The sequence below is a fragment of the Culex pipiens genome, unplaced genomic scaffold, assembly GCF_016801865.2.
Source record: "Culex pipiens pallens isolate TS unplaced genomic scaffold, TS_CPP_V2 Cpp_Un0015, whole genome shotgun sequence".
Taxonomy (NCBI): Eukaryota; Metazoa; Arthropoda; class Insecta; order Diptera; family Culicidae; genus Culex; species Culex pipiens.
Genome location: NW_026292832.1, coordinates 72,765 through 143,314, shown reverse-complemented (window position 1 = coordinate 143,314; position 70,550 = coordinate 72,765). Strand labels below are relative to the sequence as shown.

At 37.9% G+C, this 70,550-nt stretch overlaps 7 protein-coding genes across 10 annotated transcripts in view; 5 read left to right on the top strand and 2 right to left on the bottom strand.

Annotated features, from left to right (window-relative positions):
• Positions 1-6,737, top strand: part of LOC120429865 (nuclear receptor-binding protein homolog) — a 74,802-nt gene extending 68,065 nt beyond the window's left edge. The window contains exons 9-11 of one of the 3 annotated variants that reach the window (XM_039594941.2): positions 2,047-2,166; positions 2,224-2,374; positions 3,635-6,737. In XM_039594941.2, the coding sequence (XP_039450875.1) occupies positions 2,047-2,166; positions 2,224-2,374; positions 3,635-4,029 (666 nt within the window). In that variant the 3' untranslated portion in view covers positions 4,030-6,737. Of the gene's footprint in view, positions 1-2,046; positions 2,167-2,223; positions 2,438-2,706; positions 3,248-3,634 lie in introns of those variants that run through there. The other 2 variants (XM_039594939.2, XM_039594942.2) reach the window with 2 other exon arrangements.
• A 5,345-nt stretch (positions 6,738-12,082) lies between these two features.
• LOC120429869 (mitochondrial Rho GTPase-like) lies at positions 12,083-29,720 on the top strand. Of its 2 annotated transcripts, XM_039594946.2 has the most exons (8): positions 12,083-12,691; positions 12,770-13,079; positions 24,181-24,386; positions 24,444-24,596; positions 24,652-25,440; positions 25,498-25,904; positions 28,349-28,411; positions 28,762-29,720. In XM_039594946.2, the coding sequence occupies exons 2-8, from the start codon at positions 12,878-12,880 to the stop codon at positions 28,895-28,897; spliced, it is 1,956 nt and encodes a 651-aa protein (XP_039450880.1). In that variant the 5' UTR covers positions 12,083-12,691; positions 12,770-12,877; the 3' UTR covers positions 28,898-29,720. The 2 variants fall into 2 exon arrangements, with proteins under 2 accessions (XP_039450880.1, XP_039450881.1); XM_039594947.2 differs by lacking the exon at positions 28,349-28,411.
• Positions 29,721-33,574: 3,854 nt separating this feature from the next.
• Positions 33,575-42,949, bottom strand: LOC120429868 (nuclear pore complex protein Nup154-like). Its single transcript, XM_039594945.2, has 5 exons — positions 42,711-42,949; positions 42,459-42,618; positions 42,317-42,393; positions 38,685-42,262; positions 33,575-34,111 (listed from the first exon to the last, which is right to left on the bottom strand). Exons 1-5 carry the CDS (start codon positions 42,810-42,812, stop codon positions 33,856-33,858), a joined length of 4,173 nt encoding a protein of 1,390 aa, XP_039450879.1. The 5' UTR covers positions 42,813-42,949; the 3' UTR covers positions 33,575-33,855.
• A 3,221-nt stretch (positions 42,950-46,170) lies between these two features.
• LOC120429871 (coiled-coil domain-containing protein 32) lies at positions 46,171-46,957 on the top strand. The gene is made up of 2 exons (XM_039594949.2): positions 46,171-46,501; positions 46,641-46,957. The coding sequence occupies exons 1-2, from the start codon at positions 46,336-46,338 to the stop codon at positions 46,955-46,957; spliced, it is 483 nt and encodes a 160-aa protein (XP_039450883.1). The 5' UTR covers positions 46,171-46,335.
• On the top strand, positions 46,850-53,398 carry LOC120429872 (zinc finger protein AEBP2-like). The gene is made up of 2 exons (XM_039594950.2): positions 46,850-46,983; positions 52,863-53,398. The coding sequence occupies exon 2, from the start codon at positions 52,915-52,917 to the stop codon at positions 53,296-53,298; it is 384 nt and encodes a 127-aa protein (XP_039450884.1). The 5' UTR covers positions 46,850-46,983; positions 52,863-52,914; the 3' UTR covers positions 53,299-53,398.
• On the top strand, positions 51,864-52,824 carry LOC120429870 (sepiapterin reductase-like). Its single transcript, XM_039594948.2, has one exon. It carries the CDS (start codon positions 51,929-51,931, stop codon positions 52,733-52,735), a length of 807 nt encoding a protein of 268 aa, XP_039450882.1. The 5' UTR covers positions 51,864-51,928; the 3' UTR covers positions 52,736-52,824.
• A 6,866-nt stretch (positions 53,399-60,264) lies between the features above and the next one.
• LOC120429867 (adenosine kinase-like) lies at positions 60,265-63,118 on the bottom strand. The gene is made up of 4 exons (XM_039594943.1): positions 62,956-63,118; positions 62,680-62,841; positions 61,654-61,815; positions 60,265-61,354 (listed from the first exon to the last, which is right to left on the bottom strand). The coding sequence occupies exons 1-4, from the start codon at positions 62,982-62,984 to the stop codon at positions 60,547-60,549; spliced, it is 1,161 nt and encodes a 386-aa protein (XP_039450877.1). The 5' UTR covers positions 62,985-63,118; the 3' UTR covers positions 60,265-60,546.
• Between the last annotated feature and the right edge of the window lie 7,432 nt (positions 63,119-70,550).

Here is a 70,550-nt window from a genome sequence, read left to right as displayed (position 1 = left end):
TAGGAATTTAAGAATTTAAGAATTTAAGGGTGTGTTCTCATAACTCCAGAATTGACGTAAATTCGCAAAAGACGTCTTTGAATTAACATCGAACCGATTGGTTTGTGTCTTGGGAAAAAGTAAACCGCAAACGTTTTTTATAGTGGAAAACTCCGCCAGATGGCAGTAATCGCACATTTTCTGTAAATGCTTAACTTTTGAAAACGACGAAACTCTGGAATAATTTTTGAAAATGACTTATATTTTTAAAGCCAAAAATTAAAATTGTCAATTTAACTGATCCGGGTAATTGGGTACGAAAGCCCTATGTAAATTTTTATGTACAACGGTGAAAAACACGATTAAAAACCATTTCTCATCCCTTTTTTTAATTTTAATGCAATTTTTTTTTTTTTTTTGACAAGACAACATTTTTTCGATAGATCAACTATGGTCCCCTTGGAACGAGCTGTCATGTAGGAGCTTTTCTGTCAAGAAGGACCGCGAGGTTAATTTTTATAAATTTATTTAAAAATCAATTTTAAACTCTTTGTGGTCGTACAAAGGGTCATTGTATTCAGAAAAATAAGCTTTACCGCTGTATACAATAATATCAGCAATCCAAGCTTCATTTTAGGACGCAATTGGGGTGTTATTCCGAATGCTTAATTTGCGTTTAGATTGTCCATAACCATGAATGTTCCGTTAATCGTTTAAACAAGGCATCATTGACTACCAACGATATTAATTCAAGTCTAAGTTTTGACTTATGGGGTGGTTTATGCCAAACTGATGTTAGTTAGTATCAAGGAACTCTAGGTGAGACCGGGGCCAACATTAATTTCCCCGTCAATGATTTTTTTTTTGTCTGAAAAGCATTTTTGGTATGCGATTTTCAGTTGATTTTCAAATGATTTTGTTATTTTCACAAAGTTTCAGTATAAATGAATGTGTTGATAAAGCATAGGTTCAGAGTAAAGTCAGTTTCTTTGTTGAGTAAGTTATTATTTGATTGCACAGAGCTAAGTCAAATAAAATATATATATATATATATTTTAATTTTGGTAGATATGAGTTCTCAGACAAGCTTTTTGAATTTTAAGAGGCATATATTTATTATATTTCATCAATTTTCAATACAACAGCGCACAAATTATTGGCAAAATCGTATCTGAAACAGCTTTAAAAATTTACCCCAAGGACGGTAAAAGTTATGCATTTGTTTTTCAAAAATACAATGTTTCATTTACCGATGATCTATATTTTAAAATTGTGTGAAAATATTCTCTCAAACGTGGTTTTTTCAGTATACCGAATTGCATTGCAGTAAAATATTTGTTAAAATTCCCTGAATCCAGGCTGAACATATGTTAATGTGCATATGTGCATTTTGATTGTAAAAAAACTATCCGGTCCGCTTGGCCAAAGGTTGGGCACCCTTGCTATATTGATTTTTAATAGAAAATCACAATTCTCGCTTACTTGTTGATTTTAACTTAGCTACATTTGCAGATGATTTGATATGAAAAATTACACTTAAGTCGGTAAACTCGATTTTTTATGGCAAACTATATTTGCGACTTCCATAATGGAGACTTGCATGCAATTTACGTCCGACGTTAAATCATTCACGTCACGACGTCAATTCAAGTGAAAGACGTTTTTAGACCTGAAACGGTTCTTCCACCTGGAAAGTTTGAGGTGGAAATTTTCAAGTTTTTCCGGGAAAATCCTTACAAAAACAACTTCAAATATCTTTTTCAAAGTAAGCAAGCATGTTGACAAAGATTTTGGATGAAAAACATGTGTTAATTGGTGAAAAACTATTTACGTCTACAGATGAACCGGTAACGTAAATTCAACGACGTGAATTCAGGAGTTATGAGAACACACCCTAAGAATTTAAAAATTTAAAAATTTAAGAATTTAAGAATTTAAAAATTTAAGAATTTAAGAATCTAAGAAAAAAAAACTAAAAACAAAATAGAGCTATACAATTTCTAACTTGATTTCTAACACAAATTTTATCACTGCGCTGAACTAACTTTGTTTCCATTTTTCCATCAGATGACAATATTATTAAGGATGGAGGATAAGATGAACCGACAGTTAACATGTCCCATCTCGCCGGACGATTCAGCCGTCGCGCTTTCGCATGAACTAGTACACTTAGGATTTATTCATGAAGTAAGTATGATTTTTTAAATGATTGTTAACAAATTTCTAAAAAGTTCTGTTTTTTAGACGGATCGTGAAAAACTAGCCACAATGATAGAGGATACGCTTAGGAACAAACAGCAGCAACTGCTGGGCGCGGCGGCAAAGATGCAATCGGCGACGGCCCAGGCCGGCGAGCGGCTCGTGGCCACCGACGGCGGCGGCAGCAGTGGATCCGGTGGGTCATCGGACACGGTGGCGGCTAACCATCTCCACCATCATGTTCCTGTTAATTCGGCCAGTTAGTAGTTTGCTCTTCCACCAAAAAAAAACACACATTCACTCCACTGTCTTTAGTGTCTCTCCTTGTCTGACTGTCTGTCTGTGTCCGTATTGTTGTTGTCCGTCGCTTGTCTCGATTGTTCCGTAGAATGTAGCAAAAGTTGTCGTTAAATGCACCGCCCCGCCCCGTCCCATCACCTCGCTCTCCCTTTTTGTAGTTTTGTCTGTTTCATCATTTTTTTTCTTTGTCTTTGGTTCCCTTTCTCTCTCTCTTTCTGTTTTTCCCAGTTGTGTTCTAATTGTCCCCGCTAAACAAATTCAACACCGCCACCACAACCACCACCAACCAACCAACCACCCACGCTTACATACTCATGCGGCTAACCGACCCCGCCCACCCAGTGACTGAGTGAGAGAGTCTCTGAGAGAGAAACAAAAAAAATCCCGAAATGATTCTCCGAAACAGTGTATATGTGTTGATCATATATCGTCCTATTATTTGTACGCTCACGCAACGCACACACACACACACTCAAAACGCGCACGCTCGAACGCGGTTTAGCTATGATTTTTATTTAGCCGAGGAATAATTATTTATTTAGCTGTGCAAACTGTCCTGTAGTATTATCACGCGTGTGCGCGAAGCGACAATTTTGCGTATGCATCGAAGTAGGAGTTAAAACAAGCTAAAGATACCGAAAACAAAACAAGAGAAAAAGCTAAATGTAACACAAAAACAAACACGAAAAAAAAAGTTAAATAAAAAGTATGATGAAAATGCAATCCGGCAGACGAAATATATACAAATATATATTTATTATAATTTTTATCTTGGTTTCTTATTACTGTAGACGTACTTTTTTTTGGGGTTTCGTTTCGAATTTTGGTTCTGTTATTGTGTGTGTTTATTTTCCCTTTCTGTGTTGTTTCGTCGTTCTGTGCCAAACTGCGCCTTTTTCCGTACTTATAGAAGCTTAGAAATATGTGACGTCATAACGTCACATCTTTTGCAGCAAAAAGAACTCGAAAAGAGAGAGAAAGATAAACAACTCGCTCTCTCTCAGATCGCGTTTGGTGAGAGTAATTTTTCACTGAGAGAAAAGATCTCTACAAGCACGGGAAGAGAACAAAACCAATTTCAGCACAATTGAAAGAACATTTTGAGCAATTTCAACTATCAACTAGCTAATCTCGCAAATTTCCCTCTCACCGCCAGGTCTGGAACGTGGCTGGAAGGTCGCGGATGCCGCCGCGGACTCCCTAGTGACCATGCCGGTCATAATGGAAACGTCCGGCGTCAGCGTCAACAGTCTGGACGCGAGTCTACTCGCCAGTCTGGACGACGCCGAGGAGGCCCGTGAGCACCAGGACGAAGAGCTCGAAGCTCTGGAACGGGCCGCGGCCGTCGAAGACGACGAATGTCCCGAGCCAACGCGGGCCTTCAACAGTGTCGAGCACGACTGCGACGACGGTGAGTACCGAAGAAACAGCAGCACGTCAACGGCGCTGCCCGGTCGGAGGTCGGCCCGACCCTCCCGAACTTCCATTGTCCCGGAAGGCGAGCTGTTGTGCCGTAGTGAGACGATCGAATCGTACGAGGCTACCGAGTAATAAGGCATAAACTGAAGAGAGAGAAAAAAAACAACTACCACTTAGCCGTCGTCTGTAAGGTAAAGAGAGAAGCACTCCCCTACCACGTAAGCATTATTTCTATTTTGTACATTAAAGAATAAAATGAGACAAAAAGGATATCAAATGAATTGCTATGTAATTACATAAACAAACAAAAACAACCAACACTTAAATGGAAACAAATAAAATCCACTCAAATACGTACACAAACTTAATCATGCCATTGATGCAAGGAAACAGACACAAGCCAGACGAAGACGAAAAAACAACGGAAATGATGTTCATAATTGCTTGACAAATAGTCGTCGTTCACTAATTTTTTTTTCCGCTCGTTAAAAATGGCAAAACTTTTAGTGAGAGAGATTAAATTTTGAAATTCTCTCCTAAAAAATCGCCCTTTGGTACGCTCTCAGTCGTTTTGCTATCGCAATCTCTCTCACACAGAAAATTTGTGAGAGAGTAAACCAAAACGAAGCGTTAGAAGAAAACATGAAGCTCCTTCAGAGAGAACTCCATGATCAATTTGCTCTATGATTCGTTTGTCTAATCGTCTGCAATTGTGCAAAAATCAGGGAATAAAAATCGATATCTCTTTTGTTCGTCAAATTTAAAAATTGAGAAATTATCTCTCTGACATTCCGGCTTTCGTTGCTCTTTTTTTAAACTCTGAAAGAGAAAATGAAACTGAAGTATCGCAAAGCAATGTACGGAAACGCGATTCGCTGAGAGAGATTTGGTGCCACTCGCAATCTCTTCGAAATTTCAGAAAATTCGCTCTCAGCTCTTCAAAAGTCTGAGAGAAGAGTCCTTTCCGCCTTTTTTAGACTGAAAAGAGATTTTTTTTTTATTTTCATATTCTCTCTTTCTTTCCTAGACATTCACTTGCTGGAGAATAATGAACGTGCTTAAAAGCAACTTAAATGGAAAGTGTTTTAAAAATTCAAATTCTCTTTCCGACATTTCTAGTTAAACAATATTTTTATTTTGTCCCTTTTTAGGTGTTTTTGAATACCCTGACTCAAGGCGGTTCAAAAATACCCAAAAAGCTAAATAAGAAAATTTTGTTTATTGGACCTTTAAAAAAAACTCTAGATTTTGGCTTTTTCCTGTGTCAAAAATCAAATTATTCGCTCTACAGCATTGCCTTGGCGTTCTCGATTGCGAGATTCCTACTTTCCTGTGTATTCCTCTTTATTTCTCTTTTTCTCAAAAACCAGTGTGAGAGCAGTGAAAAAGAGAGTTAAAGTGATAGACGAATACGCGATTCGGTGGGAGAGATTTTGAATTCCTTTCACAATCACAGCGGAGTGAAATGTTTGTCACGTTTTTAGTCTATTTGCTTGTTTTCTCTTGAACTCTCTTTTTTCAAATCTATGGCAAGAGAGCTGGACCATGGAAACATCGCTCTTTACTTTCTCTCACTCTCTTCTATGAAGAAAAATGTTTAAAAAAAAGTCAAAAATAATCAATGTTTCAGATTTTTTTGTCCTCTCTAAAGCTAATTTTATGCGGTAAAATCTGCGTAAGAAAACAATCCTGTGGAGAACACAAAGAGAATAAGATATCGCAGTGCACGAACATCTGTTTTGGCGGGAGAGATTTTATTTCGCTCTCAATCACTTCGAAATTTCAGAAAATTCGCTCTCAGTATCAGTCGAAACGCTCTGATCATGGGTTTTCTGAACTTAAAAAAAAACAGAGACGCAACATATAGATATTTTTCAAGCTTTTGTTGATTTTTGAGTTCTTTTTAAAGAACGGAAAGTATCTAGTGAACAGTCGACTTTTTTTCTTTGAAAAAATCACATCCAACAGTGCAAAGACGGAACAACAAAACATCAAAACTGTAGGGAATTTGAAAATGAAATGCGAACTTTTGAAAAAAAAACCTCTCTAATCAATCACACACACACACACCCCCCAGGCATAGTCAATCGTCTCAGCCCGCGAATCGGAAGCAAGCACTTCCACGTGTAATTATAAAAGTCTAATCAAGAAGTCATCAGCAGTATAAACAAAACGAAAAATAGTAACAGCAGCCGTTTTTAAACAAGTTAAATGCACGGAAAGCAACACGAAGACTCTTTTTTTCATGGCTGGTGGCAAATTGTAAAAAATAACAGTAAAAGTCGAGCTCTTTTAAGTAAACGTACGTATTACAAAAAACAGAAAAGGGGAAATCGCCGTAGGTCAGTTCCAAGATCTGACCGCGTGCGCGTGCTGATTATTGTGGTACGTGGGTGCGCGCGAGTGTGTGTGCTTCGTGGAATGTGAGGGTATTCGATCTGGTGTGTGAGGAAAAATTGGAAATGAAAATGAAATCAAATCGAGAACGAGAGAGAGAAACAAGAGGACAGTTATTTAACTCTATGATAGTCATTAAACTATGAAAAAAATAAAACATCCAAGAAAACAAAGTCAGCTTGTGAGCAGCAACACAAAAAACGCGTGAAATTAATAAAACTGCAAATAAAAATCATGAATGCAAAGCAAACAAAAAAAACAGCAAAAGGCGAATCAGCTGTTTGTACTCCCAAGCAAGAAAAAAACAACTCACACACACAAAGCTATTTAGGAAGAGAACCGGAAGAAAATCGAAAGACCATATTATTAGTCTGAGAAAGGCCAACGTTGTTGTCGCGCGGATTGTGGATAAAGAATAAAGGAATATGCGAAAACAAAAAATATCGGAACGGAAAGAACACAATTTGTGGAAGACTATAGCGATCTTATTGGCGGCGGTGGCTTTTTAGTTGCCGAATAGTTTTCTTTTGAAAAGATATCACATTTCCCTTAAGAGATCAAGGATTTGAGCTATTAACGGCTAAGAATGGAGTCTAGTCCTCCTCATGCCGTTAAAAAATACAGTGCGTTTAATTTGCTATCAGACATCAAACTAATTATTAATAAAATTTGGCCTGACTTCAATCAACTTTGTTTTAGAAAATTATTTATTTTTAAAACATCACTCATTTGGTAACATTTGTGTGTGTTTTTCCATTCTTTCAAACATGAGCATTTCTTTTCAATGTTGAAACAAATTCTGACTTAATTTTTTTTATAGTTTATCTATTCTTTCAAGGATCGTTAATATTTTTAGAATTTTGCCATTCTTTCACTTTTTTCTCCCTTTAAAGAACAACATAAGTTAAAACAGGTGGGCCTTGCATTGCTTTTTCCGTTGTGTTTAGTTAAATACTTTAGGAATAAAAACTTAAACACTGAACTGAAATTGTAACTCGGTTCTGGACTGCTTTTCTTCAATTCGCTATGACCTAACCACTTGGTCACTTGGCCCAACCCTGGTCCAACCTGGCGACATCAAGCGAAAAAAAAAAAAACATGTATAATTTGAGTCAGTTTTGTTGTTGTTGTTAATAAAATAAGCTTGTCGAATTGAACTATTCAAACCATAAAATCGACCTTTTTTTTTTTTGACCTTTTGTCATACATTCTTGTGTATGGAAGTGCTACATTTCCTTCAATTATTTATGCATTCTAGGTACTTGTAGTTCACATCCGTGTTAGGGAAGCGCTCTTTCGCGGCGAGTAGTAACACTATGTGGCAATGTTCGAAATTACAGCGTTCTTGGAAATATTAAAATTTTTACAGTTTTAGATTTTGAACCCTCTACTGCCCAAATTTTTTTCGAACATTTTTATTTTTCCCGTATTCAGGAGGTCATTTTAAGCAACTTTTGTTCTACGAAAAACTTCATTCTCTTGTTTTATGTTTTTCTTGTTTCATTTTTAGTATTTTAATTTGCATTTATCTTGTTTAGTTTATGTTTGTTTTTGGTTGTATTTTGCCTATTCGATCACCTCCTATCATTACATTTTGCCTATCTATTTTTTATTGTTTTTACAGTCACTTTTTCTATTTTTTGCTTGATTTCACATTTTCTGCTATAGAATGGTACCATTATCATTCAAATTGTAAAAAAAAGCGTAGAGGCATAGTCCGGGACACTACAAAAATTACTGCATAGGGGAACTATACCTTTTTTTCAGCCTATTTCCACAGAGTAAGACAGAGTCACTACTGCCATTTGATTTTTGGTTCCACTTTGTGGTACATCGCAGGTACATCGCACGCCTGCTACCAGCAAACCTTATGGAGCCAAAAAATAAAATGACATTTCTTCGGACTGTTCGCTCTGTGTTACTCTGTGCTATTTCTATTATCGGCCTATCAGCACTTTGATCATGAATTACAGCTTTCATAAAGTGTTTGCCTGTATTCCAAAATAATAAATAGCTCAAATAACTTGAGCTTAGAGGCTTAGAGTGATTAAAATGGCTTAGAGTGATTGAAACGGATATATTTCCCCTACTTCTATTTACTTAAAATACAGGAAATGTAAGTAAAAAACACTGCCAAAATTTACCCCTAAAAAATACATTTTCAAAAATATTGGCAAACTATTACAACTTCCAACCCTAAAACTTTCTAAAATTTTAAGAATTCTTCTTTCCAATGCTTTTTAAATTGGTTGAAAAAATGATTTTTGGCGATTTTTTAAATCGCAGCTCGTTTAGAGGCGGGGTTGGGTTGTAGAGGGTTAACTCATTCAACTATTTGTTTTACATCGATGAAAATTTTTGTGGAGTGTTGCAATCCTTGTGGCAATAAATGCATCGAATGGTATGTGCAAGGGTGGGAGGGGGGGGGCAGAATGGACCACCCATTATTTACCGGGAGTTATTATAAATGTACCAAAACAACAACGGAACCTTCAAATCATTTAGTGTTGATTAAAAATCCATTTGGAGGCAGAATGGACCACCCTTTTCCTGCCTTAAAAAAAAGAACCAAAATTTATTAAATGTTAATTAAACGGTATTTCATTCCATCACTTTTTATGCATTTTTTTTTTTAGTTTTTCAATGCTTATTTGTAAAAATAGTGTCTGTTTTCGACATATTAACACCATTTTCAAAAGTGTTTGTTTTGCTACTAACTATTATTATAAAAGTGATCAAACTTCATAGTAACTATGTTGGAAAAGGTCCCTTAAGTTATTTCTTATCAACGTTGTATTAGACGAAATGGCTTGTATCCTAAGGTGGCCCATTCTGCCCCGTGCCTTGGAAAAGTATTCAAAAATTATAATTTTTTTAAAAAAGCATCAAAAATATTATTTTTATTATTATTATTATATAAATTATAGGGCCTGAGTTAACTTTTCATGCATTTTTCTCAAAATTATCAAAAAGCTCTTTCGAAAAAAAATATTCAAATTAGTTTTAATTTAATAGTTATGTTTTTTATGTGTGTACAAACGATAAAATAAACCACAAGAGTCATATTACTGCATAATGGACATATTTTTGGGATTGCCTCAAAAGGCTGAAACTCAAAAGGCAGAATCTCGGAAGGCCGAAATTCAAAAGGCCGAATTTTGTCTTTTGCCCAGAAGGCAGAACGTCTCAAAAGGCCGAATGTCTCGAAAGGCAGAATGATTATGGAATTCAGAATTTTGTTCATATTTTCACGATTTTCATTGATTATGATATTCAAAGATACAGTAAACTTACGAGCTGTGTTCTTTTTTATAATTTTAAGCGAAATTAGTACATAATGAGTACATTCTGTTTATCTTTACCGATCATATTGTTACCATGCATACAAGTGAGTAGAGTAAAATGAATTAAAGCATTTCAAAAGTGTTTCAATCTTGTTGTTTATTGAATTATGGTGACGATAACCGAAATTTGATCATTCGTCACCAAGTACTTAAATGAATTCAAATAATTACAATTATTTTTTTGCGGAGAATAAATTGAAACTTTTAAAATTTAGTTAGCAGCAATGCTAGAAAGTTATGCCTTCTTTATTTCGAAACCAATGTTTATTACATAACTATGGTTTATAAAAATAATAACAGCAAACCGCGCCCAAAAAGGCGGAAACGCATTACAAACGAAGTTTGGAATGCGTTTCCGCCTTTTTGGGCGCGGTTTGCCTTATGAGATTCGGCCTTTTGAGCATTCGGCCTTTTGGGATTCGGCCTTATGAGAATTCTGCCTTTCGAGTAATTCGGCCTTTTGAATTTCGGCCTTTCGGGATTCGGCCTTTTGAGATTCGGCCTTTCGTAGGAGACCCATATTTTTTTTCAAAATTCATCAATAAGATTTCAAAAAATTCACCAAAAAGCGTTTTTCGGTCAATATTTTGGCCAGACATGAAGAAGAGTGATATTTAAACATTTCTGGAGTTTTTTTTTTTTAAAAAAAAAGGACATGAACCAAATTTTCAGTTTTTGCTTTTTGGGTGTTTTTTACCTGACTCAAGGCGGTTTCAAAAACACCCAGAAAGTAAAAACCGAAATTTTGTTTATTGGACTTTTTCAAAAAAAAAAAAACTCCAGCTAGGGTATTTTAACCATTAGTGGACCCCCTAGTAGAGCCGAAGCACATTTTTCACAAATTTTCAATATTTTAAGCACTTTTTCATAACCCTTTGTACAAAACAATGAAATCTGAAGTCTTTTGAACAATTTTGACTATTTGTTTCATCAGTTATTTGTTTTTGAGCAGAAAAATAGCCAATTGAAAAAAAAGTTTTTTTTGCCTGTTATGGACCCCTTTTTCCTATAGTTGACCCGGGTCCATAATCCGATTGTGGACCCGGGTCCACTATAGGCAAAATGTTTTTTTTTATACCAAATTTAACCGATATTTGATGTTTTGATGCACGGTGTAGGTTTCTAATGATAGATATAATGAATAAAAGATGGATTTTGCTCACTTTTCATCATAAACAAATATTTTTTGTTAACAAATTTGGCTTTAAACAAAAAAAAACCTAACAGACATTTAAACACATTTATTTCCGAAAAAGATCAGAGAAAACGTTTCAAAAACCACTGTTAACATAAAAATAATTTAAAAAAAGTAATCTTGATGCAAATTTTTCCATATTAATTACATAAATGGTTGACCGAAACTAAACAATACAATTGTTTACAGTTGCTGATAAAACCACGTATGTTTATTGGAAAAAATGTTTTGTTATTGATTTATTATTATAAAATATCATTTCAAACTGCAATTAGGATGCTTCAGTTAAGTACAATTAACTATAGTTTTGATTAATTATAAATTCTTACGGCTTCAGCATTTTTGGTACTTTTAACATGAAAACAGCTATATTTATACTCGTAATTGAAAAAATATGCGTTTAGGTTGATAACAACAAGCATTTATTGTATGTTTAGAGAAACTTTTGCTTGAATACACAGTTTTCATCATTTTTGAAGGTTTAATTAACAGGGGTCCACTTTTGGAAAAGTTTGGATTTTCGTTGTCCTATATTGGACCCCCCTAATTTTTGCTCAAAAATTGCATATCTTCGCTTTATTTTAGTAAAGATTCTTAAACTTACATTACTTCGACTTGCTGAAGTTAAATAATCAGTCAAAAAATGGTTGGATGGTTAATTCAATGATAAAATAAAAATGCAGTTTTGTTGTGAAAATGCTAGTGGCCATGGCTGATTTCAGATGTCGAACTCAAAACACTTATTTTGGTGAAAAGGACAATTCAATGTCAGTCACCATTGTTCTAAATGATGCTGAACATGCCAAATAAATGATTTGTAGACAACAACACGCTTGAAATTATGATTTTATTGAATTTTTCATCAAAAACCCTTCAGAGAGTCCACTATAGGAAAGGGGTCCACTAATGGATAACGTACCCTATGAAACACAATAGCTTATAGGACCCTTTAAAAAAACTCTAGATTTGTACAGTACATTAAATTTTAACCTTTAGCACCCTTTAGGTACTTTAAACTTTTGCAACATTTAAATACAATTAATTAAAAATATCGAGCAACCTATCAAGAAAGTCGTCGGAATATTTAATTCATTCCACAACTAAAACTGACTGAGTTTCACATCCTCTTACAACAAACCACGCGACGGCGCCGTCTTAACCAAAATCCCGGTTCAGTTGATAACGTTGTGAAGCCCCGCACATAACGGAACGTCAAAAACAGGGGAAAAGTCGCGAGTTTCCCCGATCTGCTTTGATTCTCAGTGAGTCGTCTGTCAAAAATTTTCCTCTTCTGCCCTGTTGTGTTTTTCTCTCCTCCAGAGCCGCAGATCTTGACGTCGCGGCGCAGATAGGTTTGCGTAACAAGCAGGCAGTGCAAGCGAAGAAGAGGCCCGTCAAACAGCGCAAGCAGCAAGTGCATAACAAAATACGACCTCGTCGGACGGAGATTGGATTTTTCTCGGCGGGGGAGGTTCTTGCTGGGGACTCGGGTCGGGTGCGCGTTTTTTTGTTAGTGACGGTGTGGCGCTTCCTGGAGTCGTGGAGAGGAATTCGAAGAATCTGTGATTTCCGCGAAAGACACGAGAATCAATTTCCGGGTGAAATTCTTCACCTCTTCCCGGGGGTGGTCAAAGTGGACGGTGAACGGGACCAAAGTTGGTTGGTCGTGAGGGTGGTGTAACGGGAGTGCGTGAAATTTTATGTTGATTTTATGCCGTGGGATCGCGTTGCATGCTGTTGACCCCCCAAAGAGCGATCCCGGGCTGTGCCAAGCCAAGCGAAGATCGTGGAAGTTTGGCTTTGAACTAAGTGTGTGAATTACGCGATTTCACGAAAGGTTTACTGCAAAATCGATTGTGTAAGTTACAGCTTTGCCTCCTCCGTTTTGTCACCCCGTCATAATAATCACTAATCGATTGTTATCTACTCCTTTCAGGAAGAACCGCATCCTCAATGTGAAGATTTTAAAAAGGACTCAACCTAGAATCAAACCCCTCACTCAACACGAACAACCGGAACCGCAATCCGGTGTTAATTCGCGACAATGGTTGCGTGGTCATCGTCGTCCCACCGGCGGCATGTCCGAATCCTGCTCGTAGGTGACCAGGGCGTCGGCAAGACGTCCCTCATCCTGTCGCTGGTGAGCGAAGAATTTCCGGAGGATGTGCCCACCAAGGCAGAGGAAATTACCATCCCGGCGGACGTAACGCCCGAGCAGGTGCCGACCAACATTGTGGACTACTCGGGTAAGTCAGTGAGCGTACGGAGAGGGTATTTTGACAAGTTGCGAATTTACTTTGGGGAGACGAGTCATCGACAGTTTTGGCTAGTCTATATAGAGTTGATGAAGTGTGTTGTTTCTCGTAGAGCGTTTACATCATCTTGTCAATGAAATATTTAAGAGCAGTGATAGTCGCTTTTACAGCCAGTTGTTTTCTTGCTAATAGTGGACATTTGTGATGTAGTCCAAAGGGAATGTAAGCGGGAGAATCTGTTGACAGAACACTTGGCTTGAATTGAATTTTTATCTATTGCAAACCAAGTCAAATTATCACTTATTTTAATTTAAGAAAAAGGTTTAAAAAAAAATACCTGAAAAAACGGGTTAGAGGTTAAATTCAGCCTGACAGTAGGTACTCGAATTTCGACCATTTATGAAATTTATCGAATAGTTTCAAGAAAAAAATACACAAAGGTACCGGACTTGGACTGACTTGAGGCCGCGTCCCCCACCTTGCTCCGTAAAACGAAAACGAAAACGAAGAAAACAAATACACAAAGTTGAACTCTTTGCACCTTCATATTTATTTTTATTTTCAGATCTTTTTTATTACTTTTTGTTTTTCAATTGGTGAATTTTACACTTATTTTTAAAATTTTAAGCCCAAAAAAAAGCAAATTTTAGTATTTTTGTATCTCAGAATTTTCTTTTTTTTTTTAATTTTTGATTCTCAGCGATTGTCGGTCGTAATTTGACCAAGAATTTACGATCGAATGATTTCAAACTACTATCGATAAACTGCAAAAAAATACATTAAAAAAATTAGATTTTGTAGATGACACAAATGACTATGAAAATTGATTTTTCCAAGCATTAAATTATTTTGAAAAAAATATGATTTTTGAATACAGAAAATAAACTTTTAATAATATTGAACAATTCTTTACCCCTGGGCTTTGTCATAATGAGTGTCATAGGTTTGATGCTTGTTTGGCAAAGAGTATGATTTGATTCGATGTGGAATTTAAATCGAAGTGTTCAGAGCGAGTTTTTCACCGATGTGAAACAGGTCGTATCGAGGTGCTCCGATTTGGATGAAACTTTCAGGGTTTGTTTGTCTATGCATGAGATGAACTCATGCCAAATATGAGCCCTCTACGACAAAGGGAAGTGGGGTAAAACGGGCATTGAAGTTTGAGGTAAAAAAAACATGAAAAATCTTAAAATTGCTCGCATTTCCGTAAAACTTCATCAATTCCAACTCTCTTAGATGCATTCGAAAGGTCTTTTGAAGCCCTTCAAAATGTGCTATAGACATCCAGGATTGGTTTGACTTTTTCTCATAGCTTTTGCAAATTACTGTTAAAAATGGATTTTTTTAAAACCTTAATAACTTTTGGCAACAGCCTCCAACACCCATACTCCCATAGGTCAAAAGTTAGGTAATTTCATGGACTATAAGCCTACGGGCTAATTGCAGTTTTTCTCATAGTTTTACGATTTTTCTAGAACAAACATTTTACAACGTTAGTTTTTGCCCTGTAGGCCAAGAAGACGGCACTTTTTGGTCTCAATTTTGTCATATTCGGAATCCTCAGAAAATTTTACATTAGATTGAGTTGTTGGAATTTTGAATTTGATTGGAAAAAATGCCATTTAGAATTAATTAAAATATTATTTAGAATTTTGTCGGATTAGGGGTAAAACAAGTTTTCGCCTACTTGATACAGCATTTGACGTATTGATCATAGGGTAAATAAGATCCATTTCTTTTTTCAAAAATGTTTTATTTAATTATTTTTTAAATCAAAATTACAACTCCAATACTTCTAACTAACGCGAAATTGACCGAGGATTCCGAATATGACAAAATTGAGACCAAAAAGTGCCGTCTTCTTGGCCTACAGGGCAAAAACTAACGTTGTAAAATGTTTGTTCTAGAAAAATCGTAAAACTATGAGAAAAACTGCGATTGGCCAAAAAGTTAATACCGTAAGATTATAGTCCATGAAATTACCTATCTTTTGACCTATGGGAGTATGGGTGTTGGAGGCTGTTGCCAAAAGTTATTAAGGTTTTAAAAAAATCCATTTTTAACAGTAATTTGCAAAAGCTATGAGAAAAAGTTAAACCAATCCTGGATGTCTATAGCACATTTTGAAGGGCTTCGAAAGACCATTCGAATGCATCTAAGAGAGTTGGAATTGATGAAGTTTTACGGAAATGCGAGCAATTTTAAGATTTTTCATGTGTTTTGGACCTCAAACTTCAATGCCCGTTTTACCCCACTTCCCTTTGTCGTAGAGGGCTCATATTTGGCATGAGTTCATCTCATGTATAGACAAACAAACGCTGAAAGTTTCATCCAAATCGGAGCACCTCGATACGACCTCTAGAACAAACCGAGCAGAATCTACAAATACTGCCTCTTCAGTATATTGCTGAAGCTTCCATTTTTACACATCTTGACTTTTTTTTGATAAGGTCCTATAAACAAATGTAAACATTGAGTGTATCCCTTTCACACCTTATGTCAAAGTCCATCGGAGTAAGCGGGATACACTCAATGTTTACTTTTGTTTATAGGACCTTATCAAAAAAAAGTCAAGACATGAACACCACTTCATGCTGCGAGAACCCACTTTGGCGCAGTCTCAGGGCTTAATCGATGGCCGGTAAGCTGTCATCGAGACAAGAGGGCTTTTGTTAATTTGATTTGGTTAACCGCGGTGGATTTTCTTAAAATAATTCGAACTGTCAAAAATCCACCAAAGCATCTACCACATTGATCGCACAAAAATCTGTGGTAGAAAAGTATCCACCGGTAGATGCTTTGGTGGATTTTTGACAGATCGCATTATTTCAAGAAAATCCACCGCGGTTAACCAAATCAAATTAACAAAAGCCCTAAGGAGGTTCTCCGATAGTGGAAATATCACATTTGTACAATGAACCGCTACATATGTGATTTTTCCCTATCTTAATGTGGGTGTCAGGTTAGGATGCGGGTTTTTAAAAAATTAGTTTTTGTAGAATTTAGGATTTTAACTATAAATATCAACTTTTAATACTTTGCCTTTAGTTATTTAGGGACAAAATTAGTAACAGTGAATTTAGTAATTCTATCAGAATCGGTGATTTTCATTCAAGTAGCATAAAAACCATTATGATTTGTCAAAATTTCCGTAGAGTCTCGATCAATCAATAGTGAAATGATATCGGACTAAGTTCGTTGATCTGTTGAACTAACGGTAGTCGGATTATGATTGTATCGACCATTGTTGCGAATCGAGGATCTACTGGAATTCTGACGATCAAATGGTCGTCTCTATTTCAATTCACGACTTGTAAAATATGAACTGTTATTCATTTTTTTTTGTTTTTTTTTTTTAAAGAAGCCAGACAGGTTTTACAAGAAACGTTTTTTTGGCTATTAATTAAAATGTCGGGGATTTGAGATAAGAGTAGCTTTCGGATAGGTTGCTTTAAATCTTGTATTCAATTCAAGTTAGGTAGTTATCCGCAAATGAATATTTGGACTTATATGAATAATTGAACATTTTGGACTTATGAATAACACACAACTGTGCATTTATTCTAGAGTCAGATCCATACAGCGTCAGTGTTTATTTGGTCGAAGTGTACTAATTCATTGGCTGATCTGATTCTAGTTGTAATGTACGACAAGACTACTGACGGACGTGACAGGATGAGGGCCCAGTTTAGAGGTTTCGACATCAACGATGTGCGGCTGGACCACCCTTCCAAAAAAAAAAAAATAATAATAATAATATTGAACAATTCTTTACGAAATCGCCCAACTTCGATCATATTTTTTTTGCATTTTTTATTTGGCTCAAACTTTGTAGGGCCTTGCCTATGACAAAAGAACCCCTTTTTGTGTCAGTTTTTTTAAAGGTCCTATTAGCTAATGTGTTTCATATGTTTATATGACCTATTCAAAAAAAAACTCTAGAAGTCTCCATTAGGGTGACAATAATAAAAAAAAACACCATAAGGAATACCCTCTGACTCGATTCCTCAGGCAACAATAAATAACGGTGACGGTGGTTTTGAGCCAAATCGGTTAAGGTTTAATGGTCGCTTTTTTATCGTTGAAATTTATATGGGGAAAATCGCCAAATTGTTTGCAGAAAAAACATCGTTTCAGTATTTTTCTGCCAGGTAGCGCGGGTCTCGCCCATAATTGTCCCAGTGTGAGATTCTTGTAGGAAATTGAATTCCCTACAACTTTGCCGAAGGGTGCAAAACGATCCGAATTGATCCTGATTTTTGGTGATTTTTTTTAGTAAAAGAGTATTTTCTTATATACTTCCTATATACCCCTTATATACTTTCAAGTATATAAGCTGATTTCTTTTCATCGCATTGCTAATAGGACTAATCAGGATCAACTCGGATCGTTTTCCACCCTTCGACAAAGTTGTAGGAAATTGAATTTCCTACAAGAATCTCACACTTGGCTAATTTTGGGCGAGACCTGCGCCACCTGCTACCAAATTCCAAAAGGGACGTTTTCCCCATACATTTTTCGCGATTTTCCCCCTATAAACTTTAACGATAAAAATCGACCCCTAATCTGTAACCGATTTGGCTCAAAACTGGCACCGTTATTTATTGTTGCCCAAAAAAATGGAACCAGGGGGTATCTCTTGAGGTTTTCCGAAACTTTAAACTTTTCTTATCACCCTACTGTCCATACAAAAATGTATCTGTAACTTTTGAAGGATTTTTTTTATCAATTTGGTGTCTTGGGCAAAGTTGTAGGTATTGATGAGGATTATTCAGAAAATAATAGATACATTAGGGTGGTCCAAATCCGGACTTTTTTGGGGCTACCCCCTGAAATCAAAGATTGACCCATCACTAGGCTAAATTCCAAATTTGAGCTCATTCTGACCACGGGAACCCCTCCCTCCAATCGCTTAAAGTTTGTATGGGAAAAATCGTCAAAATGTATGGAGAAAAGCAACTGTTTTACTTTTTTACCTGTGGAAGGCGCCATAATTATCCGATTCTTACCATTTCTCAAATGTAGAACCTTCATTAAATTTAGAACAACTTTCCCCAAGACACCATATTTTTAGGATTTTTTCCCGCGAAGTTATTAGCGCCCAAAGCTGACCATTTTTGCGCGGCCAGCTGTAAGGGGCTACCTAACAACGATTTTTATTTCCAATTCGTACACGCACGTGCTCTCTCTCAGGTTCAAACTCTCTCACGAGCTTGCTCGCCTGCCTGCCTGCCTGTTTACCTACAAGCGCGCTGTTTCTCTGCTTGGACTTTTGTCGTCGTCGTCGTTTTCGTTTGCTATCCGCTGCGCTGCGTTTCTGGCATGTTTATTATAATTTTCAACTAAAATAGCAGGATTGTTTTGAGATATATTTAGCATATAAATTCTTAAATTATGTCAAAAATAAAAAAAAACTGCGCTGAAAAAAATAGTTTAAAGAAAAGACAGCTTAGGCTCGATTAGAATTTTAATTCATACTCTCTAAAATTATTTTTTTATTCTTTCTGAAAATGTCTTTCTGTGTTCCTAGACCACCTGCAACAAATATTGCAACTTTTTATCATTTTTTGTCAGTTTACCTATAAGTTTTTCGATTCAGGAAACATCTCTTTCTGCACAATCGTTAACTACCTTCAGATCTTGCAGTTGCGGCCTTCCTTTAAGATACTCATTTGGGTTCAGTTTAAAAAAAATCTAAAGAAAATTCCTTCCTTTTTTATTTAAAAAAAAAAAAAACTGCATGGTATTTCTTGTAACAAAAGCAGATACATTAAAATCCAAAACGTTTGCAATTAGGTTTGGATCAGAACAGATGACGATTCATGGATGAACTAATTCATCAAATTTGTACTCTTTTTCACACGCTCTTATAATTTGATATCTATTGTTGATCACATATTACATTAAATTTTATATCTCAAAACAAACCTGGTATTTTAGTTCAACATTATAATAAACATGTCAAGAACGCAGCGCAGCGGATAGCAAACGAAAACGACGACGACGACAAAAGTCCAAGCAGAGAAACAGCGCGCTTGTAGGTAAACAGGCAGGCAGGCAGGCGAGCAAGCTCGTGAGAGAGTTTGAACCTGAGAGAGAGCACGTGCGTGTACGAATTGGAAATAAAAATCGTTGTTAGGTAGCCCCTTACAGCTGGCCGCGCAAAAATGGTCAGCTTTGGGCGCTAATAACTTCGTGGGAAAAAATCCTAAAAATATGGTGTCTTGGGGAAAGTTGTTCTAAATTTAATGAAGGTTCTACATTTGAGAAATGGTAAGAATCGGATAATTATGGCGCCTTCCACAGGTAAAAAAGTAAAACAGTTGCTTTTCTCCATACATTTTGACGATTTTTCCCATACAAACTTTAAACGATTGGAGGGAGGGGTTCCCGTGGTCAGAATGAGCTCAAATTTGGAATTTAGCCTAGTGATGGGTCAATCTTTGATTTCAGGGGGTAGCCCCAAAAAAGTCCGGATTTGGACCACCCTAAGATACATGTAAAAAAAGATCGGCTGATTTCTTAACACCTAAACTCCCAAGCTGGAGAAAAAGGGGGAATTTGTATGGAAATTCCCATTTTTTCTCGAGCTTGGGAGTTTAGGTGTTAATTAACCTTTTTCACAAAAACTCGACTTCCCTAAACCCGTATTTTTTTGATTTTGGAGATTTTTTATATGTTTTAGGGGACAAAAACCCTCAACATTTGAGCAATAGAAAAGTATAGTCAAACAATTTTCCGCTGAGTTACGATTTTTTTTTTTTTGAAAAATAGTGATTTCTGGGATAAAATTATATTTATTTCATACATAATTTTTTTGAACTCATTTTTATTTAAATTTGCAATCTAAAGTACATTACAGATTTTTTGATAAAGTGACCCATTTCAAAATATAGCCACCAAAAACTTGTTTTCAGCGAAATATTGGCAGTTTTTGAGCTTTTCGATTTAAAAAAATTGTAACCATGAGTAACCATTTCTGAAAATATTGTTTTTTCAAGTTCAGATAATTTGCTATAAAATTGTCTAAGAGACATTGAAGATTGGACCTCTGCTCTGGTTGCTGGGATACAGCGACTTAAATAAAAAGAAACTGGAATTTGAAAATTTTATAAGTCTCACCCAAACAACCCTCCATTTTCGATACATCGATATCTCAGCAACTAATGGTCCTATTTAAAGTTAAAACATTTGTGAAAATTTTTCGATTTTTTCGAAACAATATTTTACCCTTCACTAACCCTTCAAAAGGGCCAAACATTCAATATTACGCTTTTTTGAAAAGTTAGTTAGGCCGTTGAAAATATTTTTCAAAGTTTATGTCGCCCCCCTCCCCCCTTCAAAATCGGTTCGAAAAATCAGGGGGCTAAAATGATTTTTTAAAAAACTTCAAAATTTTAAAGGAAATAGAAGTCTAACCAACTGAAAACAATTAGAAATGCATTTTCCTGCGTTTAAAATCATATTTAGCATGTCTGGGATCGATCAAATATACTTTAATTTTTTGTGGAATTCCAATGTACAGCAACGCAAAAATATTTTTTTTTGGGGAAAAAAAATCTCTTCAATAATTTGATATTTTGAAAACTAATCAATGCAAAACAACTGGGCAGGTGTAAAATGTGTGTGTGTGTGTGTGTGTGGTCCATTCCAATACCCGCTAACTGGTAGCGTAATTATGGGAAAGTATAGTTTGTATCAGACTTTGTATATGCCGAGTGCTGATACAACTTATCTCAGTCCCGGGTATTAGGTGGTGATAGCCCTCGCGCTGCTTCCAACGACCCGTTTCAGAATAGGGACGTGGCGTTACATCGTGCTGCCATCTGGTTTTTTTAAGTGCAAGAGTGGAAAAGTGCTGAGTCATCGTCTAAAAATAGACGGCGTCCTATCTCGCCCAGCAAAATGAAGTCGATAAAGTAGTCGGTTTCGATGAGAAAAAGTGGAAAACGTGGTCTAAAAATAGTGACGCCATCCCCCTATGACAGAGCTCCTTGCGGTCCAATTCCGAGGTAGCTGGGCATTGTTCGGCCCCGTCTAAACATAGAAGCAAGTATCTGAAGAAAACTTGATCTATATTTAGACTTCCAATCCCCTCAGGCAAATCAGGGATCAGCGCGTATTTAATATGAGAAGATAACATGATAATTACGGATCAATTCACTGCTAGAGTGTAAACCTTGTGATGGTCGACTGCTTAGCGTCCCAGACCACCAATCCGAAGGTGTGAGTTCAAATCCCACCTGATTCATTTTCGTTTTTGTTCATATTCAAAGTTCAAATTTCTGATTCCTAATTTCAAAGGTACCGACCGGGATTTGATCCCTGAACCTTCTGCTTGTGAGGCAGAAGCCGTAACCATTAAGCCACGGAGCCGGTTAACAACTGGGCAGGTGTAAAATGCACTTTAAAACACTTTTTTTATTCAAATGTTGAGACCATGGCTTATTACACTCAAACCCCGATGGTTTGACACCAACTGTTGTCAAACGAAAGGGGTCACGTTTTAGTTTGACACCCCTTTTACACGGAGTTCACACTCACTACCAAACGTTTGTTTTGATAGTTTGCGTGAGCGCCGTGTAAAAAGTGACAGTTCGTCACTTTTTAGTTTGACTTTGACCAACCAACGGGGTACAAACTAAAAAAGTGTCAAGGGAGCGTTTATTTATTACGTAACGCAAAAAATCGGATTTTTAGACCCCCTCCCCCCCCCCCTCGTAACAAAATTTCCATACAAATTTTAAAAAATTTGTATGGAGCGTAACACGGCCTCCGACCCCCCCTCCCCCCCCAACTGCGTTACGTAATAAAAGAACGCTCCCCAACCGAAAAAGTGACCAACCAGTGTTGAGTGTATTTCATTTTTTTTGTCCATGACCCCGACCCTGACCGGAGTCGAGGGACATAAACTTTAAAAAATATTTGCAACGGTCTTAGAACGTGCTTAAAAAACAATAACTTAAAATCGTTGTTTTGCGGTATAAAAATTTGATTTTCTTGCAATTCGTGTTAACAAAAGGTCTAAAATAAAAGGAGTATGAACCAAATCCGGCTAAAATTTTAGGCTGAATTACATGGGCATTTTTTGTGGCAAATGGGCAGTATTTATGATTGCTGAGAGTCGCAGGACTCTCGCCCTTTGCTATTAGTAAGTATCCAGCAAAGCAAAGGGTATAGCATGCATTTGATACTGTCAACTCCCATTCGGCTGTGTTCTCGTCGCTGTCATGTTGTAAACTGGAGCCGAGGGAGGTCCTGTTGTGAATTCTAGTTGGAGGTGGTCCGAAGATCATTGAAGAAGGTAGAATTCGCCATCACCCAAGACACGAAGGCACGAAGGATAGACCATGTCTTGGAGGGTGAAAGGATGATAGGATTTAGTGATAATACCACAATTTAATATTTGTCTTTCTTTCTCTCTTATTTCAGACAAAATGTCTGGTCCGAATCCAAGGTGTTGCAGAAATCTTCCACTATACAAAATGGGGTCTTCCTTCTATCATTTCCTGTATTTTGAAAAAGGTGATGCGCCGAATGTGGACATATAGTTTATCACGCTTACTCCATATGGTGTGAACGTGAAATGCTGTATGTTTGCAATTGGTGCATTGTCTTTATTCAAAACAAGCTAGATTTTCCCTATTATTTTAAGATAAAATTTAGTAAAATCTATCTATCTATTTTTTGTTATTGCTATAACTTGTCCCTTACTTCACAAACTTTAAGTACTCTATTCTTCAATCTTGGAATCGCAATACATTATTGTAGAAATGTAACTGCTGAAAAAATTGGTAAGAAATTTGGGCATAACTGTTATTAATATGATTAAAGGTACGTTCAATATGTTTTATTATATATGTTAACTATTCAAGTTGTTTGTCTTGTCCCATATGTCACAACTTCAGTTGTTTTCTCGAAAACTTCTTGTTACAAGTTAGTAGTTCTGTCTAGTTGCAAAATAAGGTTTCTTTATTCTTTCTTTCTGTGTTAGGGAAAATTCTCGTATGTTTGGCAGGTTAAGCACTCGCTCCTAATTCCATCCAATTTGATGATTTTCACTATTTAAACGACTAATTTTGCAAATCTTTTTATAGAAACTTGCTTGCACACTTCTTTTTGATCTATTTATCACTCGATTTCAGTTGAAAACGCTTTTAATTAGCTTTAATTAAATGTCAAAGCTCTGACCTGCCAACATTAGAGGCACGCTGGAATTAGATGCTGTTCCCCTAGTATGTTATTCAATGTTCGATTTTATTTTACATTGTACTTATCCCATTTTTTCTCTTTTTCTCTTTCATGTACCTTGCGAGCATACGATGACCGAAAAAGTCATTGTATAAGCCAACACACGTGTATTTTTCACAAAGCCGCGAAACAGAACAAGTATTTTTATAAGTGCGTGAATAACAATCGGTCGTTGAAGCTCAAAAAATGTGAGAACAATATCGCGTCGTGGTTAAGTGATAATAAGGCGAAGAAAGTAGACGACGATTTCGCATGAAGAATATAGTGGAAATTCTGCGTTAATTGCACAATTGATGAAGGTTTGAAGTTGACACTGTCAAAAGGGAATGGTAAGATGCAATAGTAATATTGCTAGGTTTGATAGTGTCAAAAGGTAAGATCAAGGAACAAGGATTATATGAACCTATATTGTCATAATTATTGTATTCACTGAAAATTCTATCCACTTTCTACCCCCAATGTGTCCTGCACTGGGGGTGCCTGGGGTAACTTCGAATTGACCTGGGCCGCCCGAGGAATTATGTCGTAGGTGGTTCGTGTACTTCTCACTCACCTCTCCTCGCGGCAAGGTTTTCCGTAGGTCTACACTCGTACATGCAACATGGGACAGCATGAATCTTCAGCTGAAGCCGGACGAATGTATTCCGAAATTACAGAATTACAGAATTACATGGGCATTTTTTGATCTTGTTGCTTTTGCCTTTACCTTCCCAATATCACACTTAATATCACATGACTTACTTTATTAATAATTCAAACAAATATTAAACAATTCAATTTTCTTTCAAGTTCATGCTCAAACAAATACGAAGCAATAAAATAATCCTTTCCACCCTCTCAGCTGCCGAACAGTCGGACGAGGCGCTCGCCGAGGAGGTCCAGAAGGCGCACGTCGTCTGCATCGTGTACTCGGTCGAGTGCGACGAGTCCCTCGACCGCATCACGTCCCACTGGTTGCCGCTGGTGCGCGAGAGTTCCGGCGAGCAGCGCAAACCGGTGGTGCTGGTGGGCAACAAGGTCGACCTGATCGACTACTCCACCATTGATGTGAGTTCTGTTGTTTTTTGTTCAGAGGTTGAGGAATGACTGAGGGTTTCGTTACAGCACGTACTATCGATCATGGAGGACTTCCCAGAGGTTGAGAGCTGCGTCGAGTGTTCGGCCAAAACGTTGCACAACATTTCGGAGATGTTTTACTACGCGCAGAAGGCGGTTCTTCATCCGACGGCACCCCTGTACATTATGGAAGATCAGGACGTAAGTAGCTTCTTGGCGAGTTGTTGAGGCGATTTAATCTGTTTCTTCGTTACAGCTGACGGAAGCCTGCAAAAAGGCGCTGGTGCGGATATTCAAAGTGTGCGACATTGACGGGGACGGTCTGTTGAACGACTACGAGCTCAACCACTTCCAGCGGCGTTGTTTCAACGCGCCTCTCCAGCCGCAGGTGCTCGACGAGGTGAAGGCGGTCCTGATGAAGAACACTCCCGACGGTATCCGCAACGACTCGGTCACGCTCAAAGGCTTCCTCTTTCTGCACTGTCTCTTCATCCAGCGGGGGAGGAACGAAACTACGTGGGCCGTCCTGCGTCGCTTCGGATACAGCGAAAGCCTCGAAATGAGCTCGGAATATCTGCACCCACCGGTGAAGATTCCGCCGGGCAGCAGCACCGAACTGTCCCATCGGGGTCAACAGTTTCTAGTTTCGCTGTTTGAACGAAGCGATCGTGACGGTGACGGAGCGCTCTCCCCCGAGGAGTTCCGGATCGTGTTCAACGCCTGCCCCTGCCCACCCTTCTCCACCGACATCAAACGCACCGTGCCGACCAACGAAAGCGGCTGGCCGACGCTGCACGGCTGGATGTGCCGGTGGACGCTCATGACGCTGGTCGATTTGAACAAAACGCTGGAATATCTCGCTTACCTCGGGTTCAACGTGCACGAAAACGAGTCCCAACTGGCGGCGATTCACATCACACGCGAGCGACGGATCGATCTGGCCAAGAAGCAAAACAGCCGATCGGTGTACATGTGCCACGTGATTGGCCCAAAAGGTTCCGGCAAGACGGCCTTTTGTCGAGCGTTTCTTGCTGAAGATATGAGGGTAAGTGTTGTTGGAGAACTTTAAATAAGATCTCTAAAAAATCTAAAATTTCTCCAGAAACTAACGGACAAGGAGATCCGCGGCACCAACCCGTTCGCCATCAACACGGTCCAGGTGTACGGCCAGGAGAAGTACCTCGTCCTGCGGGACATTGACGTGCGCCAGGTGCTCGACCCGCTCCAGCCCAGCGAGGTCAACTGCGACGTCGCCTGTCTCGTGTACGACATCAACAACCCCAAGTCGTTCGAGTACATCGCCCGGATATACATCAAGTACTTTGCCGAGAGCAAGATTCCGGTGCTGATCGTCGGCGCCAAGGCCGACATGGAGGAAATGCGCCAGGAGTATCTGCTGCAGTCGCCCGACTTTTGCCACAAGTACAAACTGCTGCCGCCGCAGTACTTTAGCATCAAGCACAACAAGAAGGACCTCTACACGAAGCTGGCGACGATGGCGGCATTCCCGTGAGTGTTTCAATCTTGATTATTGTTTGTTTCTTCTTTTTTTGGGGAGTAGAACTTTGATGGTGAACACGGTCTGAGAATTTGGTTTTTCAAACTCACCCGGTTAGATGGCGGATGTTGTCGTAGAAAGTTTGTCGTTTTAGTTTATTCCTTTACTTTTTGCATACAAATTTTAATAAAATTTTGAAGGTTTACATTTTACAGTAAAAATTAAAAAAAAATCAGTGTGTCCTGCTCACTGTTTGATATGTTCAGAGATGATCAAAGCGTTAATGCAGTGTTAATTTACTGATCTCTTTGAAAAAAAAAATATAACTCAATAATATCATACCAAAAGGTGTAATATTGATTTTTGGCCCTTTAAAAATTGAAATGTTTGTCTTGATTTTAATTTTTTAATGTATATTTTTTCAAAATGTTAAGAAAATTTCACCAATGTTTGATTATTTACATTTAAAAATGTGACCATTATTGTAGAGACGGCTTTTGCAATTTTTGTGACACTTAAGGAGGCATTAGACTATGAAAAACAAACAAACTCGCACTTTTTCGTGTTTGACAGTTTGCCAAACTCGCAAACAAAGCTAAATGTATGCAGATTGACGTTTCTGCAGACAATTTTTTTTATTGTCATAATTTAAATAATCTTCAATGTAAGCTGCCTAAAAATTAAACAAACAGGCGATCCAGAAACTTGGTGAGATCTATCCGAACTGAAATTTAAAAAGTTGCCTTCTTTTCAACAATAATAAAATACGCGCTGATCCCTGTTTGCCTGATTGGATTGGACGTTTAAAGATAGATCGAGAACCCGTCTGGTTTTTGCTCTATGTTTAGGCGGGGCCGAACAATGCCCAACTACCTCGGAATTGGACCGCAAGAAGCTCTGTCATTCTGAAATCGGTCGTTGGAAGCAGCGCGAGGGCTATCACCACCTAATACCCGTGACTGAGATAAGCTGTATCAGCATTGCATAACCCAAGTCTAATACAAACTATACTTTCCCATGATTTCACTGCCGGCCAGCGGGGATTGGATTGGACCACACACACACACACACACACACACACACACACACACACACACACACACACACGCACGCACTAAACATCGAAAATTTTCAAAACCCAAACATGGCAAAAATTATTTTAAACTCAGGGGAACGCATTTTGAATCAATTTCAGCTGATTGCACTTAAATTTCCATTGAAATTTTGAAGTTTCTTGAAAAAATATTTGTTTTGCCCCCTGATTTTTCGGGCCAATTTTGAAGGGGGGGGGGAGGGGGAGGGTCTGGACTTAACAAAAACTATTAATAAAATTTTTACCAGCCTTAGCATTTGATTTTTTATAAAATGTGCTCTTAAATTGTGTGCTTGTTGATACAAATAGGAAAATGCGTTTGGTCAGCAAAAATCTCAATTTTTTTCAGTTTTTTTTATTAAAATCCAGACTCGATTATCTGAAGTTCGATTATCCGAAGTTTGATTATTCCATGGTTTTCATTGGACTTCGGATAATCGAATCATGAGCAAATTTTTTTTCGGTTATTCTTATTTTCTTACTTTAAAAATCAAATTGGAGTTCTGCGACCCCATTTCAGTCAAATTTGAATTGCTGGTTGCCTGATAAATTTAAAATGCCTTTTTACTTTTTAGAATAGTTTCTAGGTCATACTTGGACAACTTGACAATCAAAAATAAGACAATTTTTTTTTTGTGATTCGATTATCCGAAGTGAAATTTGTCCATGGCCTTCGGGTAATTAAGTCTTAAGTTTGTGCATACAAAAATAAAATCTGAAACCAAAAAAAAAAAAAACAAAACAATTCAAAAAGTGATAAAAGTTTATAAAATAATAAAGACAAAATAAAAAATACAAAAAACTCCCACGAATTAAAAATTTCAAAATATAAAAAAATAGAAACATCAAAGTTAAAAAATGCAAAAAAAAATCAAAAGATTAAAACAAATTTACAAAAAATTTAAAACTATAAAAATTTAAAACAAAACTTGGCTTTTTATGCCAAATAAAAATTATATTCACAAAATTTAAAAAATCTAAGATTTAAAAAACTCAATAAATTTAGAAAATGTTCTCATTAATTGTTTGCATTAAATCTAACTCAATGAAAATATTTTTTATTTTTTTTTTTGCGATTTTGGTACATACAGAAAAATGCGTTAGCCCAAAGCAAAAATCTCAGTTTTATTTTATTTTTATTTATTCATCCCGATTTTGTTTTGTTTTAAAAATTCAGTTTAGCTCAAATATTGAATTTGGCGCGTTTGCTATAGACCAAAAAATCAAAAAATTAAAGCTTCTTTTAATTTGAATATCTTTATTTTTTATGCAAATGTGTTTCAAAGTAGCACAAACTTTTTTAAACACAACACTTGAATGTAAAAGCAACTGTAAGTAAAATGCACCCTTTTTTCTATCCAGTCGTTTCCAAGCCGCATGGATTCTTTTCTATAAACATAGATTGGTACAGCTGTGGGAACAAACGTAAGTTTTTTTTTACTGGTTGATGATAGTCTCTAGATGAGTGTGTTATTTTTTGTTTTGTAAATAATTTCTGCTGTGTGTTTTCTTCTCTAACCACCCTTTGTACATATTTTGAGTTTTACTAACAACGAATTTATTTACTTTTTGTTATTCAAACTTTGTTTGAATTTTCACCTCATTTCATTTGGATTCTTTTTTACTAAAAATCAAATTTTGTCGACTTTTAAGGATCAAAATCGGCTGATATTCTGTAACATAGAACATTATTTAAATCATATTTATACCCCGCATGGTGATCATCAAATTGTGGTATTTTTCTTCATTTATTAAATCCAAAAATCTTTTTCCAGCCACCTGAAGCAGTTTGGGCTCATGTCCAGCGATCCGCTGTTGTGGTGGAAGGCCGGCCTCGGAATCGCTGCGGCCACCATCGTGGGCTTTTTCGTGGTAAAGGCGTTCCACGGGTCCAGCTCGCACGCACGATGAATCCGTGTTATTGTTTTAACAGAGAGTAACCATCAACCACAAATCCAAATTAAATTAATATATTTTGAGGTAGAGCCAACCAATCAAGCGTAAAGAAAAGTTTATTGCAGTAAAGAAAAAAGCAAAGCCAGATACAAGAAAAAAAAACTAACGTTCCATCTGCTGGGCGGGTTGAAAGCGTGTTTGATTCGTTTAAATTTGTACATATTTGACGCTTACTGAAATTTCCAGGGGGTTTACGTGAAAACACGAAACAAATTCAACCAATTTGAAGATTGATCAAGTGTAGAGTTTAAGCGTTCTTGCATGAAATAAAATCAACAAACTCGCATATCGAGATTCTTAAACCCAAAAGCTGTTGCTCGCCACCGGCCACGTACTATTATGAGAATCCACTGCGCTGAAGAAAGAAATAGAAGACCATAGACTACTTTTAACAGTTTATCATTCAACACAAGTACCGAGTTAGCCCTTAGTTTAACCTTTCAGTCTTACCAATAAACTTGCAATACTATCATTATATTTTACCTAGCGGGATAAATTTAAAAAAAATGCAGACTAACTTACACAGCTTGAAAAACTTACACAAAAGAAAAGGAACACAAACGTTACGCGTTAGGTTGCTCTTCGTACTGCTAAATAGTAAAGGTTGTTCAAATGATTAAAAAATAGGAATACATTTTTTTCGTATTGCACGCACTTGAGACAAACAACTACAAAAAAAGTGAAATAGTCCTGGCAGATAAAGAAAACAACCCAAAATTGTAATTAGTGTGTCGATTAAGTCAACATAATGGAAAATATACAAATTTAAACTCGAAATGGTTTGGAATGTTTTACTTTAGATGAAAGAAAAGATAAAAAAAACAACCTTCTTTTTTAACGATTACTTCTTTTATGTCACTTTTACCAAATCCGAATCTGAAAACAAATTCAGAAAAAAACATGCCCAATTTTCCAAATAATTAGGGTGTCTCCACAGCGGGGGGTAAACACCGAAGCAACCCAAATTTGCACCCGACGGCAAGCCCACCTGCGGTAACGGTTGCGGTTGTAAATTTTCTTCGAAAATCAAACATTTTTAAATAAAAAAAAATCAAAATCTAAATAAAAAGATTTATTTTTTTAAAGTTTTTTATTTTTTTATTTTGTATGTTTTGAAATTTGAATTTTTTAGAACCTGAAACTTTATAGTATTTTAATTTGATTTTTTAATTATTTTAATTTTTTTCTTCATTTTCTTTTGTTCTTTGTTAAAGTTTTTTAGTCTATTCCGATTTGTGGTGGAAACTATTTTTTTATGTTATTTAAATGGCTCAATTTGACTGAAACTGCGTTAAAAATACAGGACCATTCCATTTTTGGCAACACGAGTTGTTCAAACATTTCTGCTTGTCAAATATCAAGGTAAATTTTTTAATTTTTCGTTATTGTGTGAAGTTTTAGATTGGGGTTCGATCAACAGTTTAGAAGAAACATAAAGTACTTGAAATAATCCCTAAAACCCAGAAAATCAAAGGCAAAAAAATAAAAATTATCGCTGGAAATCCTTATTGTGGTTCGTTCGATAACGATAACGTCGAGACGATGACGATAACTCATTTAAAGTAACTTTTTAAATGTACTTATTAAATTAAAAAATCAGACTTTGAAAGCTTTTAATCATATTATCATATTTTATTTGATAATGTTACTTTGATAATTTTACTATTGTTTGTGTAAACCACGACACCACATATCAGACGGCGACCACGTGGAGAGGTATTCATTGCATTATTAAGGTGAAGCCGTTGATCATTTTCGAAGAAAATTGATCATCACTATAAAATATTCTGTATTAAATTCAATTTAACGAATTTCAGCACCAAAAGGAATCAGCATGTGCCGGTTGTTGCCTTCTTGAAGCCACTGAAAGAATTTTTGATCTAAATCAAAAGTGCTTCAAAATTTATATAATTTTGTGGCACAGTCATTGACGTCCTAGTTGGCAATCATTGATTAATGACGATTTCCATAACTTTACAAGGAATGGGATAATCGTTACCAAAAGGAATCAGCATGTGTAGGGCACTATTCTAAACAACTTGTTGAAGGAATTTTGTCAAAATATTGATAGCGACGCAAAATTTATATCTTTGAACGAAAAATCATGGCAATGATGGAAGTCTTCACGTTAACAACAAATCATCATTTAACGTTATTTGGAATAGTTGAAATTCTTACAGGAACATCAATAATTATAATTTTATTACTTTAAAGAATGTTTCTGAGCCAAAACTTGAGTGTATGCTCTGCCACGTGGTCGCCGTCTGATATGTGGCGTCGTGGTTTACACAAAGCCGTCATAGCATACTAAGGAAATGCGATGCTTTTGAAGGGTGAATTGTTGATTCTGGAGACACCGGACGTCGATCCAATGCGCACCTTGGGGACAGAATGGACAACCCTAATTCCTTCTGGAATGTGTTCATTGGACCATCCCCTACAAACCTGGCTTTATTCCGAGTGAATCCATGTTGTCCCCTGACCTGACCTGTAGGAAATGGTACATTTGCATAATTTTCGATTTGTTTACCAAACAATGCAAAATTTCATAAAGTTTTTTTTTATTTTTTTACAATTTTAAATGTTGCATCTAGTGTTGCATACTAATAATATCGTACTTTTGTGAAAATTTTAGTATTTAACACCAAAAGTTGTAATACAGTCTGAAGCCTCGATTATCCGAAATTTCGATTATCTGAAGGTTTGGCATAATCGAATCAGGAACAAAAAAAAAGTTTTTCGTGTTGTTTTATTTTCTTGCTTTTCACATCAAATTCGAGTTCTACGACCCCTATTTAGTCAATTTGAATGGTTGATTGCCTATAAAATCAATACATTTTTTTTTTTCAATATTTCATCACCGCCATTTTAGCCGCCATCTTGTCTACCTTATGTTGACATACAAAGGGTAGACAGAACCCTTTTTGATGGGTACTTTTGAATTTTAGAGTACCAGTGAATCCTCTCGGTTTGTTGAGTTATGGCCGAGATTCAGCGAGTTGAAGTTACCGTTCCGACTTTTTTGGGGGCTTGGGTGTTGGAAAGTTAACAACCTCGGTCAAAACTTTATGATTTTTGCCTTCCTCACCTCAATGAGGAAAGGCAGGCCCGTAGCCAGGGGAGTGGGCTTCGGGCTGAAGCCACCCCCGAAATTTTTGGAAGAAATATGGGAGAGAGGGAAGAAGAAGACAAGAAGAAGAAGAAAATTTCTTCTAACACCCCTCCCCCCCCCTACCAAAATTCTGGCTACACTCCTGAGGAAAGGCTATAAAATCACTCGAAAAATTAACTTCTTTATTCGACCTCGTAGACCTACCTTCACATATACCTATCGACTCAGAACCAAATTCTGAACAAATCAATGGCAACATTTCAAAAAGCATCAGGTACAAACTATGCGTTTTGAGAAAAACACATTTGAATGTTGAGCATCCATTTTCAATTCCCATTTTAATATAAAAGCAAAATAAGATGTTCTAATGATAAAAAACGATGAAAAACGTTACTTTTATTGATACTTGATCATCCAAATCCAATAAAACATTATTTCCGTAATTTTATTTGAGAGAAACAAACATAACTTCTTTTGAAATCACCAACGTCTATATCACCCTGCTGTCATTGAGGGGGACGCTTTGTTATGATTCGTTTTTCTTCGCCGAATGTACATGGCGCTTTGTTCATGTTGCTTTTTTTTCGTCACGAGGTTCATGTAGTCTTTTATTTGACAGGTTGACAGGGCTATATAAACAAGGACTGCTGATGGCAGAGATTTTGTTTATGTTACTTTATTTAAAATCATTATTAAACAGACTTAACAAAAAACAGACTGAAGTAACTTTTGCTCATTTTTGGTGGAGAGGTAGCTTATTAGGAGTACTTTCAGAATATGCAATAACCCAGAAAATGTCAAAATGTACATGATGCCTTTTGAAATGTTGCCGTCGAAATGCTGTACGTGTGTATGTCTGTAAGTCCGTGCACTGAAAAATATGCACTCGATTATCTCCGGATTGGCTGAACCGATTTGGACCGTTTTGGTCTCATTCGATCCGTCTTGGGGTCCCACAAGACCCTAGTTAATATTATGAAGTTTAGAAAAGTACTTCAAAAGTCATGCTAAAAAAAAGATTTTATCTAAACTTCGGAAGATTGTAAAAAGAGTGGTTTTTGTAAGAAAACCCGTCACGCTGTATATTATTAGAAAGGTATTTGGTATTTGCGTTCAAAAGATTGAAGATCTGACAACCCCAAAAAAAGTTATGAGCACTTAAGTGTTATTTATACACATTTTTAAGGCCGGATCTCTAATATTTTGATGAAAAAGCTGTTCGGATCTATCATGCGACCCATCTTTGGATTGCTAATCAAAAGACCTTTCCTACAAGCCCAAAAGATTAAAGATCTGACAACCCTATAAAAAGTTATAAGTACTTTAGTGTTTTTTATACACTTTTTTTAGGCTGGATCTTAGTTATTTTGGAAATAAGTGTTATTTATACACTTTTTTGAGGCTGTGTAGTGTATTCACTTTATGAATGCGAGGAAGGCACCAACCACCTCAAGGTGGATTAAGTAACGTTTTTTACAGGAATTTCGGAATCTTGCAAATTTAACAAACCTGTTTTGGAATACATAACTAATAATAGGATAAACCTGTTTATTTGTCCTTATAAAACGCACGCGCGCATACACACACAATCACGTGCGAAAGAACATCATCATTATTTTGCTGCTGCTGCCGTAACATGTACAATTTCGCGAGTTTTCTACTCTACTCTGTTCATCTTCATTCAACTTATTAACCTACTGAAAAATTGGCAGTAAAAAAGAAACAAACACAAAAATTGCATTAAACAAAAAAAAAAGTGAGGAAGCTTTTAGTATAATCATTTAGTTTCGTTCGTCTGGGGCTAACAGTGGATGCGGTTCAGCTTGGATTGCGTTTCGCGCAGCTGGTCCACGTGCTGCTGGCCGTCCGGTTTGGTGTACAGAATGCTCAGACAGGCGGAGATGAGGTCCTGCGATTTGGCGACCACTTTTCGGCGATCCTTCAGAGGGACCAAGCTGGGCTGGGAGGCGACGATCGAGAGGAGCTTCGAGGTGGACCTCACCAGGTACAGTTCGTCCTCCTCGGTGACCCAGACGCGCTCGTTCATGGAGATGAGTCTGGAATGGAGGAATGGAGAGGGTGATTTTTTGTTTGTTTTAGACATGAGCAATTCTCTACCGAAACCGGAAATGGATTTTATTTGTATTATTTGATTTTTCCCAAACTTAAAAACCATTTTGTGTCATTGGTTCACTCATACAAGTCTCCATACAATTTTGGCAGCTGTCCTTACAAAAATGGTACGTAAATATTCAAACAGCTGTAACTTTTGAGTGTATTTTCTGATCAATCAAGGTATTGCAGGGTGGCCACCAGATTTGGATTTTCAATTTCCCTGTTTTTTCCCGGTTTTCTCCCGAGGCCAGAAGGAATTTTTACATATTGTTTTGAATCAATTTTTTTTTTATAGACTGACGTTAGTATCAAAATACTTTTTGAACGCATACACAACGTATACATTTGGTTCAATATTTTTATTTCTCTAGAAAGCTTTTAAATTGAGTACAAAAAGTAAGAAGCCGTTTTTAACAGTTTTTATTCCAAATCCTTAATTTCCACAATGCTTGTGATTTTTCTTCACAATTTTTCTTAACTTAAAATCAATAAAAAAAACGTTTTGTATTAAATTTAAGAATTGCATAAATTATTACTGGAAAGCAGGAAATAGCATTTGAGCAATTCTCTACCAAAACCGGAAATGGATTTTATTTGTATTTTTTGATTTGGCTCAAACTTTGTGGGGGCCTTCCCTATGACCAAATATGCTATTTTGTGTCATTGGTTCACCCATACAAGTCTCCATACAATTTTGGCAACTGTCCATACAAAAATGGTATGTAAATATTCAAATAGCTGTAACTTTTGAGTGAATTTTCTGATCAATTTGGTGTCTTCGGCAAAGTTGTAGGTATTGTTGAGGACTTTTGAGAAAAAAATAGGTACACGGAAAAAAAAATTTGCAGATTTTTTTATCAACTTTTTTTTCACTAAAACTCAATTTCCCAAAATACGTATTTTTTGATTTTCGAGATTTTTTGATATGTTTTAGGGGACAAAAATCCGCAACTTTTGAGCCATAGAGAAACATGGTCAAAAAATCTGCCGCCGAGTTATGAATTTTTGAAAAAAAAATGTGATTTTTGGAAAAAATCGAAGTTTCATGCAAAAACAAGTTTGACATTATTTTTTAATGCAAAATTGAATTTGCAATCGAAAAGTACTTTACAGATTTTTTGATTAAGGGCTCCGTTTTCAAGATATAGCCACCGAAAGTTTGATTTTAGCGAAATATTTGCAGTTTTTCAATTTTTAAAAATAGTGACCATGAGTGACCATTTCTAAAAATATTTTTTTTGAAAAGTTCAGAAAATTTGCTATAAAATTGTCTAAGAGACATTGAAGATTGGACCTCTGGTTGCTGAGATACAGCGGCTTAAAGAAAAAGAAACACGAAAATTGAAGTTTTCTAAGTCTCACCCAAACAGCCCACCATTTTCTAATGACGATATCTCAGCAATTAATGGTCCGATTTTCAATGTTAATACATGAAACATTCGTGAAATTTTCCGATCTTTTCGAAAAAAATATTTTGAAATTTTTTAAATCAAGACTAACATTTTAAAAGGGCCAAATATTGAATATTACGCCCATTTAAAATGCTAGTCTTGATTTAAAAATTTTCAAAATATTTTTTTCGAAAAGATCGGAAAATTTCACGAATGTTTCATGTATTAACATTGAAAATCGGACCATTAATTGCTGAGATATCGTCATTAGAAAATGGTGGGCTGTTTGGGTGAGACTTAGAAAACTTCAATTTTCGTGTTTCTTTTTCTTTAAGCCGCTGTATCTCAGCAACCAGAGGTCCAATCTTCAATGTCTCTTAGACAATTTTATAGCAAATTTTCTGAACTTTTCAAAAAAAATATTTTTAGAAATGGTCACTCATGGTCACTATTTTTAAAAATTGAAAAACTGCAAATATTTCGCTAAAATCAAACTTTCGGTGGCTATATCTTGAAAATGGAGCCCTTAATCAAAAAATCTGTAAAGTACTTTTCGATTGCAAATTCAATTTTGCATTAAAAAATAATGTCAAACTTATTTTTGCATGAAACTTCCATTTTTTCCAAAAATCACTATTTTTTCAAAAATTCATAACTCGGCGGCAGATTTTTTGACCATGTTTCTCTATGGCTCAAAAGTTGCGGATTTTTGTCCCCTAAAACATATCAAAAAATCTCGAAAATCAAAAAATACGTATTTTGGGAATTTGAGTTTTAGTGAAAAAAAAGTTGATAAAAAAATCTGCAAATTTTTTTTTTCCGTGTACCTATTTTTTTTCTCAAAAGTCCTCAACAATACCTACAACTTTGCCGAAGACACCAAATTGATCAGAAAATTCACTCAAAAGTTACAGCTATTTGAATATTTACATACCATTTTTGTATGGACAGCTGCCAAAATTGTATGGAGACTTGTATGGGTGAACCAATGACGCAAAATAGCTTATTTGGTCATAGGGAAGGCCCCCACAAAGTTTGAGTCAAATAAAAAAATACAAAAAATAAAAATGGTCGAAATCGGCTGATTTCGTAGAGAGTTGCTCATTTACAATGTTGGGTATGGGTATGGGTAGAAAAGATTTGCAAAAGACAAAAGATTATGCAAATACTCTTCAGTATTTAAACAATCGGTACCTTAAAACATTTTTTTGCTGATCGATTTAGTATCTTCGGCAAGGATTTAGGTATTGATGGGATGATTTCTAGAAAAAAATGTAACTGTCAAAAAAAACCCCTCTGAGTTGGCCTGTACTTCAACCCCTCATCGCGACTCCCAGAGCGCGGTAACACAAACATAATTCTCGATACATCCTTTGTATGAGCCGTGCTAAATTTATTGAAAAAAAAGAAAAAGTAAACATGTTTGGATGTTTTTAAATTTTTGAGTAACACAGAATGGTAAAAAATCAATTGACCGTGCTGCGATTTTCTGAACAACACGTCCGAAACAGTCAAAATTCAGTTAATCTTTTTTTTACGGAATTTTCAGATAAGAATTAAATAAAACCCAACAAAAACTAAATTTTTGTGTTTGAATGAAAATAAAATGTGACTGTTTGTATTGAAATGACTATTATGCAGTTGAACTCTGAAAATATTATAATTTTAAAATATCTGAAAATTTTATTTAAAATTTAAATTACAATTTTGAAATAAATAAAAAAAAAAAGATTTTTTTTTAAATGTTCTGAATTTTAACACAATTTGATAGGCATTTACTGCCGTTCTACGCATAATTGTCCCATGTTCAAAAAAGTGCAACTGAGAAAAACGCGATTGAAATTTTTCGACCGTTTTTTTGTGTTTCTACGCATAATTGTCCCGTGGGTCCATATTCACCCCATATGTCCCTGATCGCCCCAGTTAGCAGTTTATCACTCTTATTTGTTATTCTCTTGCTTTACAAAAGGTAAACAAGACACAATGCTTTGTAAAACTAATGATTCCGCGAGGGAAAATACTTGGTGGGACAATTATGCGTAGAAGTACAACGATGGGACAAACAGACTTGGTGTTGTTTTTGATGAGTTTCCTAACAAAGTACTAGATTTTATGTGTTTTTCGAAAAGTAAACGTCAAACTAAACCAAAAAGTTTAGAATCGACCAAAAATGACATGGGACAATTATGCGTAGAACGGCAGTTTAACTGTTGAAAGATTCCCAAATAATATACATATATATATCTTAAATACCAAATATTTCCGACATTTTTAAATTATACAAAAGTACTCAAATCTGATTTAAAAACACAAACACAAAGTTTCATAGCAATTTGTCCTTAATAATTTGTTTGACTGAGAAAGCCAAAAATCATCTTATAAAATACTACTGAAAACAGATTTTTGAAATTCCACCAAATGTTTTACAGTAAAAATTGTAAACCGTCTTTCTTGATTATCCGAAGGTTTGAACAATAAAAAACAATTCGTATTTTTTTTATTTTCTTACTTTTAACATCAAATTCGAGTTTTTGAGAAAAATCGAAATTTTATACAAACAAAAAATTTTACCTTATTTTTAAATGTAAAATTGAATTTGCAATCGAAAAGTACTGTACAGATTTTTTGAAAAAAGGCTCCGTTTTCAAAATATAGCCACCGAAAGTTTGATTTAAGCGAAATATTTGCAGTTTTTCGATTTTTAAAAATAATGATTATTTCAATATTTTCCAAAAATTATTACTCGGCGGCAGACGTACCTATTTTGTAAAATTTAGTTTTTGTTAAATAAGGGTAATTAAAAAATCGGCCTTTTTTCTGTACCTGTTTTTCTCTGAATAGTCCAAAACAATACCTAAAACTTTGCCGAAGACACCAAATTGATCAGAAAATTCACTCAAAAGTTACAGCTGTTTAAATATTTACGTACCATTTTTGTATGGACAGCTGCCAAAATTGCATGGAGACTTCTATGGGTAAACCAATAACACAAAATAGCTTCTTTGGTCATAGGGAAGGCCCCCACAAAGTTTGAGCCAAATCAAAAAAATACAAAAAAAATAAAAATGTTCGAAATCGGCCGATTTCGTAGAGAATTGCTAACATGGGAGTTGTGAAATCTTACCTCGAGTAGATGTTGAGTAGTGCGTCCACGTCCAGGTTCATCTCGATGAGGGTTTCCGGGACGGGGGATTCGAACATTTTGAGCCGGAAGCAGCGCAGTTCCAGTTCGCGCACGATGAAAGCTAGTGGGAAGCAGTGGCCGGAGCTTTCGTACTCCAGGGCAAGGCTTTTCACCTTGGAGAGGAGGCGGCGGCAGCGTTCGGTGTTGCTGTCGGGTCGCTCGAGCTCCTTGTCCAGGATGTGCGTCCAGACGGACTCGATGAGGAGGGGGTCGTTGTGGTGGGAGCAGTTTAGGATGGTCAGCTTGCACTCCCACAGTTCGTACCGTTCGGCAAAGTCCGAGTAGAGCTGGGTGAGGTTGAAGAGGGTTCCGTTGAGCTGGTTGATGGCCTGCCGGGTGGCGTTCTTGTCCGGGATGATTGACATGGCGTCGAGGACTTGCTTCTGGATCTGGGCCACTTCGAGCTTGTCTTCCAGGTCTTTGAGGAGGACGCCGTTGTGGGCGGAGTAGCCGACGGTGTCGCTTCGCATGCACATGACGGCGCGAGCGAGATATTCGATGCGTTGTTGTAGGGTCATGGCGTCGTTCCGGATGTTGGCGAGTTTGTCGAGCATTTTGGAGGCGGGCGCGTGTTGGCCGTTGCGTTCGTGGTACTTCCACAGCAGATCGGCGAGCACGAGGTTCTCCGGGGTTCGGTTGAAGGCCCGGCCGAGGAAGTCACCCAGCGAAGGTTCGCTGATTTCGAGCAGTTCTCCGAGCAGGTTGTGCGACAGAAGCCACTCGTACACGGCGATGTGAAGCAGCTGATCCTGGCACTGAAGCGCTAAGCTGATGATGGAGATCAGCTGATTGTTGGCCAGCTTGTCCCGGTCGGCACTTTCCAGCGACGGGTAGATGCTGGATATCTTGCTGTTGCACACGTTCGTGAACACGTGCTCCAGCATCAGTTTGATCTCCCTGTAGCAGTTCATCCTGCTCTGGAAGGCCACAAACCCTTCCTGGTCCTCGACGGGTTCGTTGTTCCGGTAAAAGTGCAACGCTGCCTCACTTGGATCTCCCTTCGCGGCACAAATCGAACACAGCTCAATGACTCCACTGTAGAAGCCAGCCTGCGTAAACTGCTGACAAATCGAAGTCAACGGCAAGTTCGGTGCGGCACTCTTGCACAACTGCAGCGCCGTCCGCAGCCGTTCGTCCTTCTCGTCCGGATCGGTGCAACTCTTCGACAGCATCAGGATCTCCGTCGCCTTGTGCGACACGGCGTCCTCATGCCGGTACAAGTTCGGGCAAACATCGCGCAACTTCGTCGAGATCGACCCAACACTAGCATTGTCGTGAAGATACGAGTTGATCAACGTCACAATCAACAGCCCGCAAATGTCCGACCGCGACAGGATCAAATCCCGGAACGTGCAGCTCTTCAGCACATCCTGCTGCTCCTTGCTCAGCTTGGACACCAACAGATGGCACTGGTGCTCGCACAGAATCTTCCACAGCGCCAACACCTCGCACGAGTGCTTGATCAATCGAATCAACGCGTCCAGCGACTTTTTCTCCTCCGCCATCGCCTCGTCCGCGGACATCTTCTGCTGCCCACCGCCGTACGGACTCTGCATCCCTTGGTGCTGTTGCATCTGCTGTTGCTGCTGCTGCTGCAGATATCCACCCGGTCCCATCAACCCACTCGCGTTCGTCATGTTCTTCCCCACCAACCCGACCAAATTGCTCAGCGTGATCGACTCCAGGAACCGCTTGATCGCGTACAAATCTTCCAGCACCTGGGCGCAGTCCTGCTGGCCGATGGAGCTGTGCAGCTTGTCGTTGACGCAACGCCGACGCCAGATGGACCGCAACAGACGGGACATGTGCAGATACAGTCCCGCGTGCTTGGCCGAGTAGTGGAAGTTGGACCCGTCGACGGCCATCGACGACGTTTGCTGCATCGCTCCCGGGAACTGGGTGTTGTTGTTGAAGCTGTGGTTAAGCGAGCCGGACGGGCCCGGGCTCTGCGGAAACTGGGACTGCTGCATCAGGTTCTGCTGGATGGACGGACCTGGCCGGGACGCCGTGAACGGCGTGGACATGTACATCCGCGGACCCCCGGGCTGGGACTCTACGAATCCACCCGAGGGAGAGTTGAAGCTGAGTGGGCGTGCCGCCGCCGAATGTCCTCCCATGTAAGCTTCGAAGAAGGGTTCTCCGCCGTACAGGATGAACGCCTGGGCGGCCCAATCGCCCAGTTCGGTGCCCTTTAAGGTTTCGATGCACGCCAGCAGCAGACTGGTGGCGCAAGCTTGCGGCTCCGACTGCACCTGGAAGTACGCTTTGACAGCCTCGTTGTGCGGGCCGTGGCATGCGAGCAGCAGCTGCTGGAGGATGTCAACGGACTTCAGTAGCGATACGATGTGAACGCCCTGGTTGGTGAGGAGAGCGACCTTGCGGGGAACCTGCGCTGCGCGAAGCGGAGTTTCTACCGTGATCTTGTCCTTTGGTTTGACTTCGGCAATTGCCCAGACCTGGCCGTCCATGGTCATGACGGTGGATGACTCGACCAGGTTTTGCCGTGACGGGAACGGCTCCGAGCTGAGTGACCACAGCAGGTCCTGGTCGGGTTGCGGGGTTGAGACCATCAGGAGGGAACCCTGGCTGTAGAAGGCGGAGTGCACTTGCTTGGGCTTGCCGACGGTCGTGTTGGGAGTGTAGCCTGGGGGAAGTCGGACGTGCAACAGGTAGAGGCCTTGCGGACGCTGCGATTGTTCGTGCGGCGCAAGTCCAGGCTGCCCGGAAGCAAATTGTTGCTGCTGCTGCTGTTGCTGGATGCCGTACAGAACGGGCACCGTCGAGAAATAGAACCGAACGCCGGTTTGGGTGATAGCGATCAGATGGAACTGGGGTGAATCCTCCTGAGAAAGTGAGCACAGCGCGGTCACCGGCTTAAACACCGAAGGCTCGATGGTTCGTAGAATGTTTCCGGCGCTGAACACGATGTCGTTCTGAGAAATCCGAGCAATTCGCTTCACCGAGTTGACATCCGTTCCAATATCCCACGCCTCAATGGCTCCCTTCTCCGTCAGGGCGTACAACAATCGACGCGAGTTGTCCATCGTGAGCTTCGAGATGGAGTCGTTCTCGGAAAACACCTTGAAAATCCCTGGTACCAAATGCGACATCAACCCTTGCGAGTGATTGATTTTCTTACAGCGCTTCCCGAACCAGTTCGATTCGGCCTGGTAGGAAATCTCGTACAAACAACCGTCGCGACCTCCCAGGAAAATCCGTCCATCCGAGGTTCCTTCGATGCACGTGATCGCCACGTTGTCTGTATTCAGCACGAAGATCGGCTTATTCAACAGCTGCATCTCCTCGGTCGTGCTCGTAATTGACCGATTCGGAGAGGCATTCGAATCGCCAAAGGTCACTCCTAGAATTACGATTTCCACCGGCGTGGTCAACACCAGCAAATACTTGACGTCGGCAATGAAGACACCCGGCTTGGGAACCACCAAACCTACGCTCACAATCAGGTGCGACAGTCCGTCGAAATAGGCCACGTCCCGAGACTGTTCGTACGTCCAAATCTGAAACGAATCCGTTGAAAATTTTCTCTCAAGAAATCAACACAAAAGGCTTACATAGATATCGGAATCGATGGTCAACCACGCTCGACCAATCTCCGGAAACAGTCCCATCATACAGTGGCATTTAATATCTGCAAAAAAAGCAACAATTTAACAAAATCCGTCGAGACCAAATTCAAATAATCCGCCAACTAACGCTTAAAGTGCTCCATTATCTCCGGCGGGATCGGGATCTTGTTCACCGTGGACAGCTGGTTCAGGTTCTTCAGCCCCAGCGACAAACTGGACAGGTTCTGGTAGTCGTAGTCGTTCAGCCCGCTTGCGGTGGCCATCCCCGACTGCCGGATTCCGGTTACCTGTGCGGAAAAGAGGAAAAACAACCAGAAGAGGTTATGTTTACGAACTTTGGTGTGTGAAAACGCAAATTAGGAGGCGCAACAAAACCCACCTCCAACAGTCCCGGTGTGGAGCAATCGGCGAGGTCGTGCCGCTCCAGCATGGTGCCGGCAAACTCGAGCGAATCCAGCGCGTTGGATTCCGATAGACTCATGGTTTTGCGCGGAGTTGTCGGCGAAGTCGACGTTTAAGTTGAAAAATCCCCTGAAGATACCGAGTTCACTTGGGTCCCTAACAGTTAAACCGCTACCGGAACACGTTCTGGACGAATCGCCGGCACTGTAGCGCACTAATCACCAGTAAATTCCTGGTTTTTCACGGCAAAGTTGTAGACGCGCTGCCCGCAAACTTGCAACTTTTTGGAGTTGTTTTGTGCGTGACAGCAGCTGTAAAAATCAACGGACGGCGGGTTTTCGGTTTTGCGAACTGTCAAAAAAGAATGAATCAAAAGCATCAAAATGAATGAGGTCAACTGTGTTGACCTTTTCATGCACGCTCTTAATAAAATCTGAATGTGCACCAGGGATGCCACATGATTTTTTAAAATGTCTGTGAAAAAGTCTGTGTATGTCTGTGTCTTTGTCTAAAATTCAAATAAATCAATTTACAGTCATTGAAATCTATCAAAAATTGTGTTTTTAAGCATTTGAAGACTAACCAAATAGGGGAACAGCATCTAATTCCAGCGTGCCTCTAATGTTGGCAGGTCAAAACTTTGACATTCAATTAAAGCTAATTAAAATTTTAATTTTAATTTGTAATTTGTTTGTTTATTTGTAACGGTAGCCTGTTAGTGTATACACACGCAGAAAAAAGTTTTGTAGAATCAGCCTGTACAAGGTTTGAATCAACAAAATTTTTGTTGAATATAATCAACGCCGATTTTGCGTTGAAACAAACCTTGATTTTCTCAATTCCACAAAACTCTTTTGTTGTTTTGAAAAAGCAGCTTTGACGTTTAGCGTTGATTCAACAAAAAATATGATTTTCAAATCAACAAAACGTTTTGTTGATTCAAATATGCCTTATTTTTCTGCGTGCACTTTGCTTAAGGTCAAGGAAGTAACGGTAAAGGAAATTACAATGGATAGTTTGATAAATCAAACAAATTATAGCTTATTTTAACTACAGCTAGAACAGTGGCAGAAGGCTCAAAATTAAGTGGCAGAAGGCTCATAATAAATGACGGACAAATTTTTTAAACGTGCTCAATGTTGGTTTGTTTTTGGCATCAGTCGGTAGTCCGTTCCAGCAGGTCGATCCATACACCAACACACTCTTTCCACTGGTTGTTGTGTGCCGAGGAATGATGAAGCATCGTGTTCGCTCTAGCTGTCCACGCTGCAGGTGCTGCTGGATGTAATCCGGAAGGTTCTTGTAGTAGGCCTGGCGCATAAAGCTGCAGATCCTAAGTTGATAGTTCGCAGGCAGATCAACACCCAGGATGGTAGTCCTCACGGCTGCAGTAGTGTCTCGCCGGCGCATGTTGTACACGAAACGCACAGCGGCTTTGAAACAGCGGTACAGCTGGTCCTTGAGCGCAGCTGACAGTCCAGGGTAGTAGACGACGTCGGCGTAGGTGAAAATTGGCATAACCACCGCCTGCACCAGCTTGCGTCGTGTCAACGTAGAGAGTACAGGGCCAAAACGACGAAACGTACGCAAAGTGTTGAACACCTTTTGAACAACGTCGTTGACTTGGTGGGACCACGACAGCTGACAATCCATCTTCAGACCGAGATTCGTAACGACGTCAGACCACGGCACGGCTTCGCCACAGAATTTTATTTCTGTCAGTGGCACAACCGCTCCAGACTTGCAGAAGATAATCGCTTTGGTCTTCTTGGGGTTGGGTGCGAGCCAGTTAGCATCGGCCCAACGAGCTATTGCCGCGAGATCTTCGTTGATAGCGTCGACCAGAGTGTCCACTTCGGCTGATGGTCCGGAAACGTAGACTTGGAGATCGTCAGCATACAGATGGTACTCGCACCTCAGGGACCCTGGGAGACTGTTGATGTACAGGCTAAAAAGTAGCGCGCTGAGGCAGGATCCCTGAGGTGTGCCGTCAGTCACATCACGTTCTCCGGACACAACATCTCCCAGCCTGACGGACTGCTTCCGACCCGCAAGAAACGACGAGATCAGGTCACAGGCTCCTCGAGAAAACCGAAACTCGCCTCGAAGCTTCGTTTCCAAAGTTCGATGGTTCACACAGTTGAAGGCGAGAGAAAAGTCGACCAGAACCATGACAGTGCAGCGGTCGTTGTCGAGGTTCCCATACAGATCGTGAACCACTTTTGTCAAAGCTGTTGTCGTGCTGTGTCCCTTCCTGTATCCAGACTGCTGCCGAGCCAGAAGCGGTGCAGCCGGGTTGTCGAGGTGCTCGGAAATTTGCGACAGCAGTATCTTCTCAAGAATTTTTGAGATCGCCGGGAGAACGCTGATTGGCCGGAAGTCCTTGGGCTGCGAGGGATTGGTCTGCTTCGGGATAGGGGTGATGAGAGCCTTTTTCCAGCTTGAGGGGAACGACTTGGTCTGGATGATGTGGTTGAACAGATGGGACAAGTGCGGGAGAATGAAAGGGCAGAGCAGTTTGATGAAGGAGCGTAAAAGCGTTTTCAACTGAACTCGAGTGATAAATAGCTCAATAAGAAGTGAGCAAGCAAGTTTCTACCAAAAGTTTTGCAAAATTAGTTGTTTAAATAGTGAAAATCAGCATATTGGATGGAGTTAGGAGCGAGTGCTTAACCTGCCAAACATACGAGAATTTCCCCTAAGTTTCGATTGATATTTTAACAAAATAACAATTTAATGAAGTTTTTAAAAAGTCTGTGTACCTCAAAAAATGTCTGACACGAGCTCAAATGTCTGTGAAACACAGACAAATCTGTGTATCTGGCATCCCTGATGTGCACTCAACGTAAAAAGTATCCTTTTTTCAAGTTCACCCGTCGTCACCCTTTAAAAGGGTATCTAAAAAGGTACTGAATTTGACATACCCTTTTGAAAGGGTAACGCCGGGTGAACTTTAAAAAAGGATAGAAAGTATCCTTTTAGAGGATTGAAAGTACCCTTTTGAGGGATACTTCTGACTTTGAGTGTGGGTTATCGGGGTTATCGAGGTGAGGAAGGCAACATTACACTGGTAAACAGCATTACACTTTTTTCAGTTCACTTTTACACACTTGTATGGGATTTTTCAGTTCAAGTATGATTACACACTTTCGTGTAATCATACTTGAACTGAAAAATCCCATACAAGTGTGTAAAAGTGAACTGAACAGTGTGTAATGTTGATTATCAGTGTATATTAGGAGCTGTGAATCGATTAGGTCAACTTCGCGAGCGAGTTCATGAAAATCGATCTAAATTCGACCAAGAAACGTCAAACTAAATGTTTGTTTTGAAAAAAACCATTTGTCATCGAGTCGCGCAAAGTAAAATAAAATTTAATTTTAATTTTCTCTTCTCCGTCGTAACTCTTTTTTCGCGAAATTTGCGAAGCTTGAAACCAGTTTCTTTCAATCGTCCAGCCTCTCCACCACGTCACCAACCAGTTGGGGCGTCGTGACGCGATCGTTTTCTCGTTCGTTCGAAAAGAGAAAAAAATAGTGAGAGAAGCTGCAGTCGTGTAGCCATTAATCAGCAGCAGCACCCCCTCCCCACACAGGAGGACGATGAGCGTTGCGGATCCGTGGTGCAATCCAAACCCAACTAGTGACGCAATCTGCTCCGCTGTCCAGCTGCAGTTCGAGGACAACTTTGAACCAGCCGCCGTCGGGGATCAGCAGCAACCGCGGGACGGAAGACTTCCGGACTCGGACAGCTATTTGGCCGCGTTAGGTAATTTAAGAGGAGATTGTAATTGTCTTATTGTTTGTGCCACCATTTTGCATTGCTGATAAGAGGCAGATTTGAAGCTCTCGAAAGAGTCAAAACGTTATCAATTTAATGGCATCCTTCCCCCCTTTATCACACGCAGAACGTAGACTTCGTAGACTGAGGACCAATCCGACCGTCCTGCAGCAGTTGGCCGAACGTCGCGAGGCTTGTATGCAACAGCTGCTGAACGACCCCGCCGCTGCATCCCAGAACTACGACCAGCTGGACGAGCCCGTGTTCAACCACGAACTGTTGCGAATCATTCGTCCGGAACAAGCCCTCTCGGCAGCGGAGCTAGCGCATCTCCTGAAGCACGATCATCTCGAGGGGGAGGAAGCCCAGGAAGAGCAGCAGCAGCAACAGGACTACGGCAAGGAAGGGGAGGAAAGTGGAACCGAGAGCTCCACCAGTCGTTAGAGCGATTGAGAAGGAGAAAAAAAGTGGTAAGTTGACAGAAAGCGGCAACTTTGCATTGATCTTTATCATTAGTCACGATGGAGGAGGGAGGTTGTTACATTGTGGGAAGATTTTTTTTGCGTGATCTGCGGTAAGGGTAATTTGTTGTAGTCAGGGGTGTTCATAATAGAAGTTTTAGGACGAGTTAAACTAAATCAATCGATTTTCTAAAATCAATTTAGATGGTGTAGAGCAATAAAAAAAATAAAAAAATTCCAAGTGGTGTTAAGTGATTAATACATAGGACCTGTTAAAACAGAGCGAGAATTAATTTTGCAATTGAAAATTACTTTTTGTAAAAGTTTGATAAAACCGAGCTTTAATATTTATTTTATAAATTGACACACTCTTCCATCCTCAAAAACAATCTTTTCAACTGGCTGCAAAAAATCTCTATGAAAAAGAAAATTACAACACTGTTAATCCAACCTTTGGTTGCAGAGACATGACTTTGCAAACAATGAAAATTGGAGAATAATGTTTTTTTAGTACGACCGATAAGCCTTATTTTTTCAGACAACGATATTTATCATGGAAGCTAAAGAACCAAAATTCAATGTTGAAGCTGAGTATGGAGCTCGAACAAAACGCGGTCGAGAAAAGTTGGGCATTCTTTTTTTACTCTTTTCGTTATTTTCAAATATTTTGTATTTTTGTGTTTCTAAAATATTTTAATATTGAATTTCAAATTGTGCTCTTCTTTAATCCTTTCATTCTTAAATTCTCAAATTGCTAAACTATTAAATTCTTAAATGATTCTATGACAATTTCCGGAATTCCATTTCCCGGAATGGACAATTGCCGGAATGGAATTTCCCAGAATTGGGTCCTAAAATGAAGCTTAGATTGCTGATATTATTGTTTACAGCGATAAAGCTTATTTTTCTGAGTACAATGACCCTTTGTACGACCACAAAGAGTTTAAAATGGATTTTTAAATCAATTTTGAAAAATTAACCTCGCGGTCCTTGTTGACAGAAAAGTTCCTACTTGACAGCTCGTTCCAAGGGGACCATAGTTGATCCATCGAAAAAATGTTGTCTTGTCAAAAAAAAAATTTGCATTAAAATGAAAAAAAGTGATCAGAAATTGTTTTTAATCGTGTTTTTTATCGTTGTACATCAAAATTTACATAGGGCTTTAGTACCCAATTGACGTTTCCCAGAATGGACAATTCCCGGAAAAATGAGTTTTTTTTTATATTACCTGATGTGACAATGAATTGGTTCGACCTAGTCACATTTGAGGAACTTGATATTTTAACAACAATATGAATGATAAATACATGAATGATAAAAAAGAAAGTGAAATATTCGGACACGAACAATAGAAGCAAGCGTTGACTATTGAACCAATACTTTATTAACCACCACGAGATGTAACAATGTAGATCGACAGATATTAGACAAACACTAGATGTTTTTAACATTCTTTCAATGTGATGTTATGTAAGAATTTTCCCTTCTTTTGTTAATCAGTTGACTATTGTGACTAAACCGGGACCCGTGGTGTAGGGGTAAGCGTGATTGCCTCTCACCCAGTCGGCCTTGGTTCGATCCCAGAAGGTCCCGTTGGCATTTTTCGAGACGAGATTTGTCTGGTCACGCATAGGGGGATGGCGTCGCTATTTTTAGACCACATTTTCCACTTTTTCTGCATCGAAACCGACTACTTTATCGACTTCATTTTGCTGGGCGAGATAGGACGCCGTCTATTTTTAGACTATGACTCAGCACTTTTCCACTCTTGCACTTAAAAAAACCAGATGGCAGCACGATGTAACGCCACGTCCCTATGGAAGTAAATGTTGGCCCCGGTCTAACCTAGAGGTTAGGTCGATAGCTCAGTCCATGTGTAGGAGTCGTCTCCTTGGGTCCTGTCTCGGTGGAGTCGCTGGTAGGCAGTTGGAATAACAATCCAAAGGTCGTCAGTTCGAATCCCGGGATGGATGGAAGCTAAGGTGTAAAAAGAGGTTTGCAATTGCCTCAACAATCAAGCCTTCGGACACTTAGTTTCGAGTAGGAATCTCGTAATCGAGAACGCCAAGGCAATGCTGTAGAGCGAATGATTTGATTTGATTTTTTTTTGATTTTGACTAAATTCTACCAAATTTTACTATAAAGCAGAATGATTATTTTCAAAGAACGGAAAACCTCAAGAAAATAAAAAGCTTTTCAGAAACTCAAGGTACTTTCTTGAGGTTTTCCCTACTTTGAAAATAAACATTCTGCCTTATAATAAAATTTGGTACAATTTAGTCACAAAAGTCAACTGATTAACAAAAGAAGGGAAAATTCTTACATAACATCACATTAAAAGAATGTTAAAAAAAATCTAGTATTTTTCTAATATCTGTTGATCTACATTGTTACATCTCGTGGTGATTAATAAAGTATTGGTTCAATAGTCATCGCTTGCTTCTATTGTTCGTGTCCGAACCTTTCTCTTTCTTTTTTAAGATTCATGTGTTTATCATTCATATTGTTGTCAAAATATCAAGTTCCTTAAATGTGACTAGGTCAAACCAACGGGGTACAAACTTGATAATTCTTAACCACAAGTAAGCGAGTAGGCAAGATTCCATTCATTGTCAAATCAGGTAATATAAAAAAAACATTTTTCCGGGAAATGTCCATTCCGGGAATCGTCCATTCCGGGAAATTTCATTCCGGATAACGTCCATTCCGGATAATGTCCATTCCGGGAAATGGAATTCCGGAAATTGTCATAGAATCTCTTAAATCTCGGTTTAAAAAAATCCTATTTTATTTCCCTCAAATTCTTAAATTCTTAAATTCTTAAATTCTTATATTCTTAAATTCTTTAATTCTTAAATTCTTAAATTCTTAAATTTTTAAATTCTTAAATTCTTAAATTCTTGAATTCTTAAATTCTTAAATTCTTAAATTCTTAAATTCTTAAATTCTTAAATTCTTAAATTCTTAAATTCTTAAATTCTTAAATTCTTAAATTCTTTAAATCTTAAATTTTTAAATTTTTAATTCTTAAATTCTTAAATCCTTAAATTTTTAAATTCTTAAATTCTTAAATTCTTAAATTCTTAAATTCTTAAATTCTTAAATTCTTAAATTCTTAAATTCTTAAATTTTTAAATTTTTAAATTTTTAAATTCTTAAATTCTTAAATTCTTAAATTCTTAAATTCTTAAATTCTTAAATTCTTAAATTCTTAAATTCTGAAATTCTGAAATTCTTAAATTCGTAAATTCTCAAATTTTCAAATTCTTAAATTCTTAAATTCTTAAATACTTAAATTCTTAAATACCCCATCTTTGCTGCCATATTTGATAAATAACAGAAAATCATTATTTGTGAATAACCAAATTTCGTGTTTTGATTATCCGGAGTAAAATGTTGGCGGAGACTATGGATAATCGAGTTAGAACTGTATTTTTTTTTAATCCCTATATTTTTTTTACTTTTTTGTGTTGAAAAATCTGCCCCTTTTTGAAATTTTGATTTTTTCTAATGTTGAGTTTTGGGCACATTTATATTTTTGCGTTTCTAAATTTTTGAAACTTCGTTATGTTTTTAAAGCTCAAATTCTCAATTTCAGTTATTTTAAAATTTTTAAATTCCTAAATCTTAAATTCTTATATTCACAGATTAAAAAAATATATATTCTAAAATACTTTTATTTTTGAATTCTTAAGAAAAAATCGTGATTCTCTTTACCCGTAGTGAAATTTTGGTGAGAACTTTGGATAATCAAGTTAAAACATTGTTTGCATGTTTTTGAATTAATTTTGTTCTGATTATTTATATTTTAAGTTCCTTTTTCTCAATTTATATTTTCTAGTTTCTATTTTTTTTTAATTTTCGAGTAAAAACTGTATTAATTTTTTTTAATCATTAAATTTTTGAAATTTTATTTGTTTTACAATAATAAAAAAAGCATTTTTTATTTGTAATTTTTCCAACATGTGTATTTTTAAGGTTCCAAACTTCTTAGTTTAAAAATTTCTGAATCTCCGATTTTTGTTATTTTTCACTGTTTAGAATGTGTTATTTTTTATTCTTGAAGTTTTAAATTTCACCATTTTAAAATTGTTTTATTTATTTTCTATTTTCTATGTTTTTAACGTTTCAATGTTTCTGGAGTTTTTTTTAAAAAGGTCCGATGAACCAAATTTTCAATTTTTGTTTTTTAATACCCCTGACTCAAGGCGGTTTTAAAAACACCCAACGAGCAGAAACTGAAAATTCCGATGACAGGGCTATATAAACAGGAACTGCTGATGGCAGAGATTTTGTGTATGTTACTTTATTTAAAATCATGATTAAACAGACTTTACTGAAGTAACTTTTGCTCATTTTTGGTGGAGAGGTAGCTTATTAGAAGTACTTTCAGAATATACAATAACCCAGAAAGTGTTGAAATGTACATGATGCCTTTTGAAATGTTACCGTCGATTTGGTTTATTGGACCTTTTAAAAAAGAACTCCAGATTTGTATGTTTGAATACGTGCCATGCAAAATGCAACTGCCGTACGATTTTTTATGGGAGTAATTCCCTAAAATTTCAAACATTGATTATTTTTTGCATCTTATTTGCCTTAAACTTTGTAGAGGCCTTCTCTAGGACCAAAGAAGCTTTTTGCGTTATTGGTTCTCCCCTACTAATTTGATAGCTTTCCATTCAAAAGTTGTATCTAAATATTCTAAAATCTGTATCTTGAGAGCCGATTTTTTGATGGATGTGTTCTCTGAATAGCTGAACTCACCACCTTGAACACCCCTGACTCAAACTGCAATCAGCATTCTTCATGTGTGACTCGGCGTTAATCAGCACTAGCCAATCGTTAGCATTCGTGACCGGATCTGTTTCGTTTCATCGCACCTACAGAGAGATTGAGAGAGCGCGCAGCACTTTTCCGTTAGTTCTACACGTTCAAGCCACAAAGCAGCACCATGGCATCATCGACCAGCGGCACCAAAATCGACCTCGACCAGGTTGCGTACTTCCTGATCACCGGCGCCTCTCGCGGCATCGGCCAACGGATGGCCATCGAAACGGCGCGTCGCTTCCGGGCTGGGTCCATCGTGGTACTGCTTGCGCGGTCCGCTTCCGGGCTGGAGTCTACGCGGGCGGAGATCTTGGAGGTGAACCCGCACATAACTGTGGTTACGAGTTCGGTGGATTTGAGTAACGCCTCGCGGGAGCTGCTGGAGGACATTATCGGGAAGTCGCTCGGGAAGAAGCCGGTGGAGAGTTTTGGGCTGGCGGCGATCGTTCACAACGTGGGCACGATCGGGAACGTGGAACGCAAGGCGATCGATATGGCGGATCGGCAAGAGTGGGAGGAGTACTTTGCGACGAATGTCATCACGGTGGGAGTTTTGAACAGCTGCTTTCTGCGCCGGTTTGGCGAGTGTCCGCGGAAGTTGGTCGTGAATATTACCTCGAAGGCGTGCCTGGTTCCGTTCAAAAGCATGGGATTCTACTGCTCGGGGAAGGCCGCCCGTGAAATGTACTTCAAGGTGCTGGCCAACGAAGAGCCGGACTTGGTGGTGCTGAACTACTCGCCAGGGCCGGTCGATACCGACATGACGGTAGACATTCAGGGTCGCTCGAACGCCAAGGAGATCCGCGCGTACTTCAAAGGGCTGCGCGATTCCACGACCATGCTCACGACGCACCAAACGACGGCCAAGTTCCTGAGCGTGCTCGAGGCGGGCCAGTTCAAATCTGGCGATCACGTTGATTATTACGATTAAACACACACATTCCACTTATTCATCTTATTTGTTACTTGCTTATTATATGCTACCAATAAATGTGCAAATATTACTCAGCAAACAAGTAACGGCGTGTTTCTTTTCGTCTCTTTCTATCTCTTTCCAGAACCACTACCCCCTAACTAAAATCCGAAAACATCCTTTCAAAAAAAAAAAAAATGATGAATTCCACCTTTGGCAAAACGTTTCTCTTTCTCACGAACCTCGCGTGGAAGAGTCGGGTCACACTGCCGGTGCTCATAACGGCCGGATTCATGATACTGAACTTTCGCTGGGAGGTCGAGATCAACATCCACACCGAACGGATCGCCATCCAGGGCGTGGATGATGGGCGGGGTGGTGGAGGAGGAGGTGGCGCTAATCGCGTTGCAGGCGTGGCCGCGATCGATTACAGCCTGGAGGAGTCGTGGGAAAGTACCGACGAGGACGAGGACGACGATGAGTACGATGAGGACGAGGAAACGGAGTACGATTCCGAGGGGGACGACGAAGATCTGTCCACGGATGACGAGTTGAGGCGGATATCGTTGGTTACGTTTTGAGGGGAGAGTTTTGGAAAGTAAAGTGGTTGGTCTCTCGAATCGATGCAAACGCATGTTTGTGATTTGACTATATTTATTGGAATAAATTTTAATGTGCGAATATTGTGCTTTACTTTCTTTAGTGCTGACATTTAATGGAGTAAAAAGTTTTAAAAGTCAAGGGGAACCTGGGTAAATGTTGAGGAATTTCAAGTAATTGTAACTCTAAGGTACGTGCTAATTATTGCACTTGGTTGTAATTTCTTGACTCACGATCGTGATTTTTCGTAATGTGTCAACCGTAAGTCGTAATTTTTCGATAGTTCATTGAGATCATTCGACCGTAATTTCACGAAATATCATCGTAAAATAACAACTGACGATCGAGGAAATCTAAACATGTGTTCGAAGCTTGTTTTCGCTTTTGGTTTGAAATCCAAAATTAAAAAATCGGAAATTATTTTTGTTTTATTCAAGAATCTACACTCAAAGTAAAAAGTATCCTTTTTTCAAGTTCACCCGACGTCACCCTTTAAGGGCATCTCCACCGCAGGGACCTAATTGCGTTGCAAAGCTAATTTGGCACCCGCGTCAAGCCCACCGCGGTACTTGTGCGAGAGCTAATTTAGGTTCGAGTTCATCCGTGTTCATCCGAATCTAAACAAAACTCAGGTTAGCTCCGGGATCTACCGGGAGCAAATCGTCTGACGGATGGTTTTTTCAAGCAAAACAATGTAATTGGGCCAATGTGAGTTTGTAAACATAGAGTTTATCCTGCTCACGTCAGTAAATGTTTACATTAGGAGTGATGATTGATTTTTCGATTTCAATTATTCGAGTTTGGAGATATTTTCCCTTCCGTGCCTGCAAGTTTACGCATGAAAAATGACTTTTGGTAATCTGGGGTGATGCAGTTTAGTTTTTTAGGTCAGATTGGGGCTGTGTTTGTTTAATTTTGGTCAACGCATTGTCGATCTACTGCCGGACATGGAAGAGACAAGTCATTTGTATTGAGTAAAAAGCAAAATTCAAGCATAATATTTTAAATAAGCCAATACGGATTTGAAAACAAGCAATCCTAGCAATCCTGATCTTAATTTCTTGAATTCTTAAATTCTTAAATTCTTAATTTCTTGAATTGTTAAATTCTTAAATTCTTAAATTCTTAAATTCTTAAATTCTTAAATTCTTAAATTCTTAAATTCTTAAGTTCTTAAATTCTTAAATTCTTAAATTCTTAAATTCTTAAATTCTTAAAATCTTAAATTCTTAAATTCTTAAATTCTTAAATTCTTAAATTCTTAAATTCTTAAATTCTTAAATTCTTAAATTCTTAAATTCTTAAATTCTTAAATTCTTAAATTCTTAAATTCTTAAATTCTTAAATTCTTAAATTCTTAAATTCTTAAATTCTTAAATTCTTAAATTCTTAAATTCTTAAATTCTTAAATTCTTAAATTCTTAAATTCTTAAATTCTTAAATTCTTAAATTCTTAAATTCTTAAATTCTTAAATTCTTAAATTCTTAAATTCTTAAATTCTTAAATTCTTAAATTCTTAAATTCATAAATTCTTAAATTCTTAAATTCTTAAATTCTTAAATTCTTAAATTCATAAATTCTTAAATTCTCAAATTCTTAAATTCTTAAATTCTTAAATTCTTAAATTCTTAAATTCTTAAATTCTTAAATTCTTAAATTCTTAAATTCTTAAATTCTTAAATTCTTAAATTCTTAAATTCTTAAATTCTTAAATTCACAAATTCTTTAAATCATATTTTTTTAATTCCTGATTTTGAATACAATTCTTGACAAAAAAAGTGTTTTTGAATGTTAGAATTTCGAGTTTTTTCGTAAATTTATATTTTCGAATTTCTTAATTTCAAAAAAAAATTCTGGAGTTTTTTTTTGAAAAGGTCCAATAAACCAAATTTACAGTTTTTGCTTTTTGGGTGTTTTTTAATACCCCTGACTCAAGGCGGTTTCAAAAACACCCAAAAAGCAAAAACTGGAAATTTGGTTTATTGGACCTTTTAAAAAAAACTCCAGATCTGTCCATTTAATTTCAAAATTCTGCAAGAGATTTGGCGGGTATTTTCAATATCATTATATCGAATACAATATTATTAAAACGTTTGTCGCATACAAAAAGGAAAATTCTTGATATATATTTGAATTTTAATACATAATTCAAAAATGTTTAAATTTTCTGTGATGATTTGCTTGTATCAAAAATCGGTGGTTGATTATTTTTTATTTAAAAAATACTTAATAATGATAAAAAAACACAATTTTTCAATTTAATAAAGTCGTTTTGAACCAAATTACTGATTTCTTCAATATTCATTCAAGTTTGATAATCAAAATTAATGCAACTTCAACCAAACAAAGACAAATGATTCTAAAAATCGCTGAAAACATTAGCCACCGGCAGCTCGGGGACTTCTCGAGCACCTATCTTGGCTACTCGACGGATCCCCGATGAACTTTTTCTTCGCTGAATGAACTCGAAGGCTAATTTAGCTTTAGCTTTGCTACCCGCGGTGCGAAAGTTGGGGTGCAAACATGTCGGGAGCAAATCGGATGAACTCTTTTAAAAATTTGAAAATGATATTTAATTGACGTAAGTAAACAATTAGGACATAAAATGTAATTGGAAGCATGTTCTATCATGCTAGAATGTAGTTTTATTGATTTCGATCAACAAAACGGCTAAAATTTGAAAATAAATAAATTAGATCCCCGCGGTGGGCTTGATTCGGTAGCCAAATTAGCTCCCAGCGGTGCGAAAACGTGCATTAGGTACGGAGCAAAGCTAAAACTGGGGATCCAATCGATAGGTTTGCCACGCAATTAGATCTCTGCGGTGGAGATGCCCTAAAAGGCCCAGTCAAATCAATCCGTATCCAGGGTTTTAAGCGAAGATGGCGCTCTAATGGTGAACATCCGAAATGTCAAAATCGCGCAGTAGCACCAACATTAGAAAACAAATGTGGCTGTCATGCCATGGCACACTTCTTTCGGAATATTGGTACCACTGCGTGATTTTGACATTTCGGACGTTCACCATTAGAACGCCATCTTCGTTTAAAAACCTGGATACACAGTGTACTGCCGTTCTACGCATAATTGTCCCATGTCAGTTTTCGATGATTTTGACTTTTTATCATTTTTAAGTTAAGTTTTACGTATACTTCCAGAAAAACACATAAAATCTAGTACTTTGTTCAGAAAATCATTGAAAACAACACCAAGTCTGTTTGGCCCATCGTTGAACTTCTACGCATAATTGTCCCACCAAGTATTTTCTATCACGAAATCATGAGTTTTACGAAGCATTTTATCTTGTTTACCTGTTTAACTGCAAGAGGATTACAAATAAGGGTGATAACATGTTAACCGGAGTGATAAGGGTCATATAGGGCGAATAGGGAACCACGGGACAATTATGCGTAGAAACACAGAAATCGATCGAAAAATTTCAATCGCGTTTTGCTCAGTTGCCCTTTTTTGAACATGTAGAACGGCAGTGTATGTATAAAAAATAATTGTTAAACATAAATTTAAACTCCAAAATTTATTTGTTTTAAATTTAGGTACTTAGAAATTTCCCTGGAGATGGAGCCACACGTTGCCGTCGTTTCAGGGCTATTTGCCAAGATGAGCAACTCTCTACGAAATTGGCCGATTTCGACCATTTTTATTTTTTGTATTTTTTTATTCGACTCAAACTTTGTGGGGGCCTTCCCTATGACCAAATAAGCTATTTTGCGTCATTGGTTCACCCATAAAAGTCTCCATACAATTTTGGCTGCTGTCCATACAAAAATGGTATGTAAATATTCAGCTGTAACTTTTGACTGAATTTTCTGATCAATTTGGTGTCTTCGGCAAAGTTGTAGCTATTGTTAAGGACTTTTGAGAAAAAAAAGGTACACGGAAAAAAATTGTAGATTTTTTTTATCAACTTTTTTTTTCACTAAAACGTACTATACGTATTTTTTGATTTTTAAGATTTTTTGATATGTTTTAGGGTACAAAATCCGCAACTTTTGAGCCATAGAGAAACATGATCAAAAAATCTGCCGCCGAGTTATGAATATTTGAAAAAATAGTGATTTTTGAAAAAAATCGAAATTTCATGTAAAAACAAATTTGACCTTATTTTTTTAATGCAAAATTGTATTTCCAATCGAAAAGTACTTGACAGATTTTTTTATAAAGGGCTCCATTTTCAAGATATAGCCACCGAAAGTTTGATTTTAGCGAAATATTTGAAGTTTTCCGATTTTTAAAAATAGTGACCATAAGTGACCATTTCCAATATATTTTTTGAAAAGTTCAGAAAATTTGCTATAAAATTATCTAAGAGACATTGCAGATTGGACCTCTGGTTGCTGAGATACAGCCGCTTTAAGAAAAAGAAACATGAAAATTGAAGTTTTCTAAATCTCACCAAAGCAACCCCATTATTTTCTAATGCCGATATCTCAGCAACTAATGGTCCGATTTTCAATGTTAAAACATGAAACACTCGTAAAATTGTCCGATCTTTTCGAAAAAAAAATATTTTGAAAATTTTGAAATAAAGACTAGCATTTTAAATGGGCGTAATATTCAATGCTAAGGCCTTTTATAATGTTAGTCTTGATTTAAAAATTTTCAAAATATTTTTTTTCGAAAAGATCGGAAAATTTTACGAATGTTTCATGTATTAACATTGAAAATCGGACCATTAGTTGCTGAGATATTGTCATTAGAAAATGGTGGAATGTTATGGTTCTTAACAATACCTACAACTTTGCCGAAGACACCAAATTGATCAGAAAATTCAGTCAAAAGTTACAGCTGTTTGAATGTTTACATACCATTTTTGTATGGACAGCTGCCAAAATTGTATTGAGACTTGTATGGGTGAACCAATGACGCAAAATAGCTTATTTGGTCATAGGGAAGGCCCCCACAAAGTTTGAGCCAAATAAAAAAATACAAATAAAATCCATTTCCGGTTTTGGTAGAGAATTGCTCAGATGGTTTCCGATGTTGATATATATCACACATTTATTATATATTATTATATATATTATAGCCCGGGTCAAAAAAAATAAAGTTGCTCAAATGAAAAATTATATGAGATTGCCCGAAAGAGTACTCAAAATGGAGGCTCAGGCCAAAATTTCAGCCCATTTGGTTGAAAACTGGCTTGCCTTGAGCAGGAACAAGTTTAAATGGGAATTAACCCGTAAAACTGGAGCATTTAGGTAAATTGCTCTGTACAAGACAGCCGTTAACAAATGACGACTTTTGCATACCATGGCGTCCTAGGGGATAATCTGGGGAACAATTCCTCCGAAGGGTGCAAGACGATCCGAGGCCCCTGGTTTTGCCTTGAACCGGATTCATTCCGGCGTCGCAGAAATTCTCATGGTCCCAGCTAAATGTATAGGGAAAAATCAAAACACACTAAGAAGGCTGCCTTGATCAGAGGACGCCACATGGCAATCAGTCACCACGTGGCATGGAAATAACTCAAAAATCGACTTCAAAATTACATCTACCGTTGTTAAGGTGTTTTTGATCAAATATCTGGTTGAATAAAATGTCCTAAAAATAACAAAACCACTTTAAAAGCAAAAATTGATGATACCATCCTGCCACGTGGTGGCTGATTGCCATGTGGCGTCCTCTGATCGAGGCAGCCTTCTTAGTGTGTTTTGATTTTTCCCTATACATTTAGCTGGGACCATGAGAATTTCTGCGACGCCGGAATGAATCCGGTTCAAGGCAAAACCAGGGGCCTCGGATCGTCTTGCACCCTTCGGAGGAATTGTTCCCCAGATTATCCCCTAGGACGCCATGGTATGCAAAAGTCGTCATTTGTTAACGGCTGTCTTGTACAGAGCAATTTACCTAAATGCTCCAGTTTTACGGGTTAATTCCCATTTAAACTTGTTCCTGCTCAAGGCAAGCCAGTTTTCAACCAAATGGGCTGAAATTTTGGCCTGAGCCTCCATTTTGAGTACTCTTTCGGGCAATCTCATATAATTTTTCATTTGAGCAACTTTAATTTTTTTGACCCGGGCTAATATATTATTTATATATTTGTGTTGATAGAAATCAAGATATTGATTTTTTTTATTGCATCTCAATATTCTTGTTTGTAAAATCGGGTAGGAACAGGATTAAATCATTTTGATACATCGTTAGCTTAGGTAGAAATTCACAAAGCAAAGCAACGCTTACGCACATCAGTAAGAGAGGTCTCTTCTAGGCATTGTGAGATGTATATTAAATAACTTAATTAATCACACAAACTACAACGTGATTTTTTTCTTTGTGTGGTTTGTAGAAACATTTTACGAATCGTGATTATTTTTGCATTTCAATTCACTATTTCCGTAGCTTGAAATCGAAACAATCATTGACTTTAAAATTTTAAATACTAAATTTATGCAAATTGTAATATTTTGATATTTTTTTTGTTGGAAATATTTGAAGTATTTCATTTCTTTTTAATTTTCACAAATTTTCAATTCTTATAAATTTTTAAAGTTTTTAGAATTTTTTAGACTAGTTGAAATTTCAAAAAAATATATGTTTTTTCCTATTTTTATGTTTTAAAATATTTGAATTTAAAAATAGTTTTAATTTTTTCTATTTCTGTCATTTGTCATTTCAATAAAAAAATAATTGAAAAAGGCTATTACAAATTTCGGTCGTAATATCCCGAGCCACGATAGAGAATTCTCGATAGTAATATTTCGATTGTAAGTTGGCGATGGTAGATCGTAATCTCACTATCGAAAAATCTCGAAATTCCGATCGAGTGCAATAATCGCCAGGTTAATTCTAGTAGGTATTTTCATCTGAAAAAAATAACAAAAAAAACAATTATGAGGCATGTCATTTTATGATTCAATAATATTAACACTTCTGGTATTAAAAAAAAAATGGGTTTTTTATCCAAAAAATACGCAAAACAAACGACTGATACAACAAGGATAGCAATTTTATTTCCATTTGCATTTTTTAGCTTAATTTGTTTAACAAGTTAAAAAAGCGATACATAATGAGCTTGAGCTTAAAAATTAACAACTATTCAATCTATCACCTAGCAAAAAAAAAAAACAAAATTTCTAATGAAAGGAATGAGATTCCCTAAGTACCTCTTAACAGCCAAATATGAGATTGAACAAATCACCGATCGAGTACAGCACCTGTACGACAATAGACGACAACTTAACATAACTTCCCGTGAGCTCAAGCACACTTAAGTCTGCTTGGCCTTCAACAAATCTTCCTGCTGCGAGGTTGTGGGTGTCAGCGTCGGCGATGCCGGTAGTGACGAGGGCAGATTGCAGCCCACCTGGCGGATCACCTTCGCTGCTACCTTGCTTCCGTGGCGGATGCAGTCCGGCAGCGTCGGAGACTCTCCGTTCATGTACTTGTACAGGAAGCCGGCCACGAACGAATCGCCTGCACCGGTCGTGTCGATAACCGCCTTTTGGGGAATTATCGGAACCTGGTACGACTCCCCGTAGAATGCGCTCCCGTTGCCGTGATAGAACCGCACACATCGGCATCCATCCGTGGCGACCAGAATCTTTTCCCGATTGATCTTCAAATACTTCCGAATCAAACATTTGGCCAGCTCGTCAAAGTCTTCGCACTCGTAAATCTCCGCCAGGGCTACAAATTCGGTCAGATTTCCAAATACAAGATCCGCTTGCTCAACCATCCAGCGCATTTCCTTGGTAAAATTTTGCAAAATATAGGTCGCGTTCAGGTTCGTCACGAACAGATTTGCCGTGCCCTTGCAGTACTTCTCGTAAATGTACTGACAAATGTGAAACTTTTCCGGCACGAAATAACCCTCGACGTAAAACACGCGCACGTCCTCCTCGATGTCATCGTGGGCCGCCGAATTGCAGCTGCCAATCTTGCCCTGGCACCAGCGGGACGTTACAAACTCCTTCTTGAAGTGCAGCGACGCGCCAATGTTTGCGTTCAGACTGCGCTTGTCGCCGCTAATCAGGCAGATGCAAGTTCCGGTGCAGTGGTCCGGCAGTGTTTGGATGCTACGGGAAAGAGAAGAAGATCAGTATTTCTGTGTTAGTTTGTATTTGTATTGTTTTTGATAGCGTTTTAAACCAAAATGTAAGGCTTCACCTATTTGCCCTGTGGGATTTCCCTATCGCACCATTTTTGGGAAATCCCAACTCCTCTTCACTTCGAGTATTTACATGCACCGGCTAAAACGAGTAATGCACTGAAAAAACGATCAAACAAGCGCACTTGCATCCAACCCGTTAATTACATCGCAATAACAAAACCATAAAACAAACATAGCCACAGCAAGCGATGCAGAGTCTCTTACCATGTGTTCAGCGAGCTGTCCTTCAGGATCTTGGTTATAATTTCTCCATTCTCATCAGCGCCGACGGCACCACAGAAAATCACGTTCTTTTCGCCAAGGCCCCGCAGGATCCGCGTCGTATTCAGCGCCGACCCCCCCGGGTTGTACTTTGGCGGGCCGCATCTGAAGGTAAAAGTTTGTTCAGTTAGAGGCTAGTAGAGCCGCATGCTGTTGGGACATTTTTTGCCTTTCTTACCAAAGAAAGGTCTAGGGTTTGCTTTTGGCTCCGACTCAAAATCAAGCTTATTTATCAAATCAATTCTCGAGAAATATTAATTGGAAAAATTTGCAAAAAAATCATGGACGATCGATTTCCGTCGCCTCGCCGACAAGTTGTCAAGTTGAGCTTCACATGCAGACGCGAGTAATGCTGGCGCGTATAAGGTTTTGATACTAGATAACCTCATTTTTGTACAAGTTGCCCTATCGATTGCTCGTTCATCACTCATCGCCTATCATGATTATCTCTGCTACACGCAGAAAAATAAGGCCTATTTGAATCAACAAAACATTTTGTTGATTTGAAAATCAAGATTTTTGTTGAATCAACGCTAAACGTCAAAGCAACTTTTTCATAACAACAAAAGATTTTTGTGGAATTGAGAAAATCAAGGTTTGTTTCAACGCAAAATCGGCGTTGATTATATCTAACAAAATTTTTGTTGAAACAAACCTCGTACAGGCTGATTCTACAAAACATTTTTCTGCGTGTAAGCGACAGTGTTGTTTTTGAATTGACTAAACGCTCACTAAAATGGATCAATTTTGGAACAACGATATCAACTGAAAATTTGGTCCAGATATCTTCCTTTAGTAAGAAAGGCTCTATCTCACCCCAGGTGGGATTAAATCGGGGTTTTTTTCCTGGCGTACCGCAAAGCGGCAGTAATTTCGCGCCGCGCCGGATTTGACCGGAGGTGTGGCCCCCCTCCCACCTCCACTCCACCCTGCCACACGTGTGGGTATTTATCGACCCATCACACTTACGTTTCCATGGTGACCGCACCGAGCCGGGCCAACTTGTCCGCAGGAATTTCCCGCTGGTCATCCTCCTTCAGATCAAAGTCCTTCAAAATTTGCGTATCGCGAAGCTCCACACTAACGTCCAGCAGCACATTCCCGAAGGCCACAAGCCGGGGACATCGATCACTGGCAGCAGCGGGAGGAAACGAAAAGAATGTTTAATTTTAATCTTTTGCGCGCTTTACATGACCGCCACCACAGCTCGTGATGGAAAAACGGGTCAGTAATTTCGTCACTCACCAGCTGCTGATTGGTGTGCCGTTAGTCATCCTGGGTGAATTTAACACCTTCGCGCGATTACTTTTGCAGTCAACCTTGTGATCAACCAATTATTTGTTGAGGCGCTTAAATTTGCATTCTAATCTGGCCCACAGACGATCCACTACTGCAACTTGCAAGGCAGCAGCAGCGAGAAAAAGTAAAACCAGTTCATTTCAAGGACGTAGCTGTCAGTGTAACCAGAATGCAAAATCAAAACAAGACGCTGTCAGCGCACGTGGGGTTCATTCGGTGGTTCATTTCGCATGTGTACAGATTTACTTCACGCAAAATCTGGATAACACAGATCTGTGTAAAAAAATTACACAGCTTGACGATCAGTTCTAGCTTTCAAAATCTGTGTAGTTGCCTGACACAGTTCTGTGTAAAATATTACACAGATTTTCGAATAGCGTCTCTTCTAAATCTGTGTAAAATAGAGTTGGCGTCACTGTCGTTCATTTCCCGCACTTCTGCTGAGCTGAAAAGGTTGAAAATTTTTCGGTCGTCTTTTTCATAGATTTTTTTTTTGCGATTTTTAACTGAGTTTTTCTATAAATCTTAATTTCAAACATCATGACTGTAGATTTCTTAGTAGAAAACATAGTTTTACAACAAATTTCACCAGATTAAGTATAAACTAATTCCATAACCTAACTTTCTTTGTTCGTTTAGCATATCTTCGCGAGTACTGTAAAAGAGTGAACCAAACTTCCAACTCCTCCGGCAAGAACACCAGTTTTGAGATTTCGAGATTTCCTAGCCATCGTCGCTACAGGTTCGGACCAGAAAGCCCTCCAGCAAGGAAGCGCCAGCCGAAACAGTAACCTGATTCGTGATCTTCCGCCGATTCGCTGCCTCGGTCCCCGCGACCAAGGAAAGATTCGCTGCTCCGGTTTCCGCGACCAAGGAAGGATTCGCTGCCTCGGTTCCTGCGACCAAGGAAGGCCAGCGTTTGCGGTAGGTTTCTTTTTGATAAACTTTGTTAATTTAAATCTAATTCTTGTTTTTTTTAGATCCCTCGTGCACTACCCAACTTCTTCGAACGTCTCGGCCAGATTCGGACCAGAAAGTCCTCCGACAATGAAGCGCCAGCCGAAACAACAACCTAATTCGTGATCTTCCGGTGATTCGCTGCCCCGGTTTCCGCGACCAAGAAAGGATTCGCTGCTCTGGTTACCGCGACCAAGGAAGGATTCGCTGCCTCAAGATTGAATAAATAAGGTTCATTGTTTTTGTTTATTTCCGTTTTTTCATCCATTTTATGAAAGAAAACTGGTTTGCAGGGGAAAAATCGGGGTGGAATTTTACCCAGATCTGTGTAAAAATTTACCCAGATCTGTGTAAAATTTTACACAGATTGCTTTTATAAAATTACACAGATTTGACAGACAACGGCTGAACACAGATCTGTGTACAAGGCTTTTACACAGATTCTGTGTATTCCAGGTTTTGGGCAATCTGTGTCAAATTTTACACAGATCTGTGTTATCTGAATTTTGCGTGTTGATTGCACTTGATACAGACAGATGCAGGAGAAGAATTTCTGTATCATAGGGTAACGTAGAGCTACGTTTTGGTGCTCTATTGATAATCTGGAGTTTTTTTTGAAAAGGTCCAATAAATAAAATTTTCAGTTTTTGCTTTTTAAGTGTTTTTGAAACCGCCTGGAGTCAGGGGTATTAAAAAACACCCAAAAAGTAAAAACTGAAAATTTGGTTTATTGGACCTTTTAAAAAAACTCCAGAAGTGTTAAATAATCCAGACTTTTTAAGCGAAGATGGCGTTATCAACTGTGCACGCCCGCATAGTGGTATCAACATTAGAAATAGTGTGGCTGTCAGGCCATTGCACACTTTTAATGTTGGTACCGAGGTTGGTACGTGATTTTGAAATTGGGTCCAATTGAAGCAAAGATTGCTGATAATATTGTTTACAGCGATAAAGCTTATTTTTCTGCGTACAATGACCCATTGTACGACCACAAAGTGTTTCAAATGGATTTTTAAATCAATTTTGAAAAATTAACCTCGTGGTCCTTCTTGACAGAAAGGTCCTACTTGACAGCTCGTTACAAGGGGACCATAGTTGATCCATCGAAAAAATGTTGTCTTGTAAACTTTATTTTTTTTGCATTAAAGTAAAAAAGTGATCAGAAATGGTTTTTAAGCATATTTTTAATCGTTGTACTTAACAATTTACATAGGGCTTTAGGACCCAATTTCGGCCGTGCACCGTTCGTAACGCCATCTTCGCTTAGAAATCTGGATTAGTTAAAATTGTTGTTGCGTAAATACACTCAAGATCTCAAAAAGTCTTAAGGTCGAGCTCAACCCCTGGTGGTTGGTCACTTTTTTGTTTGACACTTTTTTTTGTTTGTACCTCGATGGCTCGGCAAAGTCAAACTAGAGAGTGACGAACTGCCACTTTTTACACGGAACTTCCACTTTCTATCAAACCAAACGTACATGTGAGCTCCATGTAAAGAGGGTGTCAAACTAACAAGTGACCGCGTTCCTTTGACAACAATTGGGTCCTAAAACTAAGCTTACATTTGGTTTCATCCATAAAGTACGTCACGCTAAAATCAACCAAAATTTACCCCCCCTCCCCCCCTTTGTCACGCTTTTCCTATACTTATAACACGCAATGTCACACTTGGTCAGAGCCCCCTCCCCCCTAGAGCGTGACATACTTTATGGATGACGCCTTTGTGATATAATTGTTCTCAACGATAAAGCTTCCCTGTAGAAAAAACACCTTAGAGCAATTCCAGCTCAAATCAGGAATTTTTCTGGTACTTTTGTACCCGACCCTCTCCGATTTCAATGCAAGTTTTTAGACATGTTATCCTAGGCCTATATAAGCCATTTTTGTGTATATGGAGCCAATAGTACTCGAAAATAACATTTGAGAAAGGCGTAAGGTATTTAAATATTTTTGTATTTTGCAATTTAAAAATTACTGTGTCTCGAAGCCATTGCGTCGTATCAAAAAGTGGTCCAAGACAAACTTGTAGGAAATTGGATGGGCTTTCTGAAAAAAAATACACTGAAACAAAAATACACGCCACTTCTATGAGATTTTTTGATTTTTAAGTCTAAAACTTAAATTTAAAGGTGTTGTCACGATTTTTTTTCGTTCAAAATTTTTGAGGAAATAGCCTAAGATGTTACCAAAAGACTCACGAAAAATGCAGGATGGTATGTCTTTCCTAAAAAAATACAAAAATCATTTACTAAAACTGTTTTTTTGAAAAGTGGTCTAAACGTCAAAATTTTAAAAAAACCCATAGTGGGAATCGGTTCCCCAGACAATTTTACATAAAAGTCTCCATATTGACCATTGTCCTATGTCCAATCCTTGGGAAGATACAGCGGTTTTAAAAATAAAAATGATGAAAAAATGGGTTTTTTGGTGGTTTTTGGCAATTTATATATGACAGACTTGGTTTTTCAGTCTCGTAAATATTTTTACCGGAAAGCTCGTCCAATTTCCCATAAGTTTGCCTTTGACAGCATTTCAATTGGATGTAAGGGCTTACAGTTATAAGCTTAATTACATTGTTAATAACTGAAAAGAGAATATTTTTTTCAGTGTGGTAGAAACCTGGATAATAAATTAGCTTACGTAAATATCAAAACGAGTCAAATCAAAAAGCTGTCAAAAGCAAACTTATGGGAAATTGGACGAGCTTTCCGGTAAAAATATTTACGAGACTGAAAAACCAAGTCTGTCATATAGAAATTGCCAAAAACCACCAAAAAACCCATTTTTTCATCATTTTTATTTTTAAAACCGCTGTATCTTCCCAAGGATTGGATGCGATGATACGTCTGATAAGTCTGTGGCCTACGCAATATGTCAAAATGAACTCGATCGAGTTCATTTGATATACGTCAGTTTTTTTCAATTTTGTAGAGCGCGCGTATAAACGTAAACAAAAATTAAAATTCGCGGACATTTTTACGTAATTTTAATTATTTAACAAAAAAAACATCAGTAAAAATTACGACATTTTGCTCAAAATAAGTTTAAGTTGCGTCGATTATTGGATTGACACCGCTGGGCGCTTCAAATTCGCTCAAATCTCTCGCTCCCGCGAAACGCCATCGAAAACCGCGCCGTGAGAAAGCAAGAGCAAGCTGAGCGGGTCGATTGGTCGTCCGTCGGTGCCTGTCTTGCCGCGGTCTCCAGTTCAGTGCAGAGCGAGCAGTTGCTGGTCCGTAACGTGTTTTTCTCTTCCAGCAGGGAGCGACGTTGAACCCCCCCGTAGAACCAGGCGCCTGGAGTGTGAGTGCAAAAATTACATAAAACACTAAAAATCGGTTTTGGGTATTGCTGCGGTTTGTCCCCGTCGGTGGAAGTCGTCGCGGCTAACGTGCGTGTTACGGATTGACCTCGTGGAACCTGCTTTTGGGGGAGACTGTGACCGCGGAACATTCCGCAGAACGGAACCACATTCCGTCGTACTCGGAACACACGGATATTGGTTGTGGCACCGGGAAAGGACAACTGGCTGCTGCTGAATAGAGAGCTCGATCGATAGCCGTTCTGTGCTGTGTGTGTGTGTTTGTGCCCGTGTGTGTATGTTTGGAACTGCTGGAGACTACCCCACGGCAGCGGTGACGTGCTCCGGTGTTGAAGGAACAATCGAGTTGGGATCGTTTGAGGTGTGGAGCAGGGATTGAAGGACCCCGTAAATTTTAAAAAGTGTGCGTGGAAGAGCGCTCTGGACATAGTTCGTGGCCGTGGAAGAAGCAAAATGTTGGACTCCTGATGATACCTGATTTCTATTTCTCGAACGCGCTCGGCCCTTCCCCCCTTTTATTCGTGTGTCTGCTAGTTCTTGTTCTTCCTGTGTCGCGTTCCGCGTGTGAAGGCGATTCTACGTGAAATCGGTAAATTGGTATTGTAATTGGTAATTTTCTTTAGTATCGACGAAAGGCACGTTACAATACTTTACGAAAATGTAACAAGGTATTTATTTTGAAGATTTACAACGTGGATTTCTTTTATGCCATGTCAATAATTTAATTTTAACTTTAATAATTAAAAATATTTAACCTTTAACTCTCTACAACCCAATCCCGCCTTTAGACGGGCTTCGATTTAAAAAATCACCAAAAATCATTTTTTTTACCAATTTTTGGTTTTTTAAAAGCATTGGAAAGAGGAAATCTTAAATTTTTTGAAAATGTATGGGTTGGAAGTTGTGTTATGTGACTTTGCCAATGTTTTTAAAAATGTCATTTTTTAGGGGTCAACTTTGGCTGTGTTTTTACTAAAATTTCCTATATTTTAAGTAAAAAGAAGTATGCAGTAATTTTTCTAGTGTCCCAGACTATGCCTCTACGCATTTTGTTACAATTCAAATGATACTGGTGCCGTTTTATAGCAGAAAATATGAAAAACAAGCAAAAAATCGAAAAAGTGACTGTAAAAACATGAAAAAATTAGATAGGCAAAATGTAATGATAGGAGGTTGTAAAATAGGCCAAATACTACCAAAAACAAACAAAAACTAAACAAGATAAATAAAAATTAAAAATTCTAAAAATGAAACAAGAAAAACATAAAACAAGATAAGTGAAGTTTTTCGTAGAACAAAAGTTGCCCAAAATGACCTTCCTTTAGAAAAAAAAATTGGGTTAATCTAAAACGCAACTCAGTCTTCAGAAAAGCTAAAATATATAAACAAGAAAATGAATAAAAAAAGGATCTTTAAGAAAAAGTTGTTGAAAACAAACACTTTTTTATTTTTATAATATTTCAAATTTAATTTGTGTTACGAAATTTTCAATTTTTCCCTTGATTTTTTTCCGTTTGAAGTATGAAATTTTGAGCAATTTTTTATGTATGAAAAACTTCTCTTGTTTTATGTTTTTCTTGTTTGATTTTTAATATTTTAATTTGCATTAGTCATGCTTTGTTTATGCTTATTTCTAATAGTATTTGACTTATTCCACAACCTCCTATCATTACCTTTAGTCTTTGTAGTTGTTTCATGTTTTTAAGAAACTTTTAGAAATTTTGCTTGTTTTTCACATTTTATACTACAAAAAAAATACCATTATCATTTAGATAGCGAAAAAATTGTAGAGGCATGGTCTGGACATTACAAAAGTTACTGCATACTTATTTGTCCATAACTGCCGTTCTACGCATAATTGTCCCATGTCAGTTTTTGACGATTTTGACTTTATGTCATTTTTAAGTTTAGTCTGATGTGTACTTTAAGAAAAACACATAAAATCTGGTACTTTGTTCGGAAACTCATCAAAAACAACACCAAGTCTGTTTGTCCCATCGTTGAACTTCTACGCATAATTGTCCCACCAAGTATTTTCTTACACGGAATCATTAGTTTTACTAAGCATTATGCCTTGTTTACCTGTTGTATAGCAAGAGGATCACAAATAAGGGTGATAAACTGTTAACTGGGGTGATTAGGGACACATAGGGCGAATAGGAACCCACGGGACAATTATGCGTAGAAACACAGAAATCGGTCGAAAAATTTCAATCGCGTTTTTCTCAGTTGCACTTTTTTGAACATGGGACAACTATGCGTAGAACGGCAGAATAAAGTATTGAAAATTATAGTAAAAAAAAAACAATTCTATAACACTTGTAGCACCAACCGGGTCAAAACTTACGCAAAGCACCAAGGGGGTTTTGGCAAAGTCACATAAGATAAGGATAATTTCCCACCTTAAAATTTTCTATAATTTCAAGAGTTCTTATTTCCAAAAAGCATTGATAAAATGCGTTTTCACATTATAACTACTTCATGATATACATTTTCGTTTAGTTTTGCATTAAAAAAATCGTTTTGGGGGAAAAGCTCCTCTGAAAATATATTTTTGAAAAAATGACAAAATGGCCAATACTTTGCTCTCTGGAAATTTACAAATCGGACAATTAATTTATGAAATACACCGCAAAATGAGTTCGAATCGATGAAAATGAATTTCTCTAAATGTCACCTTATGAGCCTGTAATTTTCAACTGACGATATCTTAAAAATTATTGTTCCGATTTTCAATGTTAAAAATTGTAACATTTGTGAAAATGTTTGAACTTTTCAATAAAAATAATTAAACAATTTAAAATCTGGCTTAACTTGAAAAGGCCTTAAAAATAGAAAGTATTCCTTATTTCATATTTTAAATCAAATTTTCTTCTTTAAATATTTATATATTTCTATTTAAAAGATCAGACAAAATCGCAAAACTTTAAATTTTTCATCGATTAGAGTTCATTGTGAGGCTGCTTCTCAGCAATAATTTGACCAATTGTTTAAGTCTCAGAGAGAAAATTGTAGTAAATTGTTACAGCGTTTCAAAAATATTGTTTTAGGAGGTGCCTTGCTTTCAAGAATTATTTTTATATCCAAAAATTTGCAAAAACAAATGCTAATTTAATTTTGCTTTAAAAATTTGTTGTTGTCCAAATTTTCAAAATTTTCAAAAAAATCACAATTCAAAAAGAATTCTTTTAAACCAGATCTAACACAATCACGAGCTATGGCTCAAAAGATCTCTTTTTTAATCCCCTGAAACATCAAAAAAATT

Coding starts and splice junctions, on each gene's coding strand:
- LOC120429869 (XM_039594946.2), top strand. CDS start 12,878: ATGGTTGCGTGGTCATCGTCGTCCCACCGGCGGCATGTCCGAATCCTG. Junction 13,080..24,180: donor CAACATTGTGGACTACTCGG/GTAAGTCAGTGA, acceptor CCACCCTCTCAG/CTGCCGAACAGTCGGACGAG. Junction 24,387..24,443: donor TCGACTACTCCACCATTGAT/GTGAGTTCTGTT, acceptor GTTTCGTTACAG/CACGTACTATCGATCATGGA.
- LOC120429868 (XM_039594945.2), bottom strand. CDS start 42,812: ATGAGTCTATCGGAATCCAACGCGCTGGATTCGCTCGAGTTTGCCGGC. Junction 42,394..42,458: donor GATAATGGAGCACTTTAAGC/GTTAGTTGGCGG, acceptor CTTTTTTTGCAG/ATATTAAATGCCACTGTATG. Junction 42,263..42,316: donor CCATCGATTCCGATATCTAT/GTAAGCCTTTTG, acceptor GATTCGTTTCAG/ATTTGGACGTACGAACAGTC.
- LOC120429871 (XM_039594949.2), top strand. CDS start 46,336: ATGAGCGTTGCGGATCCGTGGTGCAATCCAAACCCAACTAGTGACGCA. Junction 46,502..46,640: donor CAGCTATTTGGCCGCGTTAG/GTAATTTAAGAG, acceptor TATCACACGCAG/AACGTAGACTTCGTAGACTG.
- LOC120429870 (XM_039594948.2), top strand. CDS start 51,929: ATGGCATCATCGACCAGCGGCACCAAAATCGACCTCGACCAGGTTGCG.
- LOC120429872 (XM_039594950.2), top strand. CDS start 52,915: ATGATGAATTCCACCTTTGGCAAAACGTTTCTCTTTCTCACGAACCTC.
- LOC120429867 (XM_039594943.1), bottom strand. CDS start 62,984: ATGACTAACGGCACACCAATCAGCAGCTG. Junction 62,842..62,955: donor GGCACACCAATCAGCAGCTG/GTGAGTGACGAA, acceptor CGCTGCTGCCAG/TGATCGATGTCCCCGGCTTG. Junction 61,816..62,679: donor GGTGCGGTCACCATGGAAAC/GTAAGTGTGATG, acceptor TTTTACCTTCAG/ATGCGGCCCGCCAAAGTACA.